Source organism: Oncorhynchus kisutch, linkage group LG9 (assembly GCF_002021735.2).
Source record: "Oncorhynchus kisutch isolate 150728-3 linkage group LG9, Okis_V2, whole genome shotgun sequence".
Classification (NCBI taxonomy): Eukaryota; Metazoa; Chordata; class Actinopteri; order Salmoniformes; family Salmonidae; genus Oncorhynchus; species Oncorhynchus kisutch.
In genome coordinates, this window is record NC_034182.2 from 4415801 (window position 1) to 4476748 (window position 60948).

General features: G+C 45.6%; 5 protein-coding genes across 21 annotated transcripts in view; 3 read left to right on the top strand and 2 right to left on the bottom strand.

The window, feature by feature from the left end:
• The window catches only part of LOC109864517 (inactive histone-lysine N-methyltransferase 2E), a 29867-nt gene extending 27507 nt beyond the window's left edge, over positions 1-2360 (top strand). For 15 of the 16 annotated variants that reach the window (XM_031831565.1, XM_031831564.1, XM_031831568.1 and 12 more), the window contains one exon: positions 101-2360. In XM_031831565.1, the coding sequence (XP_031687425.1) occupies positions 101-1141 (1041 nt within the window). In that variant the 3' untranslated portion in view covers positions 1142-2360. Of the gene's footprint in view, positions 1-82 lie in introns of all 16 variants that reach the window. The other variant, XM_031831580.1, reaches the window with a different exon arrangement.
• Positions 2361-5966: 3606 nt separating this feature from the next.
• Positions 5967-7855, top strand: LOC109896367 (E3 ubiquitin-protein ligase TRIM47-like). The gene has a single exon (XM_031831583.1). The coding sequence runs from the start codon at positions 6626-6628 to the stop codon at positions 7280-7282; it is 657 nt and encodes a 218-aa protein (XP_031687443.1). The 5' UTR covers positions 5967-6625; the 3' UTR covers positions 7283-7855.
• A 467-nt stretch (positions 7856-8322) lies between these two features.
• Positions 8323-40722, bottom strand: LOC109896368 (LHFPL tetraspan subfamily member 3 protein). The gene is made up of 4 exons (XM_031831584.1): positions 39283-40722; positions 12079-12306; positions 10611-10651; positions 8323-10500 (listed from the first exon to the last, which is right to left on the bottom strand). Exons 1-3 carry the CDS (start codon positions 39710-39712, stop codon positions 10632-10634), a joined length of 678 nt encoding a protein of 225 aa, XP_031687444.1. The 5' UTR covers positions 39713-40722; the 3' UTR covers positions 8323-10500; positions 10611-10631.
• Positions 40723-43147: 2425 nt separating this feature from the next.
• LOC109896617 (origin recognition complex, subunit 5) lies at positions 43148-52987 on the top strand. Of its 2 annotated transcripts, none has more exons than XM_020490899.2 (14): positions 43148-43274; positions 43532-43708; positions 44362-44640; positions 44831-44905; positions 45351-45462; positions 48862-48992; positions 49541-49589; positions 49775-49865; positions 50066-50121; positions 50496-50608; positions 50939-50986; positions 51077-51187; positions 52091-52203; positions 52525-52987. In XM_020490899.2, the coding sequence occupies exons 2-14, from the start codon at positions 43595-43597 to the stop codon at positions 52568-52570; spliced, it is 1338 nt and encodes a 445-aa protein (XP_020346488.1). In that variant the 5' UTR covers positions 43148-43274; positions 43532-43594; the 3' UTR covers positions 52571-52987. The 2 variants fall into 2 exon arrangements, with proteins under 2 accessions (XP_020346488.1, XP_020346489.1); XM_020490900.2 differs by having other exon boundaries at positions 43255-43302.
• Positions 52988-57333: 4346 nt separating this feature from the next.
• guca1aa (guanylate cyclase activator 1Aa) lies at positions 57334-60632 on the bottom strand. The gene is made up of 4 exons (XM_020490901.2): positions 60297-60632; positions 58441-58590; positions 58253-58346; positions 57334-58148 (listed from the first exon to the last, which is right to left on the bottom strand). The coding sequence occupies exons 1-4, from the start codon at positions 60492-60494 to the stop codon at positions 58021-58023; spliced, it is 570 nt and encodes a 189-aa protein (XP_020346490.1). The 5' UTR covers positions 60495-60632; the 3' UTR covers positions 57334-58020.
• Positions 60633-60948: the final 316 nt, after the last annotated feature.

Consider the following 60948-nt stretch of genomic DNA (forward strand, 5'->3'; position numbering starts at 1 on the left):
AAGATCCTCCCGCGGCTGAATGTAGTTGCCTACCCCTGATGTAGGCTGTTATTGTTCATGACTTACCCGTTCCCTCGCTCAGTCTCTCTCTCCTCCCTAGCCGTGTTCTTCTGGCCCCAGCAGCCCGTCCCAGCCTGGCAGTCGCCCAGTGAAGGAGGAGGAGAGTGACAGCCGGCCTCGGACCCCTTCCCAGGCCGCCCCACAGCAGCCCAGCAAGCCTGCCGTACCCAAGACAGCCCCCCTGACCCCCACCAAGCTACACCCTGCTGCCCCCTCACTCCTCCACTCCCCCAACCCCCAGGCTCAGGGCTCCCCTTACCGCAGCCAGAGGGCCTTCCTCTTTGCTCCTCCTCAGTCCCAGCCACAGGCTCAACCAGGGCTGCCCCTCTTCTCCCAGTACAGCCCACAGTCCGCTCCACCTCCTCCACCAGCACCTCCAGCCTCAGCGGTCTACTTCCCCAGCCAGTCAGCCTCCACCGTGGGATCCTTCCCTGGGTTCAAGCCTTCCGTGATGTCCCCATTCACCCCTGGAGCCCAGCCCCTCCTGCAGACTCTTCCTCCCCACACCCTGCACTACCAGAGCTCTACCACTCCCCCTCCTCCTCCCCCTCCCCCACCACAACACCCTGGGCCCGGCCCGGCCCTGCTACACGTTAACCTGCAGCCTCCTCCTGTCCAGCAGCACCAGCTCCTCCTGACCACAGCCCCCCAGTCCTCCCTCCCTCCTCCTCCGCCACCTCCCCCACAGGGCCAGACCCACCAGCTGCAGCAGCCCAGTGCCAGCACCCTCCTGTCACTCAACCAGGGCCTGCCTCTTCCTCCACCCCCACCCCCTCCTCCTGCCTCCTCCACCGGTGTCCCCATGCAAGTGCAGGCCCCTCACCACTTTCAGAACTTGGGGGGCTTTCCAACCCCGCTGATGCACACCGGCGGTACCGCTAACCCCTCGGTGCCCCCCTCCACCTACCCCCCGCCCCACCAGCAGACTGGACTGCCCCCCCCTCCTCCCCCTCCCCAGCAGCAGACTCAGCCGGCCCAGGCCGTGCCCACCGCCACTCCGATGCCCAGCGGAACACGTGGGGCCCCTGCGTCCCCCGCCCCCTTTCACAACGCTGGGTACCTGGGCACGGGGTGGCACTGACCGCCTCCATGCAGGCCTCCCCCTTGGCCCTGCCAGCCCCTGTGAACTCACTCTGAGAGGAGCTTGACGACAGACCGACAGACCGCGGAACACAACAAGCAACAAAAGCTGTCAATATTTTCTATGTACCTGAACACATGGCCAATGGAAAAACAGGAGAACGTGGGATAAAGGGGTGCTTTTTAAAGGACAAACTGAAAACAAGGACCGTGAAACAATCTTATTAAGAGACTTTGTGTTTGAAATGAAGATGGACGATTCCCCCGGTGCTCATCCCACTCTTTCTCTCTCCGACGTCCCTCCCTCCGTTTTCTTTTGAATTTCCCTCCTGTGGCGGAGAGAGTGCCTGACCGTCTGACCGTCTCTGTCTGTTTTGGACTTCTATTGTAAGGTCCTGCACTTTCTGTATCAATGTACATTCCAGCCTCCACCCCCCTTCGTCAGTTAGTCCGCCTTTCACTTCTACTTCTCTTTGTCTATTGTCTGCTCTTCTACACTGTTTATTTGTTTTATCTAGTGGCTCATTATAGCAAACAGAAAGCTTTTTGTAAAGATAAAAAAATACAGAATTATTATTTTTATTCCACTGTTTAACAAATATCTGTGCACCGCTGCAGTGATTCAGAAAATGCTGTTCTGGGAGCCCGCTTCACTGCCCCAGGAGACTGCACTCGTGTGTGTGTGTGTGTGTGTGTGTGTGTGTGTGTGTGAGGAGGTGTATGGACTGTATGTGTGTGTCTGTCTGTCCTGTGTGGGAGAAAGGGAAGTGATGGTGTGAAACGAGTGCAGTAGTCCTCTGTGGTAGCCAGAGTGAGGTCTCACCCGTAGGTAGGACGTTAGCGGTTTATTTTTGAATATCAATGGTTATTTGTAGAAATTGTAATTTAATGTATAGGTGGTTACTCCAGCTTTCTCCGGAAACAGGTTGTATATATTCGCTTCTTTTCTTTCCTATGCTTGTACAATTGGCTCCCATCCCATTTTGGAATATGGTTGTAAATACGAGCGCTCTTCTTGGCAAAGATTAATGTTTCTGTGACCGTAGCACTTTTTTTATTTAGTTTTTCCTCTCTGGACTATTCAGTGTAGTCTTTTTTTATTATTTGTGTGTGTGTGTGAGTGTATGTTTGTGCAGAGGAGAGAGACTCAAACACTGCACTGGTTGGCTATTTTCATGGTTCATTATAATAAATCACTGTAATGACAGTTTTATACCACTGGTGGTGTTGTCTGTATGTTCTGTCTGTCTGGGAGAAGGAAGGCTGATATGTTGGCATCACTTTCAAACGGTTTGACGGATGCCTCCTACCTGATGTGGTCCTTGTTATCCGGGACCCTTGGGACGTCCCTACTCCATAGAAGTTACCGTTGAAAATGGTAAAGGAAAGGGTTAGGTAAGGACTATGGTTATGTTTAGGGTAGGGATGTCCCAAGGAACCCCGGATAGCACTAACCTACCTGACAGGCCACCAGCAAGCTGCCTGTCGCCTCCAAATAAAACTCCTGTGAAAAGTCGTGGTTGGATGCTGTCAGACAACTTCACCATATCATGGAACCATAGAGACCCGAACCATCTTCAGCATGTCCCCTGAGAATTCCTTTAGAGTGGATTACCTTTCAGGTGTAAGGAATGTGTACCATCATGCCAGCAACAGATATGCCCATTAATGAATATTTCTTTAGTGGTTGCCTGTTATCTTATCACAACAGATTGTAGACAGTTCCATCAGGAGAAAAACATTAACTGCATCTAATGAGCGCCTGCCTCTCGTGCATGTTGGTTAGTGGTAGTTTATCACTGGTAAGCAGATGTTGCGACAACCCTCTTTGATCTGTTGTGCTGTGTGCATATCAATGTGGACACTCCGGTCATGATGAACATCAATGATTAAGCAGGCTCTTCATGGTTACAAGTGCTCTCCTGTCCCCGTTATGCATGACTAACCAGCACAAATGAGCTTCACAACAACCCACCACTCCTGGTTTTAGAGTGTCTCTCCCATGTTCACAAGTGGAGAGATTCCACAGTTCAGGGACATGTGGTCGAGAGAAACGTGTTTCAAATCCAAGTTTATTTGTCACGTGCGCCTAATACAACAGGTGTAGACCTTACAGTGAAAGGCTTTACTTACAGGCTCTAACCAACAGTACCAAAAAAGGTATTTGGTGAACAATAGGTAAGTAAAGATGTAAAAACAGCAGTGAAAAATAAAAGTAGCGAGGCTACATACAGGCACCGGTTAGTCAGGCTGATTGAGGTAGTATGTGCATGTAGATATGGTTAAAGTGACTATGCATATATGATAAACAGAGAGTAGCAGTAGCGTAAAAGGGGTTGGAGAGTGGTGGGTAGCGGGACACAATGCAGATAGCCCGTTTAGCCAATGTTGGTCGGCCCAATTGAGGTAGTATGTACATTAATGTATAGTTAGTGACTGCATATATGATAAACAGAATAGCAGCAGTGTAAAAGAGGGGATGGGAGGGGGCACACCGGTACCGCTTGCCATGCGGTAGTAGAGAGAGCAGTCTATGACTGGGGTGGCTGGGGTCTTTGACAATTTTTAGGGCCTTCCTCTGACACCACCTGGTGTAGAGGTCCTGGATGGCACTCAGCACTCAGCTTAGTGATGTACTGGGCCCTACCCTCTGTAGTGCCTTGCGGTCGGAGGCCGGGCAATTGCTGTACCAGGCAGTGATGCAACCAGGATGCTCTCGATGTTGCAGCTGTATAACCTTTTGAGGATCTCAGGACCCATGCCAAATCTTTTTGGTTTCCTGAGGGGGAATAGGCTTGGTCGTGCCCTCTTCACGACTGTCTTGGTGTGTTTGGGCCATTCTAGTTTGTTGGAACTAGAAGCTCTCAACCTGCTCCACTACAGCCCCGTCGATGAGAATGGGGGTGTGTTCGGTCCTCCTTTTCCTGTAGTCCATAATCGTCTCCTTATTCTTGGTTACATTGAGGGATAGGCTGTTATTCTGGCACCACCCGGCCAGGTCTCTGACCTCCTCCCTATAGGCTGTCTTGTCGTTGTCGGTGATCAGGCCTACCACTGTTGTCGTCTGCAAACTTAATGATGGTGTTGGAGTCGTGCCTGGCCATGCAGTCGTGGGTAAACGGAGTACAGGAGGGGACTGAGCATGCACCCCGGAGGGGCTCCAGTATTGAGGATCAGCGTGGCAGATGTGTTGCTACCTACCCTCACCACCTGGGGGTGGCCTGTCAGGAAGTCCAGGATCCAGTTGGAGGGAGGTGTTTAGTCCCAGGATCCTTAGCTTAGTGATGAGCTTTGAGGGTACTATGGTGTTGAACGCTGAGCTGTAGTCAATGAATAACATTCTCACATAAGTGTTCCTTTTGTCCAGGTGGGAAAGGGCAGTGTGGAGTGCAATAGAGATTGCATCATCTGTGGATCTGTTTGGGCGGTATGCAAATTGGAGTGGGTCTAGGGTTTCTGGGATAATGGTGTTGTGAGCCATTACCAGCCTTTCAAAGCACTTAATGGTTACGGACGTGAGTGCTACGGGTCTGTAGTCATTTAGGCAGGTTGCCTTCGTGTTCTTGGGCACAGTGACTATGGTGGTCTGCTTGAAACATGTTGGTATTACAGACTCAATCAGGGACATGTTGAAAATGTCAGTGAAAGACACCTGCCAGTTGGTCAGCACATGCCCGGAGCACATGTCCTGGTAATCCGTCTGGCCCCGCAGCCTTGTGAATGTTGACCTGTTTAAAGGTCTTACTCACGTCAGCAACAGAGAGCGTGATCACACAGTTGTCCGGAACAGCTGATGCTCTCATGCATGCCTCAGTGTTGCTTGCCTCGAAGCGAGCATATAAGTAATTTAGCTCATCTGGTAGGCTCGTGTCACTGGGCAGCTTGCGGCTGTGCTTCCCTCTGTAGCCTGTAATAGTTTGCAAGCCCTGCCACATAAGACGAGTGTCAGAGCCGGTGTAGTACGACTCAATCTTAGCCCTGTATTGACGCTTTGCCTGTTTGATGGTTCGTCGCAGGGCATAGCAGGATTTCTTATAAGCTTCCGAGTTAGAGTCCCTCACCTTGAAAGCGGCAGCTCTACCCTTTAGCTCAGTGTGAATGTTGCCTGTAATCCATGGCTTCTGGTTGGGGTATGTATGTACAGTCACTATGGGGACAAGATCCTCAATGCACTTATTGATAAAGCCAGTGACTGATGTGGTGTACTCCTCAATGCCATCGGAGGAATCCCGGAACATGTTCCAGTCTGTGATAGCAAAACAATCTTGTAGTTTAGCATCTGCTTCACCTGACCACTTTTTTATAGACCGAGTCACTGGTGCTTCCTGCTTTAATTTTAGCTTGTAAGCAGGAATCAGGAGGATATATCTGTTGTCAGATTTACCAAATGGAGGGAGAGCTTTGTACGTGTCTCTGTGTGTGGAGTACAGGTGCTCTAGAAAATTTTTTCCCCCTTGCACTTTTAACATGCTGATGGAAATTGTTTAAGTATCCCTGCATTAAAGTCTTCGGCTACTAGGAGCGCCACCTCTGGGTGAGCGGATTCCTGTTTGCTTATTTCCTTATACAGCTGACTGAGTGCGGTCTTAGTGCCAGCATCTGTCTGTGGTGGTAAATAAACAGCCATGAAAAGTATAGCTGAGAACTCTCTAGGCAAATAGTGTGGTCTGCATTTTATCACAAGATACTCTACTTCAGGCGAGCAAAATCTAGAGACTTCCTTATATTTCGTGCAGCAGCTGCTGTTTACAAATATGCACAGACCACCCCTCTCGTTTTACCGGAGTGTGCTGTTCCATCTTGACGAGAAGTCTGTGTTCAATGCCTGGCTCAGTTCGTTTTGCATGGCCCGGTTCCCCGTTTGAGTGGAGATTGCATATTTTAGAATATTCCATTGGTCCTTAAGTGAATTCTCCACCCACACGGGGGAACTGGGCCATGCAAAACGAAATGGTCCAATCAGAATAGGGCTATAGGTGTTGGGCAAGTGAGTGCTCTTGGGTTGTGTATAGTTAATTATTCCAGGAAGAGAAGTGCATTGCAGTGTTGCGTGGGGAGGAGGAACATTTTCAATGTCATTTCTCTGAAGTGAAACTAAAGCCTGCAGTATGTTGTGTATGAGACCCAACTCCCCAGCTCTTCAGAAAACTGTTAAATAGTGAAATTCAGTCTTTGGACCTCTTAACACCTAACAGAAAGTAGAACCAAAATCTTATCCACAAACACATGCAGGTGAGTAGAGAGATTAACATGGACATTTGAAGATCAGCTCTACGGTGTTTGTTTATTTATTCTCCTTTTTTCTTTGCTACAGTAGGCCAACGTTAACTCTTTGTCCTTTGGTTATATAACTATTTTCTAAGTTTCTTGGTAACACCTTGTATCAAGATTGAATAGTCTTCCCATAAGGCAATGCTGGAAAACTGTCAAGAGCAGACTGATTGCAGGAAATGCTTTATGGTTTTACCTTGGTCTCCGTCTAGATATGGCGTCCTCCAGCAGTGTCCTTGCTGAAGAGCAGTTCCTGTGCTCCATCTGTCTGGATGTGTTCACTGAGCTGGTCTCTATTCAATGTGGACACAACTTCTGCATGGCCTGTATCAGGAAGTATTGGGATGGCAATGACATGTGCCAGTGTCCCATGTGTAAAAAAACATTTTATAAGAGACCAGATCTGTTCATCAATACATTCATTTCTGAGATGGCTGCTCAGTTCAGGAAATCAGTTCAAGTGAAAGCCACCAGCAGCTCAGACCAACTCCCTGCCAAAACTGGAGAAGTCTCCTGTGACATCTGCACTGGGATGAAGCTCAAGGCGCTGAAGTCCTGCCTGGTGTGTCAGACCTCGTACTGTGAGACTCACCTGGAGCCTCATCAGAGAGTCCCAGCCTTAAAGAGACACAAGCTGATCAAACCTGTGGAGAACCTGGAAGACAGGATGTGTAAGAAGCACGACAGACTCCTGGAGCTGTTCTGCAGAACTGACCAGACATGTGTGTATCAGTTCTGCACTGAGGCAAAACACAAGACTCACAACACAGTCCCTCTAGAGGAAGAGTATGGAGAGAAGATGGCTGAACTGGGGAAGATAATGGCAGTAGTACAGCAAATGTTGCATACAAGATCTAGAAAGGTTCATTAGGCTCATTAGGCTCATTAAAGAGCTGGAGCAGGAAATCACTGAGCTACAGAGGAGAAGCACTAAGCTGGAGCAGCTCTCACACACTGAGGACCACCTCCACCTCCTACAGAGCTTCCCATCTCTTTGCACCCTTCCACCCACCAAGGGCTGGTCTAAGATCAGTGATCTGTATGTGGGGACTGGGAGGAGAGTTGTGTCCCAACTGGAGGAGACACTGAATAAAGAGATGGATAAAGTCAAATTGAAGAGGGCGCAGCGCTATGCAGTGGATGTGACTCTGGACCCTGATACGGCAAACCCCTATATCATCCTGTCGACAAATGGGAAAGAAGTGAGATCAACAGAAACAACAAGATCTCCTTGACAACCCAAAGAGGTTTACCACCTGTCCCTGTGTCCTTGGAAATAAAGGCATCTCCTCAGGAAGATCTTACTATGAGGTGACTGTTAAGGGAAAGACTAAGTGGGATTTAGGAGTGGCCAGAGAGTCCATCAACAGGAAGGGAAATACCATCTTCCCTGTCCCTGCTGAAGAAAAGCAGGCCCAAACCATGATGCTGCCACCACCATGTTTGACAGTGGGGATGGTGTGTTCAGGGTGATGAGCTGTGTTGCTTTGGCAAAAATATGGCAAAAGGTCGCAAAGTTCAAGGGGGCCGAATACGTTCGCAAGGCACTGTAGGTGGGGTTTGGACTAGCCAGTATAATAAGGTAGGTGGGGTTTGGACTAGCCGGTATAATAAGGTAGGTGGGGTTTGGACTAGCCGGTATAATAAGGTAGGTGGGGTTTGGACTAGCCGGTATAATAAGGTAGGTGGGGTTTGGACTAGCCGGTATAATAAGGTAGGTGGGGTTTGGACTAGCCGGTATAATAAGGCTAGGCACATTTACAACATAATGAGAGTGGATTTATAAAGCACTACACTCACCAGCTGGAAAGTCATATATGCCAATTAGGAGGATGATTAGGTGGCCAGGTTGGGAATTTAACCCCCTACTCTTACAATAAGTGCCATGGGATTTTTAATGACCACAGAGCGTTAGGACACCCATTTAACTTCCCATCTGAAAGACAGCACCCTATGCAGGGCAATGTCCCCTTCACTGCCCTGGGGCATTAGGATCTCCTTAGACCAGATGAAAGAGTGCCTCCTATTGGCCCTCCAACACCGTTTTCAGCAGCATGTGGTCTTCCATCAAGGGACTGACCGGGACCAACCGTGCTTTGCTTCAGGGGCAAACCAGCAGTTGGATGCAGGGTGCTATGCTGCTGGCAGTAGACTGTTGAAATAATAGTTAGAAAGTTGTGTTGCAGCCCTGTTTGTGTGGCAGTGGTAAACTACGTGACTTGAGTTTACATGGGCTCTGGAGGCTACTGATCTTTTCAACCAATTCTGTCCCTTTATACGGCCATAACGTCCATATTTTGACCTTCAAGAAATTGTATTTTTATTCATTGATAAAATGTGCCGGATAGAGAGCAAGAATAACTTTCCGTTAACGACACATTGCTACTAGTGATAAAGTTGCAGATAGATTCTAAGGTTATATTCCCAGATAATACAATTCAAGACACTGAGCCACACTTTATGGAAACACTTCTTCCCATAGTAAAATGGCAACTCTACAATACTGTCTGTATACATTGTATGGCACACACATCTAAAGTGAATCAATAGCTTTAACATACTGCATCGATTGTAAATATCATAGTCGAGACAAACTAATATTCCAACACGTAGAACAGCTATTTGTATTTGTTAGTAGGCCTTTTCTTCTACTTAATACATGGTTCTTCAGCATGGTTTTCTCCAGGGTCGCCGAGGACACAATGATTGGCAGCCTGCTCTTGACCTCTAGTCCTACATGGCTCCGATCTCTACCTCGCTGATTCTATCACAACAGTCATTCATTACAGCTACAAGATTTCTTCTTTACCTACAACTTGGTCACATTTAATGTGGTGTCAGTGGTGGAGCATCGCTCTCTGTTCAGCCGTTGTCTTCCAGTACGGACACGTCTAAATGGGATCCTTGGGACGTGCCAATTCTGATGTCACCCAGTTGAAGATTCTATTTAAAAAGGTTAAGGTAAGGGTAAAGGTTAGGGTTTTGTGTAGGGACGTCCAAAGGTTCCCAGGTACCGCTGACCCTTCCACCACAGAGTCCAGTAAGGTGGCTCAGCAAGCCAGACAGTGCTTACAGTTCTCATGGACCATGCTCACCCACTGTAAACTTACAATGATGAGCCCAATGAAGAGCAAAGAGTGGAACACAAGTCAAGAAGGAATCCACAGTTCAGGTACATGTGTCCTGTCTGTGTCCAGAGGTGAGTTTGACACAATAAAGACGACAGCTCTGTTTGATCAGACGTCTGAACAATCCAATGCTGTAGCCTAGCGGTCATGTGTGGTCATGAGTTAGTTGACCGTTTCCCAAACTCGGTCCTGGGGATCCCAAGGGGTGCATGTTTTTTTTTTCTTCCCCCAAGCACTACACAGCTGATTCAAGTTTTCAAAGCTTGGTGATTAGTTCATTATTTTAATTAGTTGGGTCAAATGCTAGGGCAAGAACCAAAACGTGCACCCCTTGGGATCCCCAGGACTGAGTTTGGGAAACGCTGGGTTAATTAGTGTTTTTCTATGCTAGGGCCTTGAATGGTGGGACAGAATCTCAAGGTCTTTTTCACAAACAAAACTTTTCTCATATGTTTCCTAATATGTTTTATTGTCACACACTGGATAGGTGCAGTGAAATGTGTTGTTTTACAGGGTCAGTCATAGTAGTACAGCGCCTCTGGAGCAAATCAGGGTTAAGTGCCTTACTCAGGGGGCACAACGGCAGACTTTTTTTCACCTTGTCGGCTCAGGTATTCAAACCAGCGACCTTTCGGTTACTGACCCAATGCTCTAACCACTGGGCTATCTGCCGCCCGTTAAGTCATCGGCCTACTGTGTACACTCAGTAACGGATTTCATAAAACAATATGAAGTCTTCCATCTGTTGTTGCTCTCAAGGTCATGTCTGGGTGAGAAAGGGCCGTAGGGGTTGGTCTTTACTAAGTGGGTTCTCTTGGAGTGGATGTCTCCTCTCATTCATTCGTCCTTTTCTCGTTCTGTTCTTTCCAACAGCAGTAGCTCTCCTTTCCACCTCCAGAGTGACAGGTATGAAGCTGGAACGTTGTGTTACATTATCTTTACCTCTGATGGGCACCAACACCTGTGAATAAAGGACACAACTAGATTTACCAATGGCAACACAAGCATATGGATATTGATCCCATGAAAGTACATCAGATAATTCACAATTCACAAAAAAAGCACACCCACCTTTGTACAGTATTTGGCTGTTTATATGGAATTACCAGTCTCTGTGAGGACAGAAAGGAGAGGGTAGCATTGGTAATGTCACTATGAATACCACTAGAGCTTCTGTACTTGTAGTACCAGAGACACGCCCGTGGGTGGCAGTAGTGAGGAAAAGTCACCAATCAGTGGTAAGGTAATGACATCCTTATCTAAATGGCTCAGAGACCTCCTTTATAAACAGTTAATCATTGGACTGGACCATGCGTTACTGCAACAGAACAATTAATCACTTTGCCAAAATGAGACTCGGTCACTCTCTTTCTCGTCTTATAGCTGATAATGTGAAGTCAGACATCTTGAAACCCTATAACATTGATAATTGAGGGTGTGTCGGATTTTGGAAGCAGAGCTTACTAGACTTAATTTGAATGTGTGCCCAATTGAGACTCTCTCTCTCCTCCTGTCCCATAGCTGATAACGGCATCCTCCCTCTGTTCCATGGCGTTCTCCTGCGCCAACAGGCAGCCCTAGCCGATCAGCTCATGTGATTCATTTAGACAGGCTGATAGCCAAGCTGTGTAAACAGCCATTAGTAATTCAGGACTCTGTAAATTCTTTCCCTTTTTATTCCATCTTATTTTCTCCCTCTCCTTTCCATTTCTTTTCATCTCTCTTTTTTCTGTTCCTTCCCCCCTTCTTGTCGTTTTAGCCAGTCTCTCTGACTCTGCCATCTTGTTTTCTTATCTTTCTCTCCCATTCTCACACTTTCTCTCTCTGACTCACCAATTCCCAATCCCATCGGTAATAACAGTAGGCAGGTGTAATGTGAGAAGCAGTTAAAATATGTTAATTGGTGGTGGCTCGGGTGTGTGAAATTATGCTGAAAATATTTGCATAAAAAGGGACAGAATATGAATATCTACCATGTGGGGTGTGGGGTTTTGACAGCAGGGTACAGTTGATACATTTGATACACACCCACCCCATGCTATGGGCTTTGGAGGAGGGGGTTGATGAGAAGTGTTTATTTATTAGCCTAAATACATTAAACCCCAAGATATGGGAGATGTGGAAGGGTCTGGAGGAGAGGGGGTTCAGACTTCAGTTACAGAGGTTCTGTTATTCTGTGCAACAGTGTTCTTCACTCCTGGTCCCGGAAAGCCAAAGGGTGTGCAGGTGTTTGGTCCAGCACTGCACTAACACATCAGTACGGTGCTGCCCTTCAGAGACAGGTAGACACCCTGTGGTCAACAGGAGCAGGATTGAAGAGCATTGCACTATGACCTTACACAGACTTGAACTATCACACATATCACTTTGTGAGACAGCCTCTGAATGGCATGCTCACATGAGGAAAGTCCACAGCTCGTATTCACAAAGCATCTCAGGGTAGGAGTACTGATCTAGAATCAGGTCCCCCCTGTCCATGTAATCTTATTCATAATGACCTAAAATCCCAAACTGATTTTAGATTAAGTGTTGTCCTTACTATCCAGCAGTTCATCAGCCATCAGCCCATCCTGACGGTTTCCCAGGACGAAGGCCAGGAAGGAGAGTATCAGGGCATCCATGATGCCCATGATAGCCAGGATGTAGGCCCAGCGCACGGAGCACGCTCCCAGGGTGTACTTGTCTGTCTGCTCCCCACACATCCTCTTCACCTCGTCACTGTCCCAGCCGTCTGGGTAGATCATACAGCCCAGAATCAGGCACGTACCTGGGATAGGAGGAGGGAGGGAGGGATGGGGGGATGGAGAGACAGGGGGAGGGAGGGAGGGATGGGGGGATGGAGAGACAGGGGGAGGGAGGGATGGGGGGATGGAGAGACAGAGGGAGGGAGGGATGGAGAGACAGAGGGAGGGAGGGATGGGGGGATGGAGAGACAGAGGGAGGGGGGGATGGAGAGACAGAGGGAGGGAGGGATGGAGAGACAGAGGGAGGGAGGGATGGAGAGACGGAGGGATGGAGAGACAGAGGGAGGGAGGGATGGAGGGAGAGAGGGAGGGAGGGATGGAGAGACAGAGGGAGGGAGGGGGGATGGAGAGACAGAGGGAGGGAGGGATGGGGGGATGGAGGGAGAAAGGAAGAAGTGGGAGAAAGGGGGAGATTACAGAAAAGAGAGAGTACAGGAGAAACACAGAAAGGTGGAGGGAGAGACAAAGAGAGATAGTGTTAGCTTAACCCATACCATATCTATGCAGTATTCTAAACTCATCACCCTCCCCCTAGAGTCTCTCCTCCCCCTCCTCCCCCTGTAGTCTCTCCTCCCCATCCTCCCCCTGTAGTCTCTCCTCCATCCATCCCTCCCCCTGTAGTCCCCCCCATCCCCCTGTAGTCTCTCCTCCCCCTCCTCCCCCTGTAGTCTCTCCTCCCCCTTCTCCCCCTGTAGTCTCTCCTCCCCCTTCTCCCCCTGTAGTCTCTCCTCCATCCATCCCTCCCCCTGTAGTCTCTCCTCCATCCATCCCTCCCCCCGTAGTCTCTCCTCCATCCCTCCCTCTGTAGTCTTTCCTCCTCCCCTCTCCTCCATCCCTCCCCCTGTAGTCTCTCCTCCATCCCTCCCCCTGTAGTCTCTCCTCCATCCCTCCCCCTGTAGTCTTTCCTCCTCCCTTCCCCCTGTAGTCTCTCCTCCATCCCTCCTTCTGCAGTCTCTCCTCCTCCCTTCCCCCTGTAGTCTCCCCTCCACCCCTACTGTAGTCCCTCCTCCCCTCCACCCATTCTGTAGTCCCTCCTCTCCTCCACCCCTACTGTAGTCCCTCCTCCACCCCTTCTGTAGTCCCTCCTCTCCTCCTGTAGTCCCTCTCCTCCACCCCTACTGTAGTCCCTCCTCTCCTCCACCCCTACTGTAGTCCCTCCTCCACCCCTTCTGTAGTCCCTCCTCTCCTCCTGTAGTCCCTCTCCTCCACCCCTTCTGTAGTCCCTCCTTTCCTCCACCCCTTCTGTAGTCCCTCCTTTCCTCCACCCCTTCTGTAGTCCCTCCTCTCCTCCACCCCTTCTGTAGTTCCTCCTTTCCTCCACCCCTTCTGTAGTCCCTCCTCCTCCCCTTCTGTAGTCCCCCCTCTCCTCCACCCCTTCTGTAGTCCCTCCTCTCCTCCACCCCTTCTGTAGTCCCTCCTCTCCTCCACCCCTTCTGTAATCCCTCCTCGCCTTCTGTAGTCCCTCCTCTCCTCCACCCCTACTGTAGTCCCTCCTCACCCTGTAGTCTCTCCTCCACCCCTCCTGTAGTCCCTTCCCTCCTCCACCCCTTCTGTAGTCCCTCCTCTCCCCCTCTGTAGTCTCTCCTCCTCCCCTTCTGTAGTCCCTCCTCTCCTCCTGTTGTAGTCCCTCCTCTCATCCTCCCCCTGTAGTCCCTCCTCCCCCTGTAGTCTTTTCCTCCCCCTCCTCCCCCTGTAGTCTCTCCTCCATCCCTCCCTCACACTGTAATGTCTCTCCTCCCCCTCCTCCCCCTGTAGTCTATCCTCCATCCATCCCTCCCCCTGTAGTCCCCCCGTAGTCTCTCTTCCATCCATCCCTCCCCCTGTAGTCTCTCCTCCATCCCTCCCACTGTAGTCTCTCCTCCCTCCCCCTGTAGTCTTTCCTCCTCCCCTCCCCCTGTAGTCTCTCCTCCATCCCTCCCCCTGTAGTCTTTCATCCATCCCTCCCCCTGTAGTCTCTCCTCCATCCCTCCTTCTGCAGTCTCTCCTCCTCCCTTCCCCCTGTAGTCTCTCCTCCACCCCTACTGTAGTCCCTCCTCTCCTCCACCCCTTCTCTAGTCCCTCCTCTCCTCCACCCCTTCTCTAGTCCCTCCTCTCCTCCACCCCTTCTCTAGTCCCTCCTCTCCTCCACCCCTTTTGTAGTCCCTCCTCTCCTCCACCCCTTTTGTAGTCCCTCCTCTCCTCCACCCCTTCTGTAGTCCCTCCTCTCCTCCACCCCTTTTGTAGTCCCTCCTCTCCTCCACCCCTTTTGTAGTCCCTCCTCTCCTCCTCCCCTTCTGTAGTCCCTCCTCTCCTCCACCCCTTCTGTAGTCCCTCCTCTCCTCCACCCCTACTGTAGTCCCTCTCCTACTGTAGTCCCTCCTCTCCTCCTGTAGTCCCTCCTCTCCTCCACCCCTACTGTAGTCCCTCCTCTCCTCCACCCCTTTTGTAGTCCCTCCTCTCCTCCTCCCCTTCTGTAGTCCCTCCTCTCCTCCACCCCTTCTGTAGTCCCTCCTCTCCTCCACCCCTACTGTAGTCCCTCCTCTCCTCCACCCCTACTGTAGTCCCTCCTCACCCTGTAGTCTCTCCTCCTCCCCCTGTAGTCCCTCCTCTCCTCCACCCCTTCTGTAGTCCCTCCTCCCCTTCTGTAGTCCCTCCTCTCCTCCACCCCTTCTGTAGTCTCTCCTCCTCCCCTTCTGTAGTCCCTCCTCTCCTCCACCCCTACTGTAGTCCCTCCTCTCCTCCACCCCTACTGTAGTCCCTCCTCACCCTGTAGTCTCTCCTCCTCCCCCTGTAGTCCCTCCTCTCCTCCACCCCTTCTGTAGTCCCTCCTCTCCTCCTCCCCTTCTGTAGTCCCTCCTCTCCTCCTCCCCTTCTGTAGTCCCTCCTCTCCTCCACCCCTTCTGTAGTCCCTCCTCTCCTCCACCCCTTCTGTAGTCCCTCCTCTCCTCCACCCCTTCTGTAGTCCCTCCTCTCCTCTTCCTCTTCTGTAGTCCCTCCTCCCCTTCTGTAGTCCCTCCTCTCCTCCACCCCTTCTGTAGTCCCTCCTCTCCTCCACCCCTTTTGTAGTCCCTCCTCTCCTCCTCCCCTTCTGTAGTCCCTCCTCTCCTCCTCCCCTTCTGTAGTCCCTCCTCTCCTCCTCCCCTTCTGTAGTCCCTCCTCTCCCCCTCCCCTTCTGTAGTCCCTCCTCTCCTCCTCCCCTTCTGTAGTCCCTCCTCTCCTCCACCCCTTCTGTAGTCCCTCCTCACCCTGTAGTCTCTTCTCCTCCCCTCCTGTAGTCCCTCCTCTCCTCCACCCCTTCTGTAGTCCCTCCTCTCATCCTCCCTCTGTAGTCCCTCCTCCCCCCCTTCTGTAGTCCCTCCTCCTGTAGTCCCTCCTCTCCTCCCCCCCTTCTGTAGTCCCTCCTCTCATCCTCCCCCTGTAGTCCCTCCTCCCCCTGTAGTCTCTCCTTCTGTAGTCCCTCCTCTCCTCCACCCCTTCTGTAGTCCCTCCTCTCATCCTCCCCCTGTAGTCTCTCCTCCCCCCCCCTGTAGTCCCTCCTCTCATCCTCCTCCTGTAGTCCCTCCTCTCCTCCACCCCTTCTGTAGTCCCTCCTCTCATCCTCCCCCTGTAGTCTCTCCTCCTCCCCCCCTGTAGTCCCTCCTCTCATCCTCCCCCTGTAGTCCCTCCTCCTCCCCTCCTGTAGTCCCTCCTCTCCTCCACCCCTTCTGTAGTCCCTCCTCTCATCCTCCCCCTGTAGTCTCTCCTCCTCCCCCCCTGTAGTCCCTCCTCTCCTCCACCCCTTCTGTAGTCCCTCCTCTCATCCTCCCCCTGTAGTCTCTCCTGTTCCCTTACTCCTGTAATCTCTCCTCTCCTCTGTTCACTAGCTGATTGATTCCCTCTCCTGATCTCCTGACCACTGTCAGAGTGACCACTGCAGCTCCCCATGGACACAAACAGTACGCACACCCACTCCAGCCAGAGACACTGGGACTGTCTTCAATTCAATTCACTTGTTCAGAGTGTGTGACAATAACACGGAGACGTCAGTGCAGGCTGTGGTAACAGATCAATAAAAGTATTGTCAGAGGATATCTAGCAGTCCCACACAGTCACAGCAGCAGAGTCCGTAGTAGAGGCATTTGTGTGTGTTAACAGTCGTGGACATTGCTGTCAGAGGCTAAGCTAAAGAGTCAGCGAGAGAGTACAGAGAGATAAATCTATCTACTTAAGACACAATCTCAGGAAATCAAAGAGCAGCCCTCTCTTTCTCTCCATCCTTCTCTCTTTTCTTCCTCCCTCCCTCTCATTCACTCACAGAACCTCAGGAAATGATAGAGCATCACAGCAGGAATATTGGTGACCTGTTCCCACAAGAAAAGAGCAACCAGTGGAAAAAAAACACCATTGTAAATACAATGGTTTTTATTCATTATTTATTATTATTTATTTTCCACAATGTACTTTTTATTTTTGCACATCGTTACAACACTGTATATAGACATAACATGATATTTGAAATGTGTCTATTCTTTTGAAACTTTTGTGAGTGTAATATTTACTGTTCATTTTTTATGATCTATTTCACCTGTTTTGGCAATGTTAACATATGTTTCCCATGCCAATAAAGCCCTTCGAATTGAATTGAAAGGGGAGGAGAGGAACTGGAGAAAGTGAGAAAGAAACACAAATCAAATCAAATTTTACTGGCCACATACACATGGTTAGCAGATGTCATTGCGAGTGTAGCGAAATGCTTATGGATCTAGATCCGACAGTGCAGCAAAATCTAACAGGTAATAGCAACAATTCCACAACAAAACCTAATACACACAATCGAGTAAAGGAATGGGATGAGAGTATATAAGTAAAAAATATATGGATGAGCAGTGAAAGCGGCTAAGATGCAATAGATAGTAAAGAATAGATAGTGAAGGATACAGTATATACATATGAGATGAGTAATGCGAGAGATGTAAACATTCTTAGTGGCATTATTAAAGTGACTAGTGTTCCATTTATTAAAGTGGCCAGTGATATCAAGTCTGTAGGTAGGCAGTCGTCTCTCTGTGCTGGTGGTGGCTGTTTAACAATCTGATGGCCTTGAGATAGAAGCTGTTTTTCAATATCTCGGTCCCAGCTTTGATGCACCTGTACTGACCTCGCCTTCAGGTTGGAACCGGGGTGAACAGGCAGTGGCTCGGGTGGTTGTTGTCCTTGATGATCTTTTTGACCTTCCTGTGACATCGGGTGCTGTAAGTAGTTTGCCCCCGGTGATGCATTGTGCAGACCTCACTACCCTCTGGAGAGCTCTGCGGTTGTGGGCGGTGCAGTGTTTCCCCACTGTGTTTCTGTTCTCTACTAACATGTGGTTTCCTGTTAGTCTGGAGTTAAACAGGACATGTGGTTTCCTGTTAGTCTGGAGTTAAACAGGACATGTGGTTTCCTGTTAGTCTGGAGTTAAACAGGACATGTGGTTTCCTGTTAGTCTGGAGTTAAACAGGACATGTGGTTTCCTGTTAGTCTGGAGTTAAACAGGACATGTGGTTTTCTGTTAGTCTGGAGTTAAACAGGACATGTGTTTTCCTGTTAGTCTGGAGTTAAACAGGACATGTGGTTTCCTGTTAGTCTGGAGTTAAACAGGACATGTGGTTTCCTGTTAGTCTGGAGTTAAACAGGACATGATGATATGGATCAGAATTGTGGTAATGATACAAACGGTGCTGATTGGTCTGTAATAATGCACACTGATGTTAAAGCATGTAATAGCTATAATCTAATCCCACCTCTACACTAGAGGTCCCCAATTACATTCAGCCACGGGACAATTTTTTCTTGAGAGGATGGTCAGGGGGCCGGAACACAATTTAAAATAATTTGTACTCTGCAAATTGACCGTAAAGTAGCCCAAACCAATAGCATTTGACAAAAACATTATCATTTCAATTAAATACATTGAGATATGATCACCTATGCCTCTCTATTTATGAATCATTGTGAACAGATCGTCCTAGCCGGGAGCGTTAGCGCTGCGTCAGACTCCGGCACTGATCATCCACATTGCTAATCACTGTTCTCGGATCAGAGGATGGGACACGTATGAGTTTCTCTCGTTTTTAACGTTGATCTTGTTTATATGTGCTGTGTGTGAGAGAGCGTTGGATTGGATGCTCTGCATTTGACTATGGTCCTCTCACTTCCAGACCTTTTCATAAATGACACAATACGGTCCTGAGGTGGTCTTATAGCTTGGGTCCAGACTGAGAGGAGGGCAGTCATTCTAACTCTGAACTCATCATTAACAATAAAAACATAATTGACCCGTTCACTTCCTCTTGCAGTGAACCATGGAGATGCAGAATGAGGAGAGAGCATGGGAACCTACAGATGTAGGATCTTAATTTGATCACTTTTGTTATCAATTTTCCTGCAACACAGGAAATGCAGATGAGCCTCGTGATTTACAAAAGTCCCTGAAAACCCACACTAACACACGGTTATATTAACAGTATTGCACTTTTCATGTAGCCTACTTTTGACCCGCTAATAGCCTAACCAACGAACAGGCAACATCAAATGTTCAAATCCTGTTGTTGCAGGATTATTTTACTGTTAATGGGTTAAGATCCTACATCTGAAATGGACAAGGAGCCTAAAGTTTAAGTCTCAGGCAAACATTGAATAAGTCAATTAATGAGCCAATGACAATTAATGAGCCACTGACGCCACCATGGGGCACTCTGTTCACAACGTTGACATCAGCAAACCTCTCGTCCACACGTCGCCATACACGTGGTCTGCGGTTGTGAGGCCGGTTGGACGTACTGTCAAATTCTCTAAAACGATGTTAGAGGCTTATGGTAGAGAAATGAACATTAAATTCTCTGGAAACTGCTCTGATGGACATTCCTGCAGTCAGCATGCCAATTGCATGCTCACTCAAAACATCTATGAAATTGTGTTGTGACAAAACTGCACATTTTAGAGTGGCCTTTTATTGCCCCCAGCACAATGTGCACCTGTGTAATGACCATGCTGTTTAATCAGCTTCTTGATATGCCACACCTGTCAGGTGGATGGATTATCTTGACAAAGGAGAAATGTTAACAAATGTTAACAAATGTGTGCACAACATGAGAGAAATTAGCTTTTTGTGCATATGGAACATTTCAGGGATCTTTTATTTCAGCTCATGAAACATGGGACCAAAACTCGGGGAGTGGAGGAGTCAGAGTCGGGAACTTTCAGACCTCTCACTCCTCGTCTCCATCCTCCCGCCAACTGTTGCTGCTTCTCCTCAACACAGACAGACAGATTACAGCCCCAGTTCTCCGCCCTTTCACTCCACGGCTGCTTAATGTCTTGATTGAGGTTGGCTGGTTGGTTGTGAATGAGGCTGGCTGGTTGGTTGTGATTGAGGCTGGCTGGTTGGTTGTGATTGAGGCTGGCTGGTTGGTTGTGATTGAGGCTGGCTGGTTGGTTGTGATTGAGGCTGGCTGGTTGGTTGTGATTGAGGCTGGCTGGTTGGTTGGGATTGAGGCTGGCTGGTTGGTTGGGATTGAGGCTGTGTTTGTGCGTGCAGGTTTTCTTTCAGTGCGAAGGTGAACCATGCCAAATGCATATATAGAGAGAGTAAATTGGGGCAGAGACAGATAGATGAAAATTGGGCTCTCTCCTCTCCTGTGCGAATCCTCTCACACCTTTCCCCTTAATCGTCCCATAGTGCTGCTGGTCACAGGCTCAGTGTGTTAAAGGCTGAGGGTAATGTGGGGATGCAGGCTGTGTGACATGGATGCTGTGCCGTCTTCTGCATATGGCCAGGCTCATTAGCTCATCAAAAGCACAAATGCAAACACCCATGTGCACGCACACGCACAGCCAATTACAGCACCGCACATTGACTGTACAAACAGAGCAGTCAATGCGATTACAGCCAAAGAGATTCATTTTAGACCGTTGAATTGTAATGCTAGCAGGGAGCTGTCCAATCAAGAGGTGCTGAAACCCCCATTGGAGACCTGCTGCATTCACCCAACTGGCTTACATGAGCTGCTCTGTGGTTTGGATTAGAGTGCATTCTTCCCCCTCATCTCTGTATGCATCCAACACACTCAGGCAGACTATAGCATGGGCATGCTTCTTTTTCTCTCTCCCTCCACAACAACTTGTTTCACTTGTCATTGGGGCCGACAAGGATTACAAGGAAGCAGACAGGGAAGGAGAGGGGGAGAGATAAAGGCAAAGGAATGAGATTAGAAAGAGAGAGGGACAGAAGGAGAGAGGGAAAGAGCTGAGCACTCTGTCTCTATGGCTCAGGCGCAGAATGACATCAATTGTAGGTGTTGCTTCTCTACTGTGCACAGGTGGAGCAGGCAGACAGAGAGGCAAAGAGCATCATGTCAGGAACACGCACTATTAGTTTATACAACGAGTGTCTGAACAGAGTAAGAGTTATATGAGGTGCCTGTTGTTTTCTTTCCTAGGGAGAGAGGAGAGGAGGAAGGTGGGAATACATAGAGGGAGTGTGGATGGGGGAGAAGATAGAGGGATGGCTTGCTGAATGAAAGTACCATCGGGAGGATACAGGGTTAGAATCCCAATGCGTCCCATCTGTCACACTCTGACCATTATTTGCGTTGTTTGTTTCTATGTTTTGTTTCGTCAAGGTGTGATATGAGTGGACATTCTATGTTGCATGTCTAGTTAGTCTGTTTCTATGTGTTTTGGCCTGATATGGTTCTCAATCAGTGGCAGGTGTTTGTCGTTGTCTCTGATTGGGAACCATATTTAGGTAGCCTGTTTTGTATTGTGGTTCGTGGGTTATTGTCTATGTGATGTTGTATGTTTGCACACAGTATTGTTAGCGGTCACGGTCGTCTTGTTTGTTTGTTTGTTTGTTTGTTTGTTTGTTTGTTTGTTTAGTGATCTTCGTGTTCATTCGTCTAACATTAAAAGAATGTATTCACACCACGCTGCGCTTTGGTCTCTTCACTACGACGATCGTGACACCATCTGACACATAAAGAGAGGAAAGGAAGTGAGTTCAACCAGCAAGACTACTCCATCCTGTCCTTAATTGAGCAGCAATGGTGGTTCTTAATTAAACCAATAGATATGTTGCATTTGTTCTGCAATTGATTACTTTGACCTTTGTGTCTTTTCTACCCTGACTGGGAAAAAGTCCTATCCTATTCACAGCAGAGAAATCTGCTTCTGTTCTCCATTCCTAAAGCAGAGGGGTTTATGGATGGTCCCTGGAGGACAGTGTGCCGTAAAAGTGATTGAGGATCAAATGAATAACCCAATCATTCTGCAGCAAGCCGCCCACGTCTGTATCAGCCCCAGGCCCAGGCAAGATCACAGCAGTTATACTGTTATTAGCTATTCATAATAGCCAGGGGGGGGGAATAAACAGTCGTCCGAAACACAAGTTTCTACATGCCTTATTCTTACCAAATGTACAAGGGTACACTGTTGTGACTCCTCATGAAGAATATTTCAGATCATTTTGTTTTCAGATATTTTTTGATTCCATCATCGAAAATGCAGAGCGTTATAGTATATGCACTTTAGCAGATGATTTTATCCAAAGCGGTTCACAGTCGTGTGCATACACCTTTTTTCTGTATGGGTGGCCCCAGCGGGAATCTAACCCACCATCCTGATGTTTTTCTGTATGGGTGGCCCCAGTGGGAATCTAACCCACCATCCTGATGTTTTTCTGTATGGGTGGCCCCAGCGGGAATCTAACCCACCATCCTGATGTTTTTCTGTATGGGTGGCCCCAGCGGGAATCTAACCCACCATCCTGATGTTTTTCTGTATGGGTGGCCCCAGTGGGAATCTAACCCACCATCCTGATGTTTTTCTGTATGGGTGGCCCCAGCGGGAATCTAACCCACCATCCTGATGTTTTTCTGTATGGGTGGCCCCAGTGGGAATCTAACCCACCATCCTGATGTTTTTCTGTATGGGTGGCCCCAGCGGGAATCTAACCCACCATCCTGATGTTTTTCTGTATGGGTGGCCCCAGCGGGAATCTAACCCACAATCCTGATGTTTTTCTGTATGAGTGGCCCCAGTAGGAATCTAACCCACAATCCTGATGTTTTTCTGTATGTGTGGCCCCAGCGGGAATCTAACCCACAATCCTGATGTTTTTCTGTATGGGTGGCCCCAGTGGGAATCTATCCCACCATCCTGATGTTTTTCTGTATGGGTGGCCCCAGTGGGAATCTAACCCACCATCCTGATGTTTTTCTGTATGTGTGGCCCCAGCGTGAATCTAACCCACAATCCTGATGTTTTTCTGTATGGGTGGCCCCAGCGGGAATCTAACCCACAATCCTGATGTTTTTCTGTATGGGTGGCCCCAGCGGGAATCTAACCCACAATCCTGATGTTTTTCTGTATGGGTGGCCCCAGCGGGAATCTAACCCACAATCCTGATGTTTTTCTGTATGGGTGGCCCCAGCGGGAATCTAACCCACAATCCTGATGTTTTTCTGTATGGGTGGCCCCAGCGGGAATCTGACCCACAATCCTGATGTTTTTCTGTATGGGTGGCCCCAGCGGGAATCTAACCCACAATCCTGATGTTTTTCTGTATGGGTGGCCCCAGCGGGAATCTAACCCACAATCCTGATGTTTTTCTGTATGGGTGGCCCCAGCGGGAATCTAACCCACAATCCTGATGTTTTTCTGTATGGGTGGCCCCAGCGGGAATCTAACCCACAATCCTGATGTTTTTCTGTATGGGTGGCCCCAGCGGGAATCTAACCCACAATCCTGATGTTTTTCTGTATGGGTGGCCCCAGCGGGAATCTAACCCACAATCCTGATGTTTTTCTGTATGGGTGGCCCCAGCGGGAATCTAACCCACCATCCTGATGTTGCTGTGCTCTACCCACTAGGCCATGCAGGACCATGCTCTTGTATTTGCAGGACAGATATCTTCCATTTCTTCATTTATATTAAAAAAAGCTAAACTCATGTCATTACTGTCTCCCAAGGCAGCATAGTGTAGTTTATCGTGAAATGCAACAACAAAATGACCCATTCAACCCATTGTCAGACATAGGAATATAAAAAAACATCTGTCTTTTTCATCACTACATGAATCATTATGATAATCCTCATAGGCATAAATATTGTTTTCCTGGTTTTAAATCCCTCTATGAAAGCCCACTGACGGACCCCCTCTGGTTTAAATCCCTCTATGAAAGCCCACTGACGGACCCCCTCTGGTTTAAATCCCTCTATGAAAGCCCACTGACGGACCCCCTCTGGTTTAAATCCCTCTATGAAAGCCCACTGACGGACCCCCTCTGGTTTAAATCCCTCTATGAAAGCCCACTGACTGACCCCCTCTGTTTTAAATCCCTCTATTAAAGCCCACTGACGGACCCCCTCTGGTTTAAATCTCTCTATGAAAGCCCACTGACGGACCCCCTCTGGTTTAAATCTCTCCATGAAAGCCCACTGACGGACCTCCTCTGGTTTAAATCCCTCTATGAAAGCCCACTGACGGACCCCCTCTGGTTTAAATCTCTCTATGAAAGCCCACTGACGGACCCCCTCTGGTTTAAATCTCTGTATGAAACTTGCTATCTGACTCTCAGAGCACATTGTTACAGGGCTCCATTTTAAAGGATTCCATTTTCTTCTTCTTCATTGGCTGATTGCTCCCAACACATAGGAATCCCCACCCAGATGACTACTATAAAATGGTGGAAGCCGTCAATGGCAAAGTCCATGCTAAACGGGTTATATCCATGACAACAGGCTCTGATATAAAGTTGCAGAAATGCCATGTGCGTCCACTTATATCAGTGCTTTCATAACAACCTAACCATTACGAAACTTCTATTCGATCAAATAAGCCACACACAGCAAATCAGCAATAACATTTTTTGTTGACACTCATTGATCTCCGTACAAAAATTCCTTATTTTCATGGACAGATTTTGGGCGGACTAAAACCTCTTGCGTCACCTCTTCCTGACTCTCTCAGGTAGCCGAGAGAGTCACACACTCCTGACGCTGTGACAGAGGACAACATGAATCACACAGCCAGCTCTCTCTCTCTCATTTTCCCCTTCCTCTCTTTAATTCCCTCATTCTCTCTCTCGATCGGTCACTCTTTCATCGCATCTCATGAGTAAACCCAACCCTGCCATATGCCTCAATCCCTCTAAAGAGTCACGGACACTCACACTCAACCCCTCGCTCAGATATGACAAGCCCTTTATCATACTCATAAAGAGCTGTAGTATTACAGTAGCCTGACACATTGCACAGAGGACACTGTCTCCCATGAACCTCTAGGGCAGAAGAGCAGAAGAGGTGATTGGGAACAGGTGTTACAATTAACTACCGGCGGCAGACCCGCCGAGTATCGAGCGCATGCCAACGAGGAGCCACAGTGACAAGAAATGCAGCCTCACAGGGAAAACAACAATTGTTGACACACTGTGTAATCATGTGAGTAGAAGAAAATAAAAAATCAACCAAATAATGTTTTGATGCGCTTCCATGAGAGGGAATGAGTAGTAGTATAACCTGAGTAGTAGTAGTATAGTATCATAAAGTAACAAGGCTTTTTGGACGGGACCCAGCTACAGACTGGGAACTGCTTACTGACTGTGCTGAATGAGCAGCAATAGAAAAGCAATTTCCTCCACTCTGATGGAGAGCTACAAGCCTCCAAGATAATTCCCCCACAGGGTTACTTCTTCATCACTAATCAACCCAGGTGTCTCATCAATGCTTGATGTCTAACAAAAATCCCTTCCCTGAGTTTTTAGTTGAACAGAAAGAGACGGGCCCTAGTATAGCCTCATCCTCTCCCCATTAGATTAGAAAAACTTCCTCACTATTCAGCGTGGATCCTTCCTTTCTTTCCCAAGTTCCTCAGATGTGGTGACAGGGTTCTGGAAGTGGAAGATGGCTAAGGCAGTTCAGGTGAATATTCTAGATGTCCTCGTTTCTTTTTTCCCACCCGGCTCCGTTTGAAGTTGGCTGATGGGATTGTTTTAATATTCCTCTGATCTGGGCTGACGGAAGGGTACATGTGATGTGATCCTCTCTCTACTGCTTGGAGATCAGTTTGGAAGTACCAAGCTGACTAATGATGGACTGAGAGAGGAGGGGATACAGGGAGTGATCTTGCACAGTTACTTTATACAACCGTCTCTGTTGTGCTGTAATCATGAAAATAACATTCAGCTGAAGTGGGAAGAGACTGTTGAATGGGACAATAGTGAGAATCTGGAAGCAGTGTGTCACAGAGAGTGGAATACTGAAATAATTGTGGAATTTAAAAGTTGTTTATAAAGCTGAAAATGTCTACAGAGTGAGAGATGTGAGTGGTTGAATCTAGTTTCCAAGCTAAATGATGGACTGTCAGTCGTTTCATTGTCTGTGTAGGGGGCCAGACACATCATGTCTCTCTCTGCCCACTCTGATCTTATGTCATGATGATCAACAAGAGTGATCAGCAGGAGCTTGGTGAGCAGTGATGAATGGCAGAGCTGTATCAGAGGGAAGGCTTTGATGCCAACTAGTGCCCATGGGGCGAGGGCAGCAGGGAACGGCTTAAAGGGCAGACTGGTCGATATCAAGCTGGTTGCCATGGAGACACACTTTTTAACTCTAGCGGTGCCTTCCCAGCAGGAACCTCTTTGACCACTACACCAGTCTCCGCCCGCCGTGTCCGAGAGTTCCTGCCCATCTCACAGCAACACGATAGGGAGAGGCAGGAAGCGAGCGAGTAGTGTGCCGTTTCCATGGCAACCCAGGGGAGTGAGCGAGCCAAGCTCGGAAAGAATATTGACTACAGAGCTGGCAGCGAACAACGGTTAAACAGTGCATCTCTCTCTCAGCTACGCATCCTCCGAGCCGTAACCCTCATAAACAGGTCCATGTAAACGTACTGGGTTACAGCTAGATCAACACCGCAACACAAAAATAACTTAACTACAATGCTAAACCAGAAGCTGTAACATAGACGATCTCACGAAAGTATCTCATTAAAGAGAAGTATGGTGTTTGAACCCAGGGGAGATTGTATAATAAGTCACAAGTGCAGCAATGCACACAGAACGTGTCCTCATCCAGACTCCCTGGAGTATCAACCACACGTTCCCGGAGACCAATATATTGCGCTAAATTTTTCAGATAACAACCTCTGCTGTTGTGCTGCTCCGCGAGTGCCGAAGCCATTTGATGTCCTCACAACACAGACCTCATTTGTACAAGTTTTTTTTTTACCATGGTCTTGGCAAGGCTCGCTTTGAAAGAAACACTCTGTCAACATCATTAGCTGTTTCTTTCACAGCGGGAACATTGTTCCTTAAAACCAGCTCCGCTCGGTACTACCAGTCCTTTTAGATATTGCACCAATTAATACAAATGGCTTGTCTTACAGAGATCCATTCCCTTTAAATATACACACTGGTCCCATTTCACATACATTTCACACACTTGGTTGAGTTATAAACTAACGTATATTTAACGTGAAATCAAAAAATGTCACCACCTTATTGGTTCTAGGTTCAAAGTTGGTTGAAAAAAATATGAAATGCCCATACATTGATGACTTTTTGCAAATCCAATCAGTTTTCCACATTGATTCAACGTCACCCCAATGATTTTTATAAATTGAAATGACATGGTAACAACATTGATTCAACCAGTTTTTGCCTGGTGGCTAATTTCCCATTCACATGGCTGCACTTGCCTTCCTTCATCCCCAAGCGATGTTAGTGCTTACTTAACAATGACAGGGTGCTCCAGGAAAACCATCCCTGCTGGTCGTTTATTAGACCCCTATGCCAGGTCCCGGTCTCTGTGGCTGGCTAGAAATAGGCTGTCATGTTTCCCTTCAACTCTGGGGTCAGCTGACCACCTACATCTTCACAGGCTGCTTCTCCCAGACGGGGAGAGACTTGGTGATCGCTAGGGTAATACATACGGGAGGCACGGCAATATGCCAGCCAAGCCCAGGAAAACCCAATCCATAATGATGCATTGATTGATGAGCAGATTAAAATGATGAGTGTCGAAGTGCGGAGAGATGATGAGGCGGCCATATGGGATAACATGGAGAAGGAGATTGCCCTCAGGGCTTGGGTTTTTGGTTTACGGTTTGAAGAGGTGGTCAAAACAATGACTGATTGATTAGCCATGGGTCAGGAGTAGCAGGGGAGGAAGAGAGAGACCGGATGAGTAGGATGAGGCGTACACGCTCCCACACAGTGGATGGCTGCCCAGGTCCAGCACATCAGGGGAGGAAGAGAGAGACCGGATGAGTAGGATGAGGCGTACACGCTCCAACACAGTGGATGGCTGCCCAGGTCCAGCACATCAGGGGAGGAAGAGAGAGACCGGATGAGGCGTACACGCTCCAACACAGTGGATGGCTGCCCAGGTCCAGCACATCAGGGGAGGAAGAGAGAGACCGGATGAGTAGGATGAGGTGTACACGCTCCAACACAGTGGATGGCTGCCCAGGTCCAGCACATCAGGGGAGGAAGAGAGAGACCGGATGAGTAGGATGAGGCGTACACGCTCCAACACAGTGGATGGCTGCCCAGGTCCAGCACATCAGGGGAGGAAGAGAGAGACCGGATGAGTAGGATGAGGCGTACACGCTCCAACACAGTGGATGGCTGCCCAGGTCCAGCACATCAGGGGAGGAAGAGAGAGACCGGATGAGTAGGATGAGGCGTACACGCTCCAACACAGTGGATGGCTGCCCAGGTCCAGCACATCAGGGGAGGAAGAGAGAGACCGGATGAGTAGGATGAGGCGTACATGCTCCAACACAGTGGATGGCTGCCCAGGTCCAGCACATCAGGGGAGGAAGAGAGAGACCGGATGAGTAGGATGAGGCGTACATGCTCCAACACAGTGGATGGCTGCCCAGGTCCAGCACATCAAAGGATTTGCCCTATGTCCTCCTTTGATTGACGTGGAAATTTAAAATGGATGCCACAGGCGAGGACTGAGAAGTAATGAATAAAAAAGTTAAAGGTCTCTGAAAACTTTGGCCAGTACGAGACGAGTCACCACTGCCCACACAGTCAGATATCAAGCACACAGTCTCTTAAAGATGAGCAGTTTACAGGTGGCGTTGTTGTTTTCTAGACCTGAGTAACTGGGCCAAGTAGTCTTACCCTCGCTGCATCTCATTCATTCCCCATTAATCACCCAACAACAGAACAGCCAGGTGTCATAACCAGCCGGTTGGAGAGACTGATGATGACAGAAACAGGAACTGCGCGACAGTCTCTTAACAAAGCAAACTTAGACACACCAACATCACACACACACACGATGCTGCTGCTGCCGCCTCGCTGCTTTTTTAATGGTTCACCATGCCCTTGTCCCTCCCTCCCTCTTCCCTTCCTCTCTCTGGAAGAGGGGGATAAATCAAACGCCTGTCTCCTTTGCTTGGCTCTGGTGATCTAGAAGATAAACACAGTTTGGAAATCTATAAAGCCAACTCCTCTGAACGCTGGCTGGGACATAGAGACTGGAGGAGACATGGGGGTCAATACATCTATGGCCTATCACTACTTAGACTACAACAACACTGTCTGGACTGATGGATCAAACAGCGTTTTTATTTAACAGGTTGAGAGCAGAATGTCTGGTGGTGAGATGCTGTATGGAGGACATGGTGTTGATGGTATCCTCAATGAAATTCTCAATGAAATTATCATATATACAGACAACAAATTCCAATTGGCTATACTAAAACTCTTTAACATGATGCTTAGCTCTGGCATCTTCCCCAATATTTGGAACCAAGGACTGATCACCCCAATCCACAAAAGTGGAGACAAATTTCACCCCAATAATAATAATAATTATTATTTACCTTTATTTAAATAGGCAAGTCAGTTAAGAACAAATTCTTAACTGGGATAGGCGTCAACAGCAACCTTGGGAAAATCCTCTGCATTATCATTACCTGCAGACTCGTACATTTCCTAAGTGAAAACAATGTACTGGGCAAATGTAAAATTGGCTTTTTACTAAATTATTGTACGACAGACCACGTATTCACCCTGCACACCCTATTTGACAAACAAACAAACCAAAACAAAGGCAAAGTCATGCTTTGTTGATTTAAAAAAAAAGCCTTTGACTCAATTTGACATAAGGTTCTGCTATACAAATTGATAGAAAGTGGTGTTGGGGGAAAAACATACAACATAATAAAATCCATGTACACAAACAACAAGTGTGCGGTTAAAATAGGCAAAAACACACATTTCTTCCCACAGGGCCGTGGGGTGAGACAGGGATGCAGCTTAAGCCCCACCCTCTTCAACATATATATCAACAAATTGGCGAGGGCACTAGAATAGTCTGCAGCACCCGGCCTCACCCTACTAGAATCTGAAGTCAAATGTCTACTGTTTGCTGATGATCTGGTGCTTCTGTCTCCAACCAAGGAGGGCCTAAAGCAGCACCTAGATCTTGTGCACAGATTCTGCCAGACCTGGGCCCTAACAGTAAATCTCAGTAAGACCAAAATAATGGTGTTCCAAAAAAGGTCCAGTCGCCAGGACCACAAGCACAAATTCCGTCTACACACCATTGCCCTAGAGCACACAAAAAAACGATACATAACTTGTCCTAAACATCAGCGCCACAGGTAACTTCCACAAAGCTGTGAACGATCTGAGAGACAAGGCAAGAAGGGCATTCTATGCCATCAAAAGGAACATAAAATTCGACATACCAATTAGGATCTGGCAAAAAATACTTTAATCAGTTTAATCAGTCATTGCCCTTTATGGTTGTGAGGTCTGGGGTCTGCTCACCAACCAATCATTCACAAAATGGGACAAACACCAAATGGAGACTCTGCATGCAGAATTCTGTGTACAACGTAAAACACCAAATAATGCATGCAGAGCAGAATTAGGCAGATACCTGCTAATTATCAAAATCCAGAAAATAGCCGTTAAATTCTACAAACCACCTAAAAGGAAGCGATTCCCAAACCTTCCATAACAAAGCCATCACCTTCAGAGAGATTAACCTGGAGAAGAGTCCCCTAAGCAAGCTGGTCCTGGGGTTCTGTTCACAAACACAAACAGACCCCACAGAGCCCCAGGACAGCAACACAATTAGACTCAACCAAATCATGAGAAAACAAAAAGATAATTATTTCCAATGTGTCAAGTAATTAACAAAAAAACAGAGCAAACTAGAATGCTATTTGGCCCTTAACAGAGAGTACACAGTGGCAGAATACCTGACCACTGTTACTGACCCAAACTTAAGGAAAGCTTTGACTATGTACAGACTCAGTGAGCATAGCCTTGCTATTGAGAAAGGCCGCCGTAGGCAGACCTGGCTCTCAAGAGAAGACAGGCTATGTACACACTACACAAAATTAGGTGGAAACTGAGCTGCACTTCCTAACCTCCTGCCAAATGTATGACCATATTAGAGACACATATTTTCCTCAGATTACACAGATCCACAAAGAATTTGAAAACAAACCCGATTTTGATAAACTCCCATATCTACTGGGTGAAATACCACAGTGTGCCATCACAGCAGCTAGATTTGCGACCTGTTGCCACAAGAAAAGGGCAACCAGTGAAGAACAAACACCATTGTAAATGTATTTTAAATGTATTTTCCCTTTTGTACTTTAACCATTTGCACATCGTTATAACACTGTATATATACACATAATATGATATTTATAATATCTTTATTCTTTTGTATCTTCTGTGAGTGTAATGTTTACTGCTCATTTTTATTGTTTATTTCACTTTTGTTTATTATCTACTTCACTTGCTTTGGCAATGTTAACATATGTTTCAAATGCCAATAAAGCCCCTTGAATTGAATTGAAGGGGGGGGGGCTTGGATCCTCCCCCCAGGGCACATCATGACAGTTGTATTAAAGGTGTATTTCAGCATATACTGTTTGACTAGCTGCAGTAGGACAAACATAACAATTACAAGTCAATCGGGTCAACTTATTTTTGACACACTACTGCAGTTGATGATAGCTACTTCTACAAGTGACCTAAAATTAAGTTTTACATGTGGCATAAACCCATCTGCTTTAAATAAGTCAGCTTCTCTCACTATGATCAGTGATAGCTGAGTTGTATCAGAGAGAGAGAATGGAGAGAGAAAGTGAGAGACAGGCAGTATTTTCTCTTCTTGGGAGAAGCTTATGCTCCTTGAGATGATCACTTTCCCCTGCTAGGGGATTTGTCACTGATCCCTTGTGCAGTGGTGGGTAGCCTAGCTATTTAGTGACGCTCCCTTGGGGACGGATGATACATATGTAGGATATTAATTTGATCACCCTGTTGCAGGAGAACTTAACTGAAATGCAGGAAATGTAATTTGAGGTTTATTAAAAGCCTTCTGAAGTTTGTAATTTCCATTTTAGATTTGTACCTATGAAAAATGTATCAACTCCTACAAAAATGTCCATTAATTATAATACACATAATAATTCACATTTCCTGTTGCTGCAGGATTATTTTCCTGCTGTAGCATGCTGGCTCAAATTAATAGCCTACATCTGCACTGTAGCAGACTGAGCAAGATCTCTATTGCAGAGTAGAACATTTGCAGAGTAGAGCATTTGTAGATTGCTCATTCTACCCAAGATTACCCAGGTAGTGCTGGCAAATACTGCACACGCATAACTCCTGAAGGATAACTGTCAAATGTGTAGGAATACACAGACAATGCTGCATACAGCTGCACACACCTACACACACAGTAGACAAAAAGGTGTTAAACAAATCAAAATATTTGAGATTTGAGATTCTTCAAAGTAGCCACGCTTTGCCTTGATGAAAGCTTTGCACGCTTTTGGCATTCTCTCAACCAGCTTCATGAGGTAGTCACCTGGAATGCATTTCAATTAACAGATGTGCCTTGTTAAAAGTAAATTTGTGGAATTTCTTTCCTTCTTAATGCGTTTGAGCCAATCCGTTGTGTTGTGAGAAAGTAGGATTGGTATACAGAAGATAGCCCTATTTGGTAAAAGACCAAGCTATATTATGGCAAGAACAGCTCAAATAACCAAAGAGCAAGTACAGACCATCATTACTATTAAGACATGAAGGTCAGTCAATTCGGAACATTTCAAGAATTTCGAAAGTTTCTTCAAGCGCAGTCGCTTCAAGCGCTATGATGAAACTGGCTCTCATGAGGACCGCCACAGAAATGGAAGACCCAGATTTACCTCTGCTGCGGAACAGTTCATTAGAGTTACCAGCCTCAGAAATTGCAGCCAAAATATATGCTTCACGGAGTTGAAGTAACATACACATCTGAACATCAACTGTACAGAGGACTTGCTTGGGCCAAGAAACATGAGCAATGGACATTCGACCAGTGGAAGTCTGTCCTTTGGTCTAATTTGTCTAATTTGCACTTAGTGGGACTATCATTTGTTTATCCAAAGGACAATGACCCAACACACCTCCAGGCTGTGTATGGGCTATTTGACCCAGAAGGAGAGTGATGGAGTGCTGCATCAGATGACCTGGCCTCCACAATAACCTGACCTCAACCCAATTGAGATGGTTTGGGATGAGTTGGACCACAGAGTGAAGGAAAAGCAACCAACAATTGCTCAGCATATGTGGGAACTCCTTCAAGACTGTTGGAAAAGCATTCCAGGTGAAGCTGGTTGAGCGAATGCCAAGAGTGTGCAAAGCTGTCATCAAGGCAAAGGATGGCTACTTTGAAGAATCTCAAATCTAAAATCTATTTAGATTTGTTTAACACTTTTTTTGGTTACTACATGATTCCATGTGTTATTTCATAGTTTTGATTTCTTCACTATTATTCTACAATGTAGAAAATAGTAAAAAATAAAGTAAAACCCGTGTCCCTTAGTGCCTGGTCCCTCTGTGGTTCTTTATGATTTGCATGATTAGTACTGTTACTGAGCTGTAGCTTGCATCACCAACAGCAGACTGACACATACACCATGTGCATCCTGCAGGACCTCTAGGAAATGCTGTGTTATCTCTCCTGTGAGCTGTACCAGCGTCTCAGTCAGTCGACCAGTCCTAATCCCATTATTAAACCCCCCCCACCCCCCCACCCACCCACCCACCCACCCACCTGAGGCACCGAGGCTGACACCCCGGGAGAAAAGGTCCAGAAAGAAACAGCTCTTTAGGAAGCGCGACATGTACCGGGGAAAGCCTTCACCTGAAAAATTACAAAGTTCAATTTGTGGTTCAACTGTGCCAGTCTACAATGAAAATCCACTGATGCGCAGGAACCCACTTTAATAACTCGTAGAGCATTTAAATGCCTCTATTTTACTGGAAGTTGGTTTAATGATGCAGTAGAGTCAGAGTGCCTGTGGTTATGAAAGCTTGAATTTGACTCCAGAGAGGAACAGTGTATTGACAGATAGGCCTCCATCAAATATATTTAGCATTGCTCTGAATTTTCCCTGGCAGTATGGCTGATGCTTGCACTCCATACCAAGCAAATTCGATTGGCAGGAAATTGATCATAAGATAGTTGAGTGTTAGAACCCATTTTGAATGAGGCTATATTGTCCTCCCAGAGGACTAAATGTTCTTTAGGGATTTGCATTGTCATGCTATTTTAGATGTCTCTCTCTGGAATCAGCTGTCTTTCAAACCTCTCTTCTGCTGTACATTTGTCTCTTGTCACCTTCTTATCATCACCCTCTTAGATCTAATCATAAGTCAGTCACAGTTTAGTCCCAAAAGACCATGCAACTCTTCAATCAGAGATGTCACTCTCACTCTATTTCTAACAGGCCTAGCAAGTCCTCCATCACAGCTGCCAATCAAACTCATGAAAAATTTACAAGCTATTTTATCAAAGTCATGGTGTGCACCAATACGATCACAACATCTTTAAAACAATTTCCCGCATCTGAATAATAAGACTGCATATAAACCATCAGATCTAGTAATGAAATGTTATTGAAGCACAACCCAATAATGGCATCTACAGTCATTCTCTCCTCTTAGCACAAACCCATCTTATGGGTCATTGGCAGGTACAGGATGTGTCAGAATGACATCCTAAACTTGGCACTGTATCTGCCACCTCTAATCCACAGGAAGATACATAAAACACCTCCTGCTCTGACGCCTTCACACCTCCTGACGTACAACGTCTGCTTTCTGATTTATTTACCAGCTGACAGTTCTATTAAGAGGCATGCTATGCTGATCATTTGGGAGGTGGGTTTGAGAAATCACACATTTCATATCTGGCAGGCGCACCATCTAACTTCCTGATGACTGCATTGGAGGCTTAAGGGTCCATTGGCCCATTGTACATAACATTACACTCTAAAAGGATGGTGTGTGTGTGGCAGACAGCAGGGCCTGGACAGGTGCTTTGCAGATTGGGGATGGAACGGAGAGAGGGATGAGTTAAAGAGGAGAGGGATAGAGGGGTGGGCCCTTTTTCTCTCTCTCCCTCTCTGGAGATCTGTGGAGTATGCTGTGGGAGAGTGTCTGATCTGTGGAGTATGCTGTGGGAGAGTGTCTGATCTGTGGAGTATGCTGTGGGAGAGTCTCTGATCTGTGGAGTATGCTGTGGGAGAGTCTCTGATCTGTAGAGTATGCTGTGGGAGAGTCTCTGATCTGTAGAGTATGCTGTGGGAGAGTCTCTGATCTGTGGAGTATGCTGTGGGAGAGTCAATGGGCTTCCAAAGAGCTGGAGTAGTGGGCCGGCTTTCATCAGCCCCATTCACAACTCCTCCTGATGTCCCACCACACTACTTCTGCTGTCCTCTAAAACTCTGACTAATGTCTCTAGAGTGTGTGTGTGTGTGTGTGTGTGTGTGTGTGTGTGTGTGTGTGTGTGTGTGTGTGTGTGTGTGTGTGTGTGTGTGTGTGTGTGTGTGTGTGTGTGTGTGTGTGTGTGTGTGTGTGTGTGTGTGTGTGTGTGTGTGTGTGTGTGTGTGTGTGTGTGTGTGTGTGTGTGTGTGTGTGTGTGTGTGTGTGAGAGTAACTGGGACTCCCGTTTGGTCATGTTACATCATCTCCCGAATCATCTCAGGCCCAGCCAGCCAGTCCATCACGTTATCACTGACAGGAAGGATAAGAGCTGGTTGATGTCATTATCTATTGTATTGACTTTAGTGGTATTATGACACACACAGCAACTGCCCACTGGCTTTAGTGCACAACCTTGTAAAGTTGTGAGCGGAGAGGGAGGCTAAGCTCTCATTTATGGCTAGTCATATTCGGTTCAGAAAGGCTGGGCCCGAGCTTGAACTTCTAATGGCATGGCTTTCTTCCTGACCTCATCTCTTGATAGTACTTTTCAGCATCAATATTTTAACTCTTCTTCTCTCTGTTTTTTTTCTCCAAAACCTTCTTTGTGACCATCACTTTCCATTTTATTTAATGTGCTTTTATCTTTTGCTCCCTGCCGGTCTTCATCCCCTCCCTTAGTTGACATCTCTTATCCACCTCCTCTCTTTCCCCCAACAAGGCACCATGTGATGTCTCTCACTTGCCTCCATTTTAAAGAAGTGTGAGAAATGGAGAGCCACACTGTGCAAAGATCCCCAACAGCCACAGTACTGTATGAGTGCTGAACAGACTGTGTGTATTTAAATGCCAAATCATGCATTTTCATGCATAGGCACGAGTTGGCCCAATCCCCAGACTGAGGGATTGTGACAGACACCTATGATAAATTAAAGACACGGTAAAGAGTAGCACAAACACACTCAAACACTCACACACACCTGAATAAATAGACCAACAGACAGTACTGCCTGTAAGCAGCAGAGGAGCCAGACGGTGACAGCATATGTCTCCCATTAGTGAAGCTTTGTGCTGTTTTGTTCTGCACAGAAACCTCTGGATCAATAAACCACTAGCAACCAAATGGGCCTTTTAATGTTTGATGCTAATGCCAGCTTCCGTCTTGGGGACCCATTGGACCAGTACTGAGTGCAGCAATGTGCGGCCACTTACCCGTACGGGCAGCTTAGTGGTCCAAACAGAGCCAGGAAACAGGTCATTGAAATGCTTCCATAACGCACTCAAGAGCCCCCCTGGCTCCTTTGTTTGCTTGTGGAAGCCATATCCAAACTGAGCAAGGAGCCCCTGCCGAATACATGAATGATAATCACCTTCCTGCGTGTTCAGGCATTTGCCTTGGTGAGGGTGGGAAATAGGGATGGTCAGCGGAGTTCTTGTTTCCATCCAGGATGGCAAGCCGAGCACCAATCTGCTTCCTCACTAGAGCCAGACAGGCAGGCATTGTCATGCTGCCAGAGCCGACTCATCCATCACATCCTCCACTAGAGTGGAGAAGCGCCTGGCATTTGGTGGAAGTTGTCACAGGATGATTGTGATTATCATCGACCGACCATGCAGTGTGGTTGTCATGGAGGGGGCTTCCTGTCAGTCTTAGTTTGGGAGTTAATTGGTCCGCAGTGATCGGGGTGGTCAAGGCGACGCAAGGGGGGAGAGAGGGAGGATGGAGGGAGGCAGGGCGGATGGTCCAGCTGCTCCAGTTTGCAGGCAGCTACTGGGCTGAGTGAAGACTGGGCATGTCTACCTGAGAAGTGCTGTGTGCAGTGGGCCAGTTAAGCAGATTATTCAAGAGTGTTAATAGTAGTAAGGAGACAGACTTCTTTGGGTATTGTATTGCTGTGGCGGGAACATGTCAGTTGGTTTCATGTACATTTCCTTCTGGCGTTGCTGTTCAAATGCCTACAGGTAGATTGTTCTCATCAGACGTTCATCCTCTCCTCTGCTTTTAAGGAGAGGTGCATCTTCGCTATGAGCCGTCTTTGGCAGACACTCACAACAGCCAGTTGGTCCTGGATAGAAGTCTGACTACACTGAGCCTAGAAGGATTTGACAATCATGCCTGGGATCTCTGGCTGCAATGAGAAAATAAAAGTACAATATATTTCCATTTACTACTCCCCAGGAATGTCTTAATAGCCCATTTCACAGTGACCTCAACATGGCATGGACTGTTGAGTTGATAAAACATATTTGTCACCTGTATTTTTGGAGAATCTCAGTGGTGAAAAGGCCCCATAACTAGGCAGAGATCGTCAAAAATAATTATCTTAATTTAAATTACGTAAATATTTACAATATGTTTAGTAGTGTGTTTTTTGGCATCATACAGGCCGTGTTAGTCAGTTTGTTGATCACCCCCCTGTATAGTCTGAACATGATCAGATCTGTACCGTATTATGAAGACCGTATCCAGAACATCTCAGAGTAGGCCTGCTGATCTAGGATCTGTCCATATAATCATACTCATGATGATCTAAAATGCAAAACCGATCCTAGATCAGCACTCCTACCCTGAGAATCATTTTGTGGATACCAACCAAGCGGTCACCATTGAGGGATAAGCAGTGTCTTTCTTTCATGTGGAAAAACAAGGTGCTGATATAAACACCCTGGCTGTGTTCATTGGGCAGGGCTTCCGTTTGAACTCAGTCTGGGACGAGAATGCTGTGGAATCCTCCAGATAATCTCCATGCTGGTGTTTGTGTTCAACATGAATATACAGCGAGGCTCCTGCAGCTGTACAGACGGATGGTGTTGTGGGTCTCAGACCAACATCTGTCAAGCAGCATTAACACCCATTCATTATGTTTTTTAAATCAGTGGTTTGTGTTACTTGTTACAGAGATGAGTTGAAGGATCGTTGCCTTTGATGGATCACTCGATGATTGTATGCACTCGCTTTAAAGCCACAACCTGGAGTCTGTGTGCATTCTTTACCAGCTTAAATTCTGCAAAGTAACTTTCACTGTGATGCTTGTTTACAAGCTTGGGTAAATTCTGATGTATGAGAGAGCATTACATGCAGACTACACCACTGGAGTGCGTCCGCATGCCACTGGGATTTTGTCTATCTGACAAGATGCAATCATGACATGCAGGTTAAAACTCAAATCAACTGTGCATCAATTATATTAATCTTGGGTGGGTTCCAAACACATGAAATGTTAATGGATATTTAGCTGGGAGATTAACATTGGGTTGTTATTTTACCTAACATTCATATGGTCCTCCTTTAAGATGGGTATTTGTAGAATGTTGACCTGGAGTCAGACATCATCTTGTGTTTCTCTACTCCAAGGACTCATCTACAGATAAAAAGGGAAACCTAGTTGGTGTTCAGTTATCTTTAATTCATCTCTTATCGTGTATTTTTCAAGCATCTGTGTGGGTTTGTATCTTCCTGATATACAATAAGGAGGGGACTTGCAGCACCTGCAGCATCTGAAATAGAACCACGTTTGCGCTTGACACGTGCGTGTGTACATTTATTTTTGCAAGGTTTTTTACATGCAACTTGGCCGGTGTGGTTTGCGTGTCTGGCTGTATTTTGTGTAGTTGTCTTTGCTCCATTAATAGATGTGTTAAAGATAGTGTGACAGTGTATGGTGATTTAAGACAGATAAACAAACATGGCTGTCATCTGCAAGGAGCTTTTGCTCATTTTATAGAAATATATTTGCTTAACCTACGTACTTAACCCCCGACATTGATCATGCACATAAAACTGACGTCAAGTATAACACTATCCCCGCCCGTTTTGCAAAAAAAATCTAAGGGATTGAGCTGGAGAAATGTAACCACTCTAAAATTCACAGACAGAGCTATAGATGCAAGGACTAACCACCAATGATATCGAAAGCATAGTTTTAACCATGTTTTTAGGCTATACCGTGTTTGTTTACATTTACGTTGTTTATCAACATTGGAGTAAAACAAGTTTATATTTAGGGTTCTGATGGGGCACAACAGTTGAACTAAACTCATGAGGCATGTATCAGTTATATTCATCAAGAATCAATTAGCAGCCTATAATTTACAAGTCCAAGAATGGATGTAGCAACTAATGATTCTAGCTTTAACACATTGTTATAATTGCTCCTACCTGGCTGATTGAACAGCTGGAATACAGAGATCTCTCTCTGGTTGTAGAACTGCTGAAGTTCTGAACTCCTTTACCAATATGCAGACGGGGGAACTTACCCGCAGCCAGCTGTATCCAGCCGCAGATCTTGTAGACCGTGCCTGTGCTGCAGAAGAAGAAGAGCGTGAAGCAGCCGATGCATCCGATGACCAGCGCCATGGACATCCCGATGAAGACGGACGCGGCTTTGAAGGCGCCGGAAGGGATCGTGCTGAACTCCATGAAACTGCCCTGGCACGTCAGGTCCCGGGACAGCCCGTTTCCGATGCAGTAGTGGAAGAGGCCGAAGTAACCGGCCTGCGGCGTGTCCATCCCGTCTCCGATCCAGTAGGGCTGGATAAAGCACACCACGTTGACTATAGCGAAGAGGATGGTGAAGATGGCCCACAGAACCCCGATAGCGCGGGAGTTCCTCACATAGTTGGTCTGGTATATTTTGGCAGCCTCGGAAGCGGGAAGCATGGTTGTTGGAGCCCCAGGCACCATCATTCAATCTCTAAAGGTTTTTACATTTACGAACTGTTCACACACAGAGCTTTAATCAAGCACAAAACACATCCCGGCCGCGTCAATGTGACATGATATCCCCGACTAAACTGCTCCCCTCTGGGCGAGTGTTCAGCCTACTAAAGCCTTGCAGCTTGCACTGTGCTTGGGTCCGCCACCGTTTTCCTTATCTTTATTGAATGGTAGGCTGGGTATCCGAGAGATATTACTAATAATACTGAGGAGGAATCTTCTGAATGAATGATCACTGAGATAACAGCATGTAATAATCACCGGGTGTTAATTCGAAACGGCCATAGTAGGCTAAACAAGCATCCTTACGGTCAGAACTGCATTCGATTGAGGGCGCACAGAGATGAATAATCAATGAAAAATGCTACAATCCACCGACAGCAGCTGAGATCCCCATTCACAGACGTGGCCACTACCGTAGTGGTCAAGGCTACAACCTCATCTTCCACCGAATGCCGATTTTCCCGAGGTGTCGGAGGTGCATTTAACTGAGATGATGAAGTCGCGAGTGTTGACAATCTGCTCACTGTGCATGATGTGCTCTGCGTCCATATTTGACCAAAGAACACCTGTATTCCAGGCAGGCGCAGTCCGACTGTCACAACCGATAGGCCTATCAAAGCCCCTCTGATAAAGCACCATGCGCAATACAGCCTATCCCCTAATCCCACTCTCTCATGCCCCAGTGCAATGATGGAATGGGAGACATCTGAAATAAAATCGTTAAATCTAAAAAGCAACACTCCTATTTGATTTAGTCTAGGTTGGCTCTGACCTTCGAGGCAGAATATTGAAGTTTCAGCTTTCTCTCTCTCTCTCTCGGTGTTGATCTGTGTCCACCGAAATAGAATGGTTTCAGTCGCACATCAAGACGCTCTGGTGTTTAGCTCACAGTGAGCAAGTGCACATCAACATCAAAGGCAGGCTATAAAACTCAGCCCTGCGACATGGCATTTTATCACGAAGTCGTGATATAGGCTAATTGGCTAAACTTAATCATGACTGCAATGGCTGGGTAATCACTATAAATGCATCATCTGTTTGATAGCCTACTCCAAGTCTCCAACTGTGTGTGCTATGCAGCGGGCAACAGTATGCACAGTGCTCAGTGGTTAGGTTGACTTGATGTTCTTCTTGTTGATCAATTGATGATTCTGAAGTGGCTTTGACTGCTCTGCCAGTACCTCCTCTCAGTGCAGTCTATTCTTCTTCAGTATTAACCTTCTCAAAGCTGCATGTGGCATATTTCTTCCCACGGCACGGCGAGGTAGCCTATAGGCATAACAAGAAAAACAAACGTGTACACAGGCATGAAAACATTTTATGTTCATTATTTAGGAGGTTACAATTATTGTGCAGCTGAGAAAATAACTTTATATTTACAGTAGCATACCTATTAGTTTATGAATGGCGTAAGGACAAATTGAATCATTCTCAATGTGAAAAAAATAAAAATAAAATTACAAACTTCATAGCTGTAAAAGATGACAAGGTGACCATTCACACAGACTCTGAGCAAAGTGTGTGTTCAGGTTTCTTAGATGGGTGACCCGTTGAAATCATGAAAACTATGAAACCTTGCGCTAGAATGATGTCTGTCATTCTGTCAATTATAATTCAGCAATCTAACTTTTGGTATGAAAAGGAAGTTATTGTCAGTTTAAAAAAAATATATAATAACCATGTTAACATGTATTTCTCGAAAAGCAAATGTATAGTACTGTCCCAATTCCAACGAATGGTGTTTGAATAGTGGCATATGGACCTTTTTTTCAGCTACAAAAATGCTCAAATTAAACCTTTAATCAGTTTAAATGTAATTTAATTCATTCGATATTCTAAAAATACATAGAAATATGTTGCTGTAGTTGTTCATAACATCTCAAAATAAATTCTAGAGGCTATGTATCACATAAAACAGCATAGGATGATGGTGGAAGGACTTAGAGGGAAATAACAAGGGTGACGGGAAGGATAGAAAGAAAGGACCATGACATGTAAGAAAGAGAGAATAGAAACATTTATGATTTTTTTTTAACGAATTCATGAAAAGGGACAGCATTTGGGGAATAATAGAGGTGTTCCAGGATCAATTAAAAGGTGTGCAGACTCATTTTAGTTAGATTTTTACCAAGAGCTTGGAATCTCCCCAAATCAATATTCATAGGGCATGGGGTGAGTCTAGTATAAGGTTTTTGTTACGACATGGTGAAAACTGAGCGTGTTTTATACAGTATATAGGCCTAAGCCTTTACAAAGTCGGATAGATGATTTCACAATAAGTGCCAGGTGAAGTGAGACATTAATGCATTTCTAATGAGACAATGTTGTCCCACGTCATCTACTAACTAGCCTGTAGTGTCCCGCTGTAAACGCTATATCATAAGTAAGGGTTCTGATGTTGTTTTGGGGTTGAAGCATCCACTGTATAATACATTGTTTCAGCATAAACATTTAGATAAGACCTTCATTGAAATAAATATAATTTGAGTAGGGTAGACTGATGTTGATTGTCTACATAGCGATCTACCAAAAAGTGTTTAATGAGGAGAAATATCAGGTCAATAAAATAAAATAAAAAAAATAACCATATTCTACTCATCCTTAATTCAGAGTGTTCTCAAGTTCTGTTTCCAATCCTGCAGGTACCATGGTTCAATGAATTAACCATCTCAAACAAAAACCAACTACACAAAATAGTAAAGCTGTCAAGTAAAATCATCCGTAGTTTGGTTAGTATGGAAGCTCTGTTCTTTTGAGAGAGTGGCGCAGGCGGGGGTAATGTTTGCCATTGACCTCACTTAGCCAGGAGTATCCTACCAGCTTCCATCAAGCCGCCGATACAGATCTACAGGGTTGCAAAACTACGGGTAATTGACCAACGTTACTTACATCTTCGGTAATCTATGGCAACAGGTAATCTATGGAAATCTATGGTAACTGGAAATGTAGGCCTATACTTGAATAACAATTTTAAAAATGTATTCATATATAGTATTCATTTTTATATGGTCCATATTGTGGGGCTTCTAGTGGATAGACCATGTTCAAAAACAAGTAGCCTAATTAGGCTGATGAGTGGCATTTATTTTCAATTAACTCTTCCAAGTGTTGACTTATTTCACAACTTCAACCAGTTTGGCGTCAAAACATTTACAACAAAGCAGTCAAATAAGTGTGTAAAAAATATAAAAGATATTTAATGCTAAAACCCTCATATTAAACACCAATGGTATTCAGTAAGCTGGTAGTTTATTTAAGTGCTAATGCCCGAGAAGCCGGTGTTTGAACATTTTTGCAATGAAACAAAATGTCCTCAATTAAATCACTCGATTTCATACATCCAAAACATTGCAAATAGGGGTGACAGCATTTGGTGATAGTGGCATTACGTTGCAAATAGACAACTACAACTCCCAGAGTCAACTGCTTTAACCTGGAGGTGATTGGCTTGTAAAGAGACAGGAAATTGTGACGTGGCATTTGGAGACGCGGGAAACTCTTGACATGTTTACAGGGATGTTGGATATGGGTAAGTTCACTGCATGAACTCCAACCAGGTAACATTATTCAGTATGCTTGCAGTAACAAAATATGAACTTTCAACAACTTAACATTACCCTTGAGTTTCCACGAGAGCTACACTGTTGTTGTCAGTTGAGTTAGCTAGCTAGTTAGCACTGCTGCAGAGGAAGGGAAGCAAGGACAGACAATTTGCACAATGCACTGCTAGTTTGAAAAGAGTTAACGTTACCTTGTTCTGTAACTGTCTCTTTATTTCTGTTATAGGCCAAACTACTTTGTAAGTCATACACTTTATGGTTTGGTGTGTGTCTAAAAGTAGCCTAAACTATGGCAGCACAACTTCAGCACCTAGGGTATGAGGATGAAAAGTTGCAGCGCGTGATGGAGAGGTTGCCTTGCAGAGATGTCCAGGCGAGCATGCTGCTGGCGTTGATGGGAGAGGTCTGTGTCTGATTTGAAACATTGTAACATCAAGCGCATTACGGTAAACAGTTTAATAAAGGTTCAATAAAACAACAGCTGGCTATGACTATCTAACACTGGAACTCTTCCAAGTCAAGTTAAGCTTTTGGTTTTACAAATGTATTGCCATCGGGGCCTGTCGGTTTAACTGCTAAACTGCTTAACACTGTACTGCATGATTGTAGCGGGTTTATTAATGTGTTAATTCAATTAGCTATGTTGACAATGACATTACTTTAGCTCATATGGTAACAAAGTTGTAGGCTGTGTGTAGCGGTTATGATGTGATTTGGCTTGGAAAGTTTTTTTTGCGCTTATATGCGAGAAGGAATACAACGTGGCTGCTATGAAAGTGAACTGGGTTTACGTGGGATCAGGGGTGTATTCATTTAGATGATTCTGTTGAAAATTCAAGTATCATGTAGTAGTCTAAATCAATGTTACATTGAACTGGGTAAATGGAATATGAATGTAATAGAAATAAGGCTATGATAATAAAATAAAAAATTATTGTCCTCCTTAAACAGCACCCACCGCCACAATTACATAATACGTAAAAAAATAATTCTAGCCCAAATATGTGAATCATTGTATTGACACTTTAATACATGGTATACATTTTGTGCCTACAGCCAGAGCAATGCAGCTACCCTTCCATTTTCATTTATGGTCATCGTGCCACAGGAAAAAGCCATGTGATACACACCTTGCTGAAGGAACTGGAGCTTCCCTATGCCACAGTGAGCTGTGTGGAATGTGTCTCTGTAGGACTGCTGTTTGAGCAGGTTCTCCTCTCCCTCTTTGGCTCCGACTCTGCCTCCCTACTGTCCCGCAGTCCCTCCCTGTCAGACTTCGTACGAATCTACAAACAACTGAGTGTCCAGGCCTCGGCCAAGCAGACACGATACATTGTGAGTAAAAATCATCCTCACCTGTGATATTCCTGCTTGATAATCCACTTCTTTTTAAAATTGCATCCTCAGTTACATTGCAGGTTCTCTTTCTGATGAAGTATAACGTGAATTGTTATAAAGCATCATTTGTGGTTTCTAATGTATGATGAAACAGTTACAGTGACCTCTGCTGTGTGTATCTGGGTAGGTGCTGGACCGGGCTGAGCTCCTTAGAGATATGGAAGCCAATCTCCTCCCTGCCTTCTTGCGCCTTCAGGAACTGGTAAGAGTCATGTCACCTGTTGAGCATTCTACTTCATTAAGTTGCAGACAGACTGAGTGGTGGATGGTGAACTAGCGCAGAAGGGTCCCTTTTTGATTGATAACCTTGAATTGAATGTTTCAAGGAGGCACTCGAATAAGTGCTTTGAAAGGCAGAGATGAGGAAGAATGATATTCTTTGCATATTAATTCTGAACCTCAAAAGTGCAGATAGACGACCAGAATGTTTAGTTTAGTTTTCGTTTAGTTTTTAAAGCTAAATGCCGCCTGTCTTTATCTTGGTAGAAGTGTTTTAAAAACTCGTCCCCTTGCATTGATATTGTAGTGGTACTGTAAAGGTGTAGTTGACTACTAAATGTTGAACACACACATAGTTGTATTCTTTGTGAATCCACAATGTGATCTGATCCTGTACCTCTACGTAACGGACACTGTTTCCCTGGCAGGTCGAGGACAATGTGACGGTGATCCTGCTCAGTGAGATCGTGTGGGATAAGTTCCGAACCAACACTGGCTGCTTTGAACCACTGCTGCTCCACTTCCCTGACTACAGTAAAGGTACAGCTGTCAACAGATAAGCATATATGGCCTTAGCATTGAATTAGTGGCAGTGGAGGCTGCTGAGGGGAGGACGGCTCATAATAATGTCCGCAAAGGCGCAAATGGAATGGCATCAAACACCTGGAAAACATGTGTGTGATGAATTTGATTCCATGCCACTGATTCCGCTCCAGTTATTGCCACGAACCTGTTCTCCCCAATTAAGGTGCCACCAACCTCATGTGATTAGTGAGAACTCTTTGTACATGTGGTTTTGCACCAACACTTGAGAAATGACTGTTACAAAGATGGCACCGAAGAGGATGGCTGACGTTTTACATGCTCCTGACCAATTGTGCTATTTAAAAAATAAAACAAATTGTTGACATTATTTGTAACTTATTTTCAACTTATTTTGTACATAAAGTTGCTGCTACCGTCTCTTATGACTGAAAATCACTTCTGGACATCAGAACAGCGATTACTCACCACGAACTGGAAGAAGCTTTTTCCTTTAACGAGTCCGAAGGATATACTGCTCTCCCGGGAACAGGCACAAATCCCCGTCATTTGTGTGAAGAAAAGACTGAGGAAAAGAGGACGCAGATCGGGCTGCCTTCTGAGAATCCGTAGGCGAGCGAGTTAACTCCCACTGCCTTCCGTTCTACTTGCTAACATGCAATCATTGGAAAATAAAATTGATGACCTACGATTATGATTGTCCTACCAGCAATTAAGAACTGTAATATCTTATGCTTCACCGAGTCGTGGCTGAATGATGACACGGATAACATAGAACTGACAGGATTTTCCATGCACCGGCAGAACCGAGATGCTACGTCTGGTAAGACGAGGGGTGGGTTTGTGTGTCTATTTGTCAATAACAGCTGGTGCGCAATGTTTCATATTAACGATGTCTCAAGGTATTGTTCGCCTGAGATAGAGTACCTTATGATAAGCTGTAGACCACACTATCTACCAAGAGTTCTCATCTATATTATTTGTAGCCATCTGTTTACCACCACAGACCGATGCTGGCACTAAGACCGCACTCAACCAACTCTATAAGGCCATAAGCAAACAAGAAAATGCTCATCTAGAGCTGCGCTCCTAGTGGCCGGGGACTTTAATGCAGGCAAACTTAAGTCAGTTTTACCACATTTTTACCAGCATGTCACATGTGCAACCAGAGGGGGGGGACTCTAGACCACCTTTACTCTCTACTCTACACACAGAGATGCATACAAAGCTCTCCCCGTCCTCCATTTGGCAAATCTGACCATAATTCTATCCTCCTGATTACTGCTTACAAGCTAAACCTAAAGCAGGAAGTACCAGTGACTCGCTCAATACGGAAGTGGTCAGATGACGAGGATGCTACGCTACAGGACTGTTTTGCTAGCACAAACTGGAATATGTTCTGGGATTCATCCATTGGCATTGAGGAGTATACCACCTCAGTCATCTGCATCATCAATAAGTGCATCGACAATGTCGTCTCCACAGTGACCGTACGTACATATCCCAACCAGAAGCCATGGATTACAGGCAACATCCGCATCGAGCTAAAGGCTAGAGCTGCTGCTTTCAAGGAGCGGGACACTAATCCGGACGCTTATAAGAAATCCCACTATGCCCTCAGACTAACCATCAAGCAAGTGAAGTGTCAATACAGGATTAAGATTGAATCCTATTACACTGACTCTGACGCTCGTTGGATGTGGCAGGGCTTGAAAACTATTACGGACTACAAAGGGAAACCCAGACGCGAGCTGCCCAGTGACGTGAGCCTACCAGACTAGCTAAATGCCTTTTATGCTCGCTTTGAGGCAAGCAAAACTGAGGCATGCACAAGAGCACCAGCTGTTCTGGATGACTGTGTGACAACGCACTCGGTCGCCGAAGTAAGCAAGAGCTTTAAACAGGTCAACATTCAAAAAGGGTCAACATTCAAAAAGCCCCGGGGCCAGATGGATTACCAGGACGTGTACTCCGAGCATGCGCGGACCAACTGACAAGTGTCTTCACTGACATTTTTAACCTCTCCCTGGCTGAATCTGTAATACCTACATGTTTCAAGCAGACCACCATAGTCCCTGTGCCCAAGGAAGCGAAGGTAACCTGCCTAAACGATTACCGCCCCCAGCACTCATGTCGGTAGCCATGAAGTGCTTTGAAAGGCTGGTCATGGCTCACATCAACAGCATCCTCCCGGATACCCTAGACCCACTCCAATTCGCATACCGCCCTAACAGATCCGCAGATGACGCAATCTCAATCGCACTCCACACTGCCCTTTCCCAGCTGGACAAAAGGAACACCTATGTGAGAATGCTGTTCATTGAGTACAGCTCAGCGTTCAACACCATAGTGTTCATGAACCTCATCACTAAGCTAAGGACACTGGGACTGAAAACCTGCCTCTGCAACTGGATCTTGGACTTCCTGACAGGCCGCCCGCAGGTGGTAATGGTAGTAAACTTCACGTCTGCCATGCTGATCCTCAACACTGCGGCCCCTCGGGTGTGTCCTTAGTCCCTTCTGTACTCCCTGTTCACCCACGACTGCGTGGTCAAACACGACTCCAACACTATCAATAAGTTTGCTGACGACACAACAGTTGTAGGCCTGATCACCGACAACAATGAGACATCCTATAGGGAGGAGGTCAGAGAACTGGCAGTGTGGTGCCAGGACAACAACCTCTCGCTCAATGTGAGCAAGACAAAGGAGCTGATCGTGGACTACAGGAAAATCTGGGCCGAACAGGCCCCCATTAACATCAACGGGGCTGTAGTGGAGCAGGTCGAGAGTTTCAAGTTCCTTGGTGTCCACATCACCAACAAACTATCATGGTCCAAACACACCAAGACAGTCGTGAAGAGGGCACAACAAAACCTTTTCCCTCTCAGGAGACTGAAAAGATTTGACATGGGTCCCCAGATCCTCAAAAAGTTATACATCTGCACCATCAAATCCTGGTATGGCAACTCGGCATCTGACTGTAAGGCAATACAGAGGGTAGTGCGTATGGCCCAGTACATCATTGGGGCCAAGCCTCCTGCCATCCAAGACCTATATGCTAGGCGGTGTCAGAGAAAGGCCCATCAAATTGTCAGAGACTCCAGTCACCCATAGACTGATCTCTCTGCTACCTCACGGCAAGCGGTACCGGAGCGCCAAGTCTTGAACCAAAAGGCTCCTTAAAAGCTTCTACCCCCAAACCATAAGACTGATGAACAATTAATCAAATGGCCACCGGACTATTACATTGAACACTTAGGCTTTAATCAATGTTTGAAAAAATGTCTGAGTTCCTGTACATAAATGACTACAGTCGTGTGAGAGAGTCTTTGTGTGTGACTTCAGGCGTTGACTGGCGTTCAGGCGTTGACTGAGTGTGTTGTTCCTGTGCAGGGGAGCTGCAGCAGATCCTGTCTGAGGACAGCCACCCATCCTACTCCCCAGAGCTCTACTCTGCCTTCATCAACATCCTACTGGGCGTCTTCTACTCTGTCTGCAGGGACCTCAGAGAGCTCAGACACCTGGTCAGTTATGCATACTCATAGTAACACTGAACTCTCACAGACACATACTCACACATTCAGACCACACTCAGTAAGGACACAGACACATTCAAAGTAACTCTCAACTCTCACATAGCTGTTAACACGCTGTCATGACACACTCTGACAAAGAACTAGCTCTTGCACCTCTCTCTAGATGTATCTTGATGCCCCCATGTAAGTTTGAAGAGAATGTATGGCATACACACTTATCCAGTCCTTTAAGATGTATTCTGGGGGCTTAAAGAAATGTCAATAGGTTGGTGCAAGGGGTTAATTTCAGATTAGGCAACAGTTTGCTCTGAATATTTACGGACACACTCTCCATGCTACCCTTTGAGGATTCAGTATGAGTTTGTTTCCAGGCTATCCATCACTATTTTATTTAGTCCACTTGAGTTACTACTTCTAAGGATTGGGTTTTCTTTGATATGCAGAATTGTAATAATGATCCAACGCAGACATGTTGTTTACATTGTCATAGTCTGTACTTGTTGTCCTTTCATATTTGTAATTCTCCTTTCAAACAGGCTGCCCTCCATTTCTCTAAATTCGTTGAACCTTTGGAGCAAGGCAAAGGTAATATATTCATATTTCTAGAACAGTAATAACTACATCAATATTACAATTACTTTGCTGTCTCCCCTTAGTCTCTCTATCTGTACTTTAATTTGATGATGGATTCCTTTCATGTCATCCTCTCTCTAGCTTGTCTCTCAGATAATCAATGTTTAAATTTCAACCTTTATTTTCTCTGCCCTCAGTGAAAGAGGGTGACACTCACAAGCTGTGGAGGAACATCGAGCCTCACCTGAAGAAGGCATTGCAGACGGTGTACCTGCGAGAGGTGTCCAGGTCTGTCTGTGTACATCTGCCTCCGCCAAATATGTTCGACTCCCATTGATTTAGCTTCCGTGACCGACCTTCTCTCATGGACTGACGACAGACAGCCTTAATTCCGTTTGCCGGCTTTTATTACACAACAGCGGCTCAGTGCTGCTGGCTCTGTAATAGTGGTGTGTCCCCTGACTTTGTCATGTCTTTGTTCTGCTCAGTGTGCAGTGGGAGCAACAGCTGCAGATGGAGGAGAAGGAGGCAGGAGCTGTGAGAGGTAGGTAAGGAGAAGTGTGGACACACCGATACACACAGATGCATATGCACGCATGCACTGAGAACAAGACTGGTGGAAGTAACCTAGTTAGAATCTAGTGACCAGGACCAGTTCACACACTCCCAGACCCCAGCTATCCCCTTGTTTGTGTTGCTGCTTGTCCCCAGCCTGAGAGGGAGTTCAGTGGAGTGGACCCTCTAAACTACCCCTATGTTTATCCCTGAATGGAGGGTCCACTCCAGACTCATTGGTACTAGATACCCAGACAGTGGAAACAATAGCAGATGTTTCTCATCTCCTATCCACAAGCCGTCTGTAGATGTTGTACATGTTTCCCAGGTAAAGACATTGAGAGCTTCCTCTGCCATTCTCAGGTCTGTCTGCTCATGCCCATGTGGAGTTGCCTTACTACTCCAAGTTCCTGCTGATAGCTGCATACCTGGCCTCCTACAACCCTGCTCGCACTGACAAACGCTTCTTCCTCAAGGTATCTGTTCTCTCCTCAGCACCTGAACCTCATTCACCTCACCATCACAAAAGCTAGACACATGACTGTCAAGTCATCATTGGAATAGGAGTCAGTTGTTAAACATCAATGCCACCTGCTATTCACCAACTATTTGCCTGCTACTTTTCCTACTCATATTTTATTTTTTTTTCTCTTTTTTTTGTGTGTGTGTGTGGGGGGGGGGTGTAGATCAGCTTTAACATTGCAGATGGATTGTAGTTTCTGTCAATGTAATTGTTTGCATAATCCCCCCCTTGTGTATGTTTTAGTTGGTGATTTACATGATTCTCTCTCTCCCTTACCCAACAGCACCATGGCAAAATAAAAAAGACCAACTTTTTGAAGAAACATGAAAAGGTGATTGTCTTTAGCTAAAGCTCTGGTACTATTCTTTAGGTTTAGTCAATGAGATGTTCTACCTAGTGAATTCACCTCCCTCCCATTCAGACCAGTAATCACCTGCTGGGGCCCAAGCCGTTCCCTCTGGACCGTCTCCTGGCCATCTTCTACAGTGTGGTGGACAGCAGAGTGGCCCCCACCGCCAGTGTTTTCTGTCAGGTCAGCTGAGACACTCAGGCTTTCTGCAGTGCCATCCAAGGGATCATTTCAATTGTTTTATTTAACCTTTATTTTGACAGGGAGTTATGCTGAGATCAAGGTCTCTTACAGATGAGCCCTGTATCACAAACCTAGACATCACTATACACACGAATATACAAGTCAATACATGAAAAGTAAAACGCAATCATATATACTGAACAAAAATATAAATGCAACTTTCAAAGATTTTGCAGAGTTACAGTTGATATAATATATTCATTAGGCCCTTATCTATGGATCTCGCATGACTAGGAAGGGGAGCAGCTATGGGTGGTCCTGGGAGGGCATAGGGAGCCGGGCCCATCCACTGGTGACCTAGGCCTGGCCAATCAGAATGAGTTTTCCCCACAAAAGGGCTTTATTACATATAGAAATACTCCTCAGTACCCCCCCCCACTTTCCTGCAGGTGAAGAAGCCGGATATGGAGGTCCTGGGCTGGAAAGATTTCTTGAACATTTCTAGGATATTTTATTTCAGCTCATGAAACATGGGACCAACACTTTACATGTTGCATTTTATATTTTTGTTCAGTATAAAACAAACTCATTCTTCAGTGAAAAGGTCCTCAATCAGCTCTGACTCTGAACTGGGATCATGGAAAATGATGTAGCAATGTTGTTTAGTGGAACTCCTGGAACAGTCATGTATGTGGTGGTAGTATTAGTATTGGATGATTTTTATTCTAATTCACCAGCTGTCTCCTTGGATATATTATTTCAACCCCTGAACTGCTCTTGAATTGATGTGTGTTACGGGCTTAATGTGAAGTGATTTTAAAATGATTTTATCTCCAGTCTGAATTCTCTATTTGTGTAAAGCCAAATGAAACATGGTTGATGACAAGCCCCCCCCCCCCCCAGATCTCCTCCCTGGTGACCCTTCAGCTGTTGAATCAGGTGGGCCACGATGACCAGCTGGATGCGCCTAAATACAAATGTGCTGTCTCTCTGGACTTCATCCTCACCATCTCCAGGTGTGTATATGTTACTGTTGTCTTTAGTGCAGGGCTCTCCAACCCTATTCCTGGAGACATACCCTCCATTAGGTGTTCACTCCAAACCCAGTTGTAACTGACCTCTTTCGGTTCATCAACCAACCGGTTGGAGTGAACCTACAGGAGGGTAGCTCTCCAGGAACAGGGTTGGAGGGAACCTACAGGAGGGTAAGCTCTCCAGGAACAGAGTCGGAGAGCCCTGCTTTAGTTTATTCGCCACAGATCTGTTTTACTGCTAGACTTTTCTATTTTTAGAATATCAGATGCTGACTTTTTGTGACCGCTGCTCTTAATTTCCAGGACTGTGAGCTTTGACATGGTAAAGTACCTGTATGACTTCCTCTAGCCGTGGTGGTTTAAGGGAGAGGAATTCAGCTGGACTCTGATGGAATGGAATGTACTGGTGGACAATGGACAAACATGAGCAGAAAGGTGGAGATGCTTCTCTTGTCTGGACTCCTCACTGTGTGTGCACTGTGCAGGACCAGAGGCCTATGGAATCATTAAGCCTATGCTTTATTGCCCCCTGGTGACTGACTGGAACCACTGTTAGACACCAGCATCTGCAGCATTGTGAATGTACTGTATTGTGAATGCGCCTATTGATTCCCCTAGCTACACCTGTTTGATTGTGGTGAACAAACAATAGAGAACATTCATAATTTTCTGGATTCACAGGAGCTCTTGGATATCTTTGGGTTTTGGTGGACTTTAATATTATTTTTCAGTACTTCAAAATAAAATGTCCCTGTTAAAAGGTTTCATAATTGTGACAGGATTCTGTTCTCTCCATAGTCTGACATCTACAGCTACGCACAATAAGAACCTGGTAGAATGAAGGATTCATCAAATACTTTTTAAGGTACAAAATGGAGGGAATATAATAAACTCAGCAACAAAAAAAGTCCCTTTTTCAGGACCCTGTCTTTCAAAGATAATTTGTAAAAATCCCAAACTTCACAGATCTTCATTGTAAAGGGTTTAAACACTGTTTCCCATGCTTGCTCGGTCTTAAGACACTAACAGCTTACGGTAGGCAATTAAGGTCACAGTTATGAAAACTTAGGACACTAAAGAGGCCTTTCTACTGACTCTGGAAAAACACCAAAAGAAAGATGCCCAGGGCCCCTGCTCATCTGCGTGAACGTGCCTTAGGCATGCTGCAAGGAGGCATGAGGACTGCAGATGTGACCAGGGCAATAAATTGCAATGTCCGTACTGTGAGACGCCTAAGACAGCGCTACAGGACAGACAGCTGATCATCTTCTGAGTGGCATACCATGTGTAACAACACCTGCACTGGATCAGTACATTCGAACATCACACCTGCGGGACAGGTACAGGATGGCAACAACAACTGCTTGAGTTACACCAGGAACGCACAATCACTCCATCAGTGCTCAGACTGCTGCAATAGGCTGAAAGAGGCTGGACTGAGGGCTTGTAGGCCTGTTTGTAAGGCAGGTCCTCACCAGACATCACCGGCAACAACGTCGCCAATGGGCACACCCACCGTCGCTGGACCAGACAGGATTGACAAAAAGTGCTCTTCGACGTGTAGCGGTTTTGTCTCACCAGGGGTGGTGGTCGGATTCGCGTTTCTCGTCGAGTGTGCGTTACACTGAAGCCTGTACTCTGGAGCGGGATCGATTTGGAGGTGGAGGGTCCGTCATGGTCTGAGGCGGTGTATCACGGCATAATCGGACTGAGCATGTCATTGCAGGCAATCTCAACGCTGTGCGTTACAGGGAAGACATCTTCCTCCCTCATGTGGTACCCTTCCTGCAGGCTTATCCTGACATGACCCTCCATCATGACAATGCCACCAGCCATACTGCTCGTTCTCTGCGTGATTTCCTGAAAGACAGAAATGTCATTGTTCTTCCATGGCCAGCGAAGAGCCCGGATCTCAATCCCATTGTCCACGTCTGGGACCTGTTGGATGTGAGGGCTAGGGCCGTTCCCCCCCAGAAATGTCCGGGAACTTGCAGGTGCCTTGGTGGAAGAGTGGGGTAACATCTCACAGCAAGAACTGGCAAATCTGGTGCAGTCCATGAGGAGGAGATACACTGCAGTACTTAATGCAGCTGGTGGCCACACCAGATACTGACTTACTTTTGATTTTGACCCCCCCCCTTTTTACAGGGACACATTGTTCCATTTCTGTTAGTCACATGTCTGGGGAACTTGTTCAGTTTATGTCTGTTGTTGAATCTTATGTTCATACTAAATATTTACACATGTTAAGTTTGCTGAAAATAAATGCAGTTGACAGTGAGGACATTTTATTTTTTTGCTGAGTTTATTTCTAGGTTTCCTTCTCTTTGATTCTAGATCTTGCGTTCCCATGAAGTCAAATTGCTTCGTTGGCGTAAATGGCGGTGCTGATAGTATGAAATAAGGTTGGCACAATAATCATGTAAATGACAATTATGGGCAATAACTGTGAACAAAAATGTTAATTCTTCTTGAAACCTTCATTTTAGGAGGGGGAGGGGTGGTTCCACTTTATTTAGTAGATATAGACAAGTTTACTCAATAGCAATTTTTCATTTTTACATGAGGGTAAAGTTGGTCATCGTTTTACGAGCAGAACGGCATGGTCGAGAGGAGAAACTTTCTTTCCAAATGTTCCAAGCGGTGAAACCCATTCATTTTTGAGACGCGGTTGTCACCAAAACTGTTGTATTCATTAGGTATGTCATGGCTATTTTCAAAGATTCAGTATAATACATTAAAAGCGCAAAATATTTTTCAACAAAAATGACTGACAATATCATGACCGTTTTCATGACAATTAATCATTTCCCAAAATGCTATAATGGTCAAAGCTCATGTACTACGTAGTCTCTCAGATTCTCTTTAAACTATATGTGGGAGAGTTCTGAGCTAAAGCACTAGGTAGTAGCAGTCCACTTGTCTCATTGGTCCTGTGTAGCTCAGTTGGTTGAGCATTGTGCTTGCAACACCAGGGTTGTGGGTTCAATTCCCACGGGGAACCAGTATGAAAATGTATGCACTCGCTACTGTAAGATGCTCTTGATAGAGAGTGTCTGCTAAATCACTCAAATGTAAAATGATCAGCTCTCCATGATGGTTGACATCCTTCCTGATAACAGTGGTGCATTGATTTAGTATATGTGGTTAGTGGTGTGTTATGGGCTGCAGTTGTAGATTATTAATGCTTTCTGGGTTGACAGGTGCCATATTCCTGGGTACTTGTTTATTTGTCACTAGCCATTCCTGCCCCAGTGAATCCCGTAACAATGGTGATGACAATGGCCTCCTCTTGAACCAGCTTTGGGATGTGCCTGCAAGCTGCGGCTGTATTTTAGAGATGATTAAAGGCCTTTGTCCAGCACAGCACAATGCAGTCTGTCCTGCCTGTCTGAAGAGGTAAAGCCAGCACAGTCAGATCCACAAGGGGAGTTTTGGTGGTTTTAGGTCCTCACCCTGACTGACTGTGACCCCAAACTTGGTTTGGGTGTTTTCTATATATCAACCGGCATATTTATTCATATTTTACATGCTGCTGACTGTCAGACTGCCATGGTCTGTGTTCCTCCTTCCAGATGAATTTGGATCCATTTAAGTACTGCGTAACCTTTTTGTAGTGCTTTATGGATGTGTGTTACCATGGAAATGGGCCCTGGTTGTCATGGAAACGGTCTTGTGACTCACCTCCCTGTCTCCCTCATTACGCCACAGAGACTGTAATGTCTGTTAGGCATTTTGATTTCTAAAACAATAGCGAGCAATTAAAGCTGTGGAGTGTGAAGAAAATATTGTTGGACTTGTTGGCTGCTTTTCTTTCACTCTGGTCCAACTCATCCCAAACCATCTCAATTGAGTTGAGGTCGGGTGATTGTGGAGGCCAGGTCATCTGATGCATCACTCTCCTTTTTGGTCAAATAACCCTGACATAGCCTGGAGGTGTGTTGGGTCATTGTCCTGTTGAATAACAAATGATAGTCCCACTAAGCGCAAACCAGATGGGATGGTGTATCGCTGCAGAACGCTGTGGTAGCTATGCTGGTTAAGTGTGCCTTGAATTCTAAATAAATTACCAACCGTGTCACCAGCAAAGCACCCCCCCACACCATCACATCACCTCTTCCATGCTTCACGGTGGGAACCACACATGCGGAGATCATCCGTTCACCTACTCTGTGTCTCACAAAGACAGTGGTTGGAACCAAACATCTCAAATTTAGACTCATCAGACCAAAGTGATAGATTTTCGCTGGTCTAATGTTCATTGCTTATGTTTCTTGGCCCAAGCCAGTTTCCTCTTATTGGTGTCCTTTAGTAGTTGTTTCTTTGCAGCAATTCAACCATGAAGGGCTGATTCACGCAGTCTCCTCTGAACAGTTGATGTTGAGCTGTGTCTGTTACTTGAACTTTGAAGCATTTATTTGGGCTGCAATTTCTGAGGCTAGTAACTCTAAAGAACTTTTCCTCTGCAGCAGAGGCATCTCTGGGTCTTCCTTTCCTGTGATGGTCCTCATGAGAGCCAGTTTCATCATAACGCTTGATGGATTTTGCGACTGCACTTGAAGACACTTTCAAAGTTCTAGAAATGTTCCGTATTGACTGACCTTCATGTCTTAATAGTAATGATGGACTGTCATTTTTCTTTGCTTATTTGAGCTATTCTTGCCGTAATATGGACTTAGCCCTATTTGGTAAAAGACCATCTTCTGTATACCATCCCTACCTTGTCACAACACAAGTGATTGTCTCCAACGCATTAAGAAGGAAAGAAATAAAAAATATATATAAAGTAATCAAGGCACATCTGTTAGTTGAAATGCATTCTAGGTGACTACCTCATGAAGCTGGTTGAAATAATACCAAGAGTGTGCATAGCTGTCATCAAGTCAAAGGGTGGCTACTTTGAAGAATATCAAATATTTTTGATTTGCACACTTTTTTGGGGGTTACTACATGATTCCATATGTGTTAGTAAAAAATTAAGAAAAATACTTGAATGAGTAAGTGTCCAAACTTGACTGCTACTGTATATAAAGTTCATTCTAATGCTCATTAGGTGAGAGCAGTGATCATTCTTGCATAATGTCTCGCACTCACAGAAACAAATTTGCACAATTTAGTTTTTTACATTTTACTGTCTTGTAGGGAAAACATTAGAATGTAGTTCTGTTAAGATATTCCTTCAAATTAATGAAGTCCTAAAAATGCTAACTTTAATCTCCTAACAACTGGGGCCAGTGCAATGTTAAAACATGCTGGTCTTATTTTTTTTACTAAGTGCATTTTGTGACAAGTATCAAATTGAAGATCCCTAACTTGTGGAAGTACCTGTTTCTTGAGGAACTGGACCGTTTAATCATGGCACAAAATAAACTGGGGTTCTAGTCATATTTGAGCTGACTGTTCTGGGAGGAAAGTAGATGAATTATAACTTCCACTAATAGAACCCCACCACTCCCTCCACCCTCTTTATCCTTCACCCTCCTTATGTTATGACCTAGTTGGGTCTCCGGTTCAGCTGACGGTGTGAGAGATGATCTTTCTCTCATTATGTAGACCTCTCAGAGATTTAAATCATGCACAAGGGCACTAACCAGCCAGCGATGGTTGACTGAGTCATTTGTATGCAGGCAAAGGGCATTTTTCATCGTCATTCAACCTCTTGTGAATTCCGACAACAAAGAATGCATTTAAAGCACGGCCCTTCAGCATTGCTAAGATAAAGATTGTCTTTATACAAATCTGGGCTAGAACTTTTGAGAGGGCTCATGGCTCAGTTCCTATGTGGCCCTTCTGCAGACTCTAAACACTGTGCCTCCGATTGTGGATCATGGCGACTATGTGGGTGAGATCCAAGGTCTTCATCATCACTTCCATGAAGTCTTCGTCAGTGTGAGCCCCCGCCACAAACTCCTCCAAAGACAGCTCCCCTGATGGGTAGAAGACAAGGTTAAGAGGTTTTTAACCTGAAATTGAAAGGGACAGAACTCGCAACCCTACAAGTCTGTGACAAAAAAAAGAAGTGGACACTTGCCATCTCCGTTGACATCTATCTTATCAAACACCCGGTTGGTGAACTCCTCCGCATCAACTTCCTGGTTTTCATTCCCATTGATTGCACGGATAGCCTGAATAAGACAAAAGGCAATAGTTAGCCTGCATGCCTTTTGTGTGATACAGATTCCATTGTACATCACTGCGTTACTGGACTGGTCTCTATACCTTTATGATGTTTAGCAGCTCACTTCGATCAATGCACCCGTTGCCGTCTACATCATACAGCTTAAAGTACCAGCGGAGCTTATGTTCCATTTTACCCCGCATCACCAGGCTCAGAGCAGCCACATACTCCAAGAAGTCTATGTAGCCATCCTGTAAAAAGGAAAGCGTGTTAGTTGGAACGTCTCTTTTTACCATCTCAGATTATCTCAGTCATCTCCTCAAGATGTAGGTGATCATGTTCTGCTTAGAAGAGCCATTATCAGAGATGATAACTAAGTATAATCGCTGGGGGATTATCTCCACACTGATCTGTGCCAAGGCCGTGGGAACACCTACAGATGTAGGATCTTAATTTGATCACCCTGTTGCAGGTTAACTTTCCTTCAATGTAAGACTTTTTAAATCTGTAGTGTATTTGAGGTTTAAAAAGGCTTCTGAAGTTTAATTTCCACTGACATTTCAGACTTTTCTCTCATGAAAAACGCATTAACCCCTTCATAAAAATGTCCATTAATTATAATTCACATTTCCTGATGATATAGGATTATTTTCCTGCTGTAGAAAACTGGCTCCCATTTAAGATCCTACAAAATTACTTGGCAGCATTAATGCCCTCTGGGTCAACCCAAATGATTCACCCTCCCCCAGTTTTACACTGAAACCCTCGCTCACTTAACTATGGCTGCGTTTACACTGACAGCCCAATTATTTTTATTTTTTTCACTAATTGGTCTCTGTTAGTTGAAAAGAAATATCAGAATTGGGCTGCCTGGTTAAACGCAGCTGACGTGCACAATCTAAGATTGGATTCTGATTAAGAAGTGCAGTATGACAGGATTCAAACATCCCGTTTTATAACACAATTACCAGCCCTGTTCACTGCACTGTCCTGAAGATCTGAAAATAGCAGTTAGTCACTCAGTTCTGTCCCCAGGGAATAGTACCATAGTACCAACCTCCCCAGCTACACCCATAAAATTACTAGCTACCCACAGAAATGGGAAACTCAAAAGACAACGGTCTATTCTGGCACACAGCTCTTGAGATTTGGACATTCCTTAGGCTTCAATATGATAAGGGAGATTCAAGCAATTTCTTTGAAGTGAACATTCAATATTCTGATCAGTGTAACCAACTGTTCACATGCATCATGTTCCGTCATTAAACTTTCACATAAGTTATTACTAATTAAAATCAGCTGTCTCTGATGCTGAAATTATTGAATTGATTCTGAAATCAACCAGAATGTACTGGAGAGTACCAGAACCTGGTGCTGTCTTTCTAAAGAGAATAGTAGATAAACTCAGGCCGCACTCCTACCACAGAGATATTGACAACTTGTCTCTCAAAATAATCCTCGTACTAAATCGCATATGAATCCAATCCCAGCCTATTATAATATTATAATCAAAGGTGACAGGGTTACTAAATATAGTTGTGTAAATTGAGCCTTAGTACTTGTGAGATGATTAGCTTCTTCAAACTCATCTGGAAGACTAGTCTAAACAAAACCCTTGGATTCAAGAGATTCCCTATGTTTAACTGTAGATACTTTCTGGTTTAAGATGTACACTTTTTAAAATGTACTTTAGCGTTTGGAAATGGAGAACTAGGGGTCTTATTTGAGTATTGGCATTATGACAATACTATATATTTAGGTGCACTTGTAATTAGTGCATACATTTACAATACAGCCAATCATATCCTTATACGTACGTCTGTTGGTAAGGTGTCCCCTTCACCATTTTGAGTGTGCCTGAGGCGTTCCTACTTTGACATAAATGTAACGCCTATTTTAGCCTATAGCATCGACCTTTGCAAGCAGCCTCGGTTCAATGAATTCCGCATAGTCTTACCTTGTTCATATCGAACGTGCGGAACATCTGCTCGATGTAGGCGTTGGCCTCAGCATCCAGTCCCCGGAGCCCAAAGAACTGCTTGAACTCATGCAGGGTGAGCTGACCCGAAGGACACTCGGTCATGAACTTCTTATACCAGAGGTGCTTCTCCACAGCCTGGAGATCTTCCACAGTGGATCCTGTAGAGTTACCCATGTCTGTACAGTCGACTGACTGTGTTGTGAAGTGTCGAAAGACGGGGTTGGCGGTCGACTTAAGAGCCCTGTTGGTCTACTGTGAAGCGGAGGGTATCGCTCTTCACAGTCACACAACGATGGGACCTGGGGAGGAGGTGGGCACCGGCCGGGGCTTTTGTATCAGGTCGGACGGGCCACACCCTGTTGTGTTCTCCTTGTCTCTAATTGGCTGTAACCCAGGTGAAGCAGCTGATAAAAGGCTTAAGGTCCCATTGGAGGAAAGGAGGACTGTACACTGTCCACCAACCATGGGACAGGGACGATGATTAACACCTTGCTATTCTCTTCCCAAACTGATAAGTACTATTTAATGGCCCAGGCAGTCAAAAACGTGATATTCCTGTGTTTTTATATATATTTTCACACTGAGGTTGGAATAATACTGTGAAAATTATATTACTTTTAGTGTAAGA

What these genes read in the sequence shown, in the direction of transcription:
- LOC109896617 (XM_020490899.2), top strand. Translation starts at nt 43,595, where the DNA reads ATGGCAGCACAACTTCAGCACCTAGGGTATGAGGATGAAAAGTTGCAG. An exon ending in TGCTGGCGTTGATGGGAGAG is followed by an intron (nt 43,709 to 44,361) that starts GTCTGTGTCTGA and finishes TTGTGCCTACAG; the next exon opens with CCAGAGCAATGCAGCTACCC. An exon ending in ACCTTTGGAGCAAGGCAAAG is followed by an intron (nt 49,590 to 49,774) that starts GTAATATATTCA and finishes CTCTGCCCTCAG; the next exon opens with TGAAAGAGGGTGACACTCAC.
- guca1aa (XM_020490901.2), bottom strand. Translation starts at nt 60,494, where the DNA reads ATGGGTAACTCTACAGGATCCACTGTGGAAGATCTCCAGGCTGTGGAG. An exon ending in GCACGTTCGATATGAACAAG is followed by an intron (nt 58,591 to 60,296) that starts GTAAGACTATGC and finishes TCCTTTTTACAG; the next exon opens with GATGGCTACATAGACTTCTT. An exon ending in GATAGATGTCAACGGAGATG is followed by an intron (nt 58,149 to 58,252) that starts GCAAGTGTCCAC and finishes TCTACCCATCAG; the next exon opens with GGGAGCTGTCTTTGGAGGAG.
- LOC109896368 (XM_031831584.1), bottom strand. Translation starts at nt 39,712, where the DNA reads ATGATGGTGCCTGGGGCTCCAACAACCATGCTTCCCGCTTCCGAGGCT. An exon ending in CTGGATACAGCTGGCTGCGG is followed by an intron (nt 12,307 to 39,282) that starts GTAAGTTCCCCC and finishes CTCCTATCCCAG; the next exon opens with GTACGTGCCTGATTCTGGGC. An exon ending in GGCTGATGAACTGCTGGATA is followed by an intron (nt 10,652 to 12,078) that starts GTAAGGACAACA and finishes CTGTCCTCACAG; the next exon opens with AGACTGGTAATTCCATATAA.
- LOC109896367 (XM_031831583.1), top strand. Translation starts at nt 6,626, where the DNA reads ATGGCGTCCTCCAGCAGTGTCCTTGCTGAAGAGCAGTTCCTGTGCTCC.